The sequence below is a fragment of the Ochotona princeps genome, chromosome 8 (assembly GCF_030435755.1).
Source record: "Ochotona princeps isolate mOchPri1 chromosome 8, mOchPri1.hap1, whole genome shotgun sequence".
Lineage (NCBI taxonomy): Eukaryota > Metazoa > Chordata > Mammalia > Lagomorpha > Ochotonidae > Ochotona > Ochotona princeps.
This window is the reverse complement of record NC_080839.1, coordinates 68,645,534-68,717,021: the sequence shown is the minus strand read 5'-3', so window position 1 is coordinate 68,717,021 and position 71,488 is coordinate 68,645,534. Positions and strand designations below refer to the sequence as shown.

The window sequence follows — 71,488 nt, the reverse complement described above, 5'->3', positions numbered from 1 at the left end:
CATAGCTGGGGCTGTATCTAATCTCACAATGAAAGGAACATGAGCAGCGGGGATATTTCAGCAAAGAACTGCAGGCAACGCTGCAAATGTACTTTGAATGGTTGAGGAGGACATCATGGAGTTTTGACTGACCCGTGTCATGTAGGAGGTCACCATTGTATCAAGGAGGTGGAGAACATGTAGAGAACAGAAAGATCAATAGATTTGGTGGTTGGTGTTTAGGAGATGATGGGAAAATAAATTTAGAGTCACTGAGTTTGACATATCCCTGAAATAGTGGGACAATGGAGTTCACAGGCATGCAGGAGCTGCATGTCTGCATCTCTGGGGAACCCTGGGATATCAGCAGACAGGCCCCTGAATCATAGAGATGAGAACTCTGCAGAGCAAAGGGCAGACCAAGAGCATTGCTGTGAATGAGGAGTGAGCACACAGAGGTCCCCTAGTCCTACCCCAGGGAATGTGTTGATAAATCCTTAAAAGAAGAGACTGTTGAAGTGGCAAGAGCCAGTTTGCTAGGGAAGCCCCCCCAAAGGCCTCGGTTGGTGAGGTCATCTGAAGTTTGGGAGATGAGCTGTCAGTTTGGGAAGCCTTAACTTTCAGGTCAATTCAGAGGAAGATTTCCACAAAGCAGAGGGAGAAAGAGAAAGTTGAAGGAACGACTGACGGGTGAGAGCCACAGCTGAAAAAGGGAACATGGCTGCAGCCAGGAGGGCAAATCCTCAGGACCTTGAAGTCCGGTGACTTTGCAGGATGGAAATCCAGGGTCCTGGGACAACAGGGTTGTTCTCCAGTATCTGGGTGGTCCAGGAGGACCTTTGTCTCACACCAAAGGAATCTGGTTGAACTCTGAAAGTGATTTCAGGGCTGACCTGGTACCCAGGAGAGAAGAGAGACTCTCCTGTTTGCAACTGCCAGTCCACAGTGGTACACGAACAAACTGCCTGTCCCCGGGAGAGCTGTAATGTTCAGATGACAAAAGGAGGAGGGTCGCATGGTGGCAGTTTGCTCAGAAACATCCATTTCTTTCCTTGCTTGGCCCACTGCTGGCCCTGGAGATATAGAGGAATCTGGAAAGAAATTCTAGCTGGGAATGCTTGTCGGTGGTAATGGATCTATCTGGAGCGTAACAGTGAGTCATTAACTAAGACCTTTGACAAATTTCTGTGTGTTATTATCTTGTATTTGAGAGCCACCATCCTGATGTGACAACATAGAATGTCTGCTTTGCCTGGAAAACTAGCTCTTGGCTGTGAAAGTGACACATTGTCAATTGTCAGTGTTTTAGCCTTCACCCTGCATTTCCTTCTCTGCTATGAGGCAGTAACTAGCTGCCTTTCCCCGGCCTGCTCCATGCTGATCAGAGCATTGCTGTTCCTTTACTATAGCTCTGACGGTTCTGTAGGGCAGAGGCCTGTCAGTCAAACCCCTTTGCTTTCCTGATTAGGCAGTAGGCCCCACTTGAGAAATGTAGTCCCCAAACTCCCTGGAAGAAGGATAAAACCCAGTTCTGATTTACCAAGAATCTTGGAATTGCTGTTGCCCGGATGAATGTTTATTGTCATGGTGATGAACTTGAAGCCAGGAGCCTCAGGGTTTGGGCTGGACATGAGAGATGTGGATGGAAACTGCAGAGTCAGTCTTGGATTCAAATCCTTCGTCACCAGGTGTTAGCTGTGCGCTTTTGAGCCATTTGCTTATCCTGCTTGAACCTTGTTTTCCTCACTTTTAAAATGGATGTAATAACTAAAATGCACTGGCTTGCAGTAAGGGTTAAACAGGAGAATGCAAGCAAAATGCTTCTGTCTTCACCGATGCTGGTATGTACTCCAAAGCCTTAGCTTTCTTAGTGGCAGCGTTGCTGGGGCTGCATTTACTCTCTGGCTGATTTCTAGTCCAATGGAGGCAGTGTCTGGATGGGGAGAAAGATAGCAGCTTACTTTAAATAGCGTGGAAGAAGAATCTGTCCTGTCTTCTGTCTAGCCAAACACCTTGTTGGCTCAGCTACACAGTGAGGCCCATTTACCTGAGATAAAGTCATCCCAACTCTGTTTTTCAATTTTATTTCTTAAGAGGAGGAAGCGAAGTTGCAACTTGGTTTTAGCTCAAGATGCAGAGCTTCCTCTTTGCTGATAGGCTCATCTGCCCTGCCAGTGGCCCTGTGAAACACAGGAACTCAGAATCACTTGTGGTCACTGCAGGAACTGATACCCTTTGAAAGAGGGATGAGAATAATGCAGCTGTCACATGATGGCTGCTCTGCACAGATAGGAACAAGCCAATTAACTGATGGAATGTGGAGCATCTAGTGGAACTGCAGGGGCGCTGAAAAGCCAAGAAAAGCAGCAAAATGATGTGGACAGGGGTCCCCTGATGGTGGTAAATTTGCCCACAACTAAAGCTCTCCTGAATTCAGTTGGTTCTAAATCATTCTCTCAAATTCTTATTTTCTTCCTAGTGTCTAGAGGGCACATCCCTCTTGGAACAAACAGGTTTCATTTTTTTCTTTCTTTCTTTTTCTCTTTCTTTCTTTCTTTCTCTCTCTTTTTCTCTCTCTCTCTCTCTCTTTCTCTCTCTCTCTCTTACTCCCTCCCTCCCTTCCTTCCTTGATTTATTTATTTATTTTATATTGAAAAGGCAGATACACAGAGAGAAGGAGATACAGAGAGAAAGTTCTTCAGCTCACTAGCTCAGTCCCCAAGTAGCTGCAGCAGCTGGAGCTGAGCCGATCTGAAGCCAGGAGCCAGGAACTTCTTTTAGGTCTCCTACAAGAGTTCAGGGTCCCAAGGTTTGGGGCCATTCGCAACTGCTTTGTCAGGCCATAAGCAGGGAGCTGGATGGGAAGTGGAACTGCTGGGATTAGAACCAGCGCCCATATGGGATCCCAGCATGTTCAAGGTGAGGACTAGGCTATGGCCTCAGGCCCAACAGATATTTTTCTATACCAGAGCCAAATGATAAGCTCATTCGTTTCTGTCTGGAATCTTAAGTTTTACCTCTTGGTGGCTGTGTTTTATGCTACCTCCTGGTGTGCCTGGATCTCCTGCCACCACTGAACTCTCTACTCAAGTTCGTAATGGCAAGTCTTACCGAAATTTGAATCCTTAAGACAAGAGTAGAGTTTTAGTTGGTACCTGATGCACCAAGTGAAGGGTAATACATGCAAGCGTGTGCTCATCAGTTAGCAATGTCTGCTGTGGACAGAGGTACATAAAGCAGAGACCAATCAGGAATGGAGTGAAGGTGAGTGATTTGGAAATGTTTGTAGAGCAGGCACATGAGGATTGTGTGCACCAGGCAGCTGAGTTGTCTTGCTGAAAGACACACAGGCAGCTTGCTGTAGAGTATGTCTTGAGTAATAGCTCTGAATTCTTCCTCCTTTATATGACTTGTTCTTGCCCTTGGATGAAAGCATGGCAGGTTGTGAAAAGTCACAAACAAAAGAGAAGGAGGGAATGTGACAAAGGCCCAAGTTCTTTCTCCAGTCTCTGATCTGGTTAGAATCAGAATCCTCTGGACCCAGCCTAGGGAAGGTCTTTATTCCATAGAGTCAGACCGGGCCTGGTTTCTTATCATCCATATAGGAACTGATGTCAGTTTCAACCTGGGACTCCTGGTCACATGTATTTTCCATCTCTCCATCTAGAAGTCATTTGTTAATCAATGAATACACTTTTTTTTTATGGTATGCTGAATCACATCTGGAAGTGATCTATCCCCATAAATTGATGCTCAGAAAGATGATTAAAAAATTCTGATTGTGTCCAAATGGAAATGTTTAATAAGGAGTTGGGGTCTTGGGATGCCTGTGAGGCATGTTCCTTGAATTCTCATGCTTGGGGCCCAGATTCTACTTTGGGCAAAGGGACCAAGTAGAGGGTCAGCGAGGTGCTAGTTCATTCCCTGCTTTTCCTTTTGGTTTGGGTGGGGCAGGAGCTTCCAGCTCCCCTGCTTGCCCCGCTCCTATCTTTCCAGAACGTTAGTTTCTATTGCTCTTTTCTCAGGGTGGAACAAATGCAGGGAAGAGAACTGTGGTTTCCCACAGTGTAGGTTTCTTGCACAAATAGCATGATGATCCTGAGACATGGGAACTTTGGTTCCGCCTGACCTTCACAGAGGTTAAGTGGTGATCTGAAATCTTTCTACACCTAACAGCTCATGGTCGTGACTTGCACGAGGTCATATTACATGCTGGGACTGAGCTGCTGGACTTCAGTGCAGTGTTTGTGTGCACTGAGCCCCTTGGGTTCCTTTGTCTCCTAAGCAGGTCTTCGGATTGGCTCTTCCTGTTAGGACACCAACTGTAGAAATTTGGAGAAAGACAAGCCTACACCTGTTGTGCTGTGACATGTGGACAGTAGTGAAAGAAGGAATGATATCTCGGTCTAATTGCAAACATTGGAGAATGTACTGAAGTTAAGGAAGAATGTCATTCCTGTTTCTAACTGTGAGTGGGTGGTGTTCTTAGGCAGGGACTCTTTTACAGATGAAGGTGCTAAGGCTTAAAGGGTTAGCCAGTTCATGTGACAAAATGTGACAAACGCAGCTGAGGGGTGGTGCTGGGCTGTAGTCCCACACAGAATGACTGCAGAGCCTGCAGGTTTGGTAGCAGTGCCATTGTGTTCGGAAGCCTCTCAAAGCCCTTCCCCTGCTGTGTCTCAGAGGACGAACAGATGGAGGGAGTACTCAAGGACATTTCTGAAGTTTGTTGTTTAAATATTTTTCCCAGCAGCCTCCCCCATCACCCTGCTTTGCCCCACCAGTGGACAAGGGATAAATTTTATGCATTTCGGACCTTGGTTAGCCTGTCTTACTGCCCCTTCTCTTTTTGCACAGAAAGAAAAATGGAGTCCATGTGTGAGAGTTTGGGCCAAGGACTGCTTGCTGTCATGGGTTTTGCCTTTAGTCAGAGAAGTGCTGGATTTGACCTATATATCCCAGTTATAGGAGGCTTTTGGGACCCTAGGGAGGATTCTGCAGGAAAGCGTGAAGAACAAGTAGTCAGAGGGCCAGTCCTGATCTAGGAGGGGGCTGTGCAGGGAAGCCAGGACCCTTGGGCTTGGGGATTTTGTGGTTGTCTTCCAGATAGAGCCCTTGTACTTGGAGGTCTGTTGGAGAGAGAGGCCTGGATGTAGACAAGGTATTTAGGGCTGAATTGAGTCGCCACATTCACATGCTGAGTCGCCACAAATGTGGAAGTCAGGAGAGGAAGTCAAGCAATGAGGGCCATCTGCAAGGTGTTCCTCACATCCAGCAGGACAAGACGAGGGGCTTCCACACTGGAAAGGGGAGGAGGGTTCCAGTCTGAAGATGGGTCTTGCTCTAAGACTTGGTGTCCTGTGTGTGGCTGAAGGAGCTTTTCACAGAGCGTGGGTTCCTGCTGCATACACCACCACTGCCAAGGAAGGTGGCCTTCACCCATGCTGTGTGCCTCAGCAGCTATCAAGGAGCCAGCTGCACTGTTGCGGGGAGAGCCCCTGGCCCAGCATGTCTGGTGGACAGACCAGGGCTGGACCAGGCACATATGTGGGCTAGGGTGATGCTGCTCAGTTGTCTCAGGCAGGTGGCTGGGCCTCTGTTGGACAGAGGCCTGTACCAAGTCAGCCAGGCTACATCATTCAAGCCCCTTTCCCGAGGCATGCACATGTGGGTGGGAAAGCAAGAGGATCCACAGACAGCTTAAATGTTTTCATGAGAACTTTGTTATGTGCAGTGATTTGGGAAATCTGCATGCACCCAGAGTTGGGTAAAGGGTGCCTGGTGGGGCTTACCTACCTCTCACTGGCTGTGTCTAAGGATGTCTAAGGAAGCCAAGGAAAAGGAGGGTCCTGGCCTTGCTCCTCAGCCAGGGCTAGTGACTTCATCTGTCGACCTCCCACTGGACTCCATTTGTTTCAACATCTTCTAGGAAGGCAGCTCTCCAAACTTCACAGGCAGTTTCTACTCTAGGGCCCCTCTCTGATGAAACAAAGAAAATGAAGATCAGGAAGAGGAGCTGACTTTCCAGGATTCCTTAGGGTACTGGGTGTAGAACTGAGACCAGGCATAAAATTCCTTCATTATTCCTGATTCCTGTTGATTTTCTGGAGGCTGGATGTGTATTTTTCCTGAACCCCGCCCCCGACATGGTAAATTTGGTGATGTGATGACTTTTCCATGGCCCATGAAGTTACCGCCCAGGTTTGGGAAGCCTCAATGGGATGTAAAGGTGGAAAGTGGCTTCACCGAACATACTGAGAGCCATGGCTGTTGATATAAGCCTTCTGGAGAGAATAGTGTTACAGGAGACTGTGAGGCCATAGGCTCTCAGCTTCAGGGCTGTGTTTTATCCTGAAAAGTTCCCAGGAAACCTTCACATTCTCACCAGCCCTGTGATGCCTGTCTTCTTGGCTGGAGATCTGGGGTTTTCTTTGCGTGATGTGAACATCAACATGGTGACAGCCTTAAGAGGAAAGATGTACAAGACCAAAACAATAAACCATAGTTAAAACCAAAATAACCCAAGACAGTTGCCCCTGGCTCTCATCAGGGAATGCTAAGATGAGGTTTGTGATGATCACAGAGGGTGATGATGCCCTCAGGACCAGGAAGTGAGGAGCCCGGTCCTGGGCACTGAGATCAAAGCGTGATGTTCTTGATTGCCATTCTTCCAATGGCTTTACTTTGATGTCTTGCCGACTCCTGATGTTTCCTAGTGTGCTGGATTTTCCCACGTGTGTGTTAAAAACAGAAGGTGATCGAGAACACTGTGACTATTATCTGGGTGAATTCAGGTGCTTTATTTCTTCCATACTGTTCCTGTTCCTGGTTCAGGAAGTGAAGAAAGCAAGGGTGCAGCTCTCCCAGCTGGATGCACAGAGGGACTTCCTTCTACAGCCTGGCCTGAAGTTTTCTGGTGCCCAGCAGGGTCAGGAGGACCCCTGAAATGTTAGGTAGCGTGATGAGGCCACATTAGAAAGTACTGGTTCTATAGAGGACATGGAGGTCTGAAAATAGCTGTACCATACTAATGTTTCATTTCTGTGAGTCATATACAGCCACCCTGATATCCATGGCTGGAGCAAAGCTCTACAAAATGGTAACTTGGGCGGAGCATTCGGGGCGTATTTTGTGCTTTGATTTTCAAAGCTGGTTTAGAGCTGATAGTGGACCTTAACTCTGAGCCAGTCTCCTTGATTTAGGGGCAGACGGTGTTCCCATGTTACTTCCTCATTCCAGAGCTGCTTGTGGGTCCACCAACAGAAAGGAAGTAAATAGTGAGCATATCAGTGGATTCTATGGAGGCATATGTGATCCAGAACACTGTTTCCCCTCCTTGCTCCCTCATGTCCAAGTAATGGAGAGGCATAGATATGGCAGTGGGAAGGCAGATAGATGGCGCTCCTGGCACTCGAGAAAGGATCAGACACAGAGACCTGCCTTTGTTGAGCTGATTCTCCTAGGGGCCACCAAAATTAATGCACCTACAGAGTCCTCTCTTGTCTGCCTGGCAGTGTGCCAGGTGCACAGATGGTGTAATACAATCCCCACACGCAGGCAAGGGCACAAGGCTGTTCTCATGCTGCAGGTGGTAGATGGTCCTAAGAGAGCAGGTTGGTCCAAAGGTGGCCACCCTAGTGAATGTTACCCAGAACACAGAAATTTGGCTTGACAGGTCTCTGTGGAGCTCTGTTGACCTTGGAAAACAGGCCCTGTTTGTTCCTTTCATACGTGTCACTGCTGGAATTCCCAAAGGCCTTTTTATATGGAGCTAGAGATAGCCCTTATATGGCTGCATGTTGTCTCAGGAACACTACCATCACTGTGTGTCGCATGGCACCAGGTTGGAAGCCATAGGCCAAAACAGAAATGCCCGGATCCTTGCACCAGGGCCATTGCCAAACTGGGTTTACCCAGCACTGCAGGAACCAAGCTTCTTCATCTGCTTTCTGACAAGAGGCAGAACATGTGTGCTTCCCAGAAGCTCAGTAGGCAGTTGTAACTCCTCACCTGGGATTGAATGTTTTCTCCACTACCTGATAATCATCTCTGCTAAGCAGAATACCAGCATGTGCCAGCCCTGAGCAGGGCACTCCAGGCTGGGATGGTGTGAAATTGCCCTTGTATCTTTCTCTCAAGGACCAGACATCTGACCATTGACACTGAACTCCTCTCTGCTTCCAGGTTTCAGATAGCACAGCACTTAATTTCATAGGAGCATCGACGAGAGAGCCAGGAGCAAAAAAAAAAAAAAAAAGGATTTCAGGAGTAGAGGCTGACATTGAGTCTGGAATAAAATGTTTCTGGCATTGAGGGACCATGAGATGAAGATGAGCTGGGAATAGGTATATGTGTAGGTGATCTACTTATTTGTATGTGCATTGCATATACACATGCAGATGTGTACAACCGTGTATACATGTGTGTGCATATGTGCACACAAATGTGCATGAGTCTGTATCTGAAATAAGGTATTTCCAGATTCCTATGCTTCAGGTCTTTCTACACAGGGCAGGTGTAATGTCATGCCTGTGCATATGATTAGATTTCCATTGCCCAGGGTGATACTGAAGATGCTTGAAGCTAGCCTGTCACAGGCAGTGGCCAATCAGAATAGACTTTTTCTATAATTTAGCACTGGTTGGAGTCATGGGAGGCCCAGAAAGTTTTCTAGGAGAAGCCAAAAATAACTGGGATGTGAGGGCATATGAGATGCAGGACAGTAGCTGTGTACCGAATCAAGTGTTTTAATACTTTATGTGGTCTTCGTTGTAGTAATTGGAAGAACATCAGTTCTGTTGTCACCAAAGATAAACTTAGTTGAGTAATTAGGTAAATATGTTCTAGTTAAGATGAGTTTGGTTTTCAACAAAAAAGAGTAACAGGATTAGATTTACTTGTGAGAGTGCTCTGCTGGCTCTAGACACTTACTGAATCCCCCTGTAAAAGTGGCTTGGCCATACCTACCCTACGCAAGGCAGGTGTCACATGAAGCAAGAGGGCTGGCATTGTAGTACAACTAGTTAAGCTGTTACTTGAGAAGCCCATACTGGAGGGTTAAGTACCAGATCCTCTGCTCTAGAACCAGCTTCCTGCTAATACACCTGGGAGGCAGCAGGTGTTGACCCAAGTCCTTGGGTTCCTGTCACCCATGTGGTAGACTTGATGAAGTTTCTGGCTCCTGATTTTGGCCTGGAATAGCCCTGGCTATTGCAGGAATTTGGGAGAAAATCAATACATGAATGATTTCTCTCTCGCTCTCCCTGTCACCCTGCCCTTCTAATAAAAAAAATCTTTTTAAAAAGATGAAGTGAGATAACAGCCATGCATTGTGCCTTGGTATGGAAGTTGTTATGATGACATTTTTGTTATGCAAATGGTATGGTTTTGAACCTTACAAAGAACTGGGGCTTAAACCTATAATTGACTAGTTTTATGTCATAACTGTAAGGCTGCTTAACCTTGCTGAGCCACAATTTCTCCTCTGTAGACTAAAGACCCTGCTGTATTCTGTGAGTTTTTTTGTAACATCATTAACATGGCCTTGCTCTAAGGGAGTGATCTATAGATAAGTCTTGTTATTAATATTCTTGATAAGGATGGTGATGTTGGGATAACCATGGGACACCCTCCTTCCACCCCCGACCCAGTAACCTTCCAGGATGATTTGTATCCTTTGGAGACCACTTGGTTCAACGGATGCAGTGCACAGATGGCTCTGGAGAGTGGTGCTTGGGGACTGACCTCAGACCCCCTGGGGCTGTGACTAGAGGGGCCCAGTGAGGCATGGGAAGCCTCCAGCTAGGCATGGTCTTCTTGGCTTCTGGAGGCCTGGGCACCACAGATGACATCAGGCCTTGGTGAGATCTCAGTGTCTGCTCCAGCTCTCCTTGCCTCTGATGAGTTTGAGCATTATTGCTTACCACTGATACCCTGCTCTTATCACATGTGTGCTGCGGCTGATGCCCTCCAGTGAGCTTGGGCGCTGGAGACTTTGGGGAGAAAAAAGTGTTATTGAGTGCAAGTAGTGGCTTAGGCGACCATGTAGATTGATTTTCTATGCTGGACCCAGCACCTGAGGAGTTCCCCTTCCACATCATGAAGCCAGTGTGGAAGCTGCCTTTAAATTAGTGACTGAGGCAGAAACAGAATATCCAAGTTCCAGACAGGACAGACCCCCATTGCTACCTCTGGGAATGGGCAGCAGGTACAGGTTGGTAACCTGTGAGGTGCTTGATTAATACACAGCAGCAGAAGGATTCTGAGGCTGGACAATCGGAGAATTAAAAAAAAAATAAGCAGCACTCCCCTTGAGCATATATGCATAGAAAATTTTTAATGGGGATCTGTTGAAGCAGGTGCAGCTTGTTCGTACTGTATACGTGCAGAAATGGCACTGTAGAACATCCCAGCCAGGAACCTGCACAGGCTTCCCCGCCCCCCCCCTCCCCCCACACCCAGTAGAGCTGGTGTGAGAACTTAAGCTGCAGGGGCCTGGTATCTACTCTGCTGAGTTGTTGCTTGGAGGATGGGGTGAGGAACCAAGCCTCTTCTTTCTCTTTGGTGAGATTTGGGCTGAGTGCTGGCAAACTGTGGGCCCAGACATTTTCTCAGGCAGAGTGATTCAGGACTTTAGAAGGGACCAGTGGGCTCTGCAGCTCAGCTCATGCCGCATTCCTTGGGGCCACATGCAGTTACCAGAGAGCCACCAGGGACTGCCAGAGGTTGGGGTGAGGAACCAAGCCTCTTCTTTCTCTTTGGTGAGATTTGGGCTGAGTGCTGGCAAACTGTGGGCCCAGACATTTTCTCAGGCAGAGTGATTCAGGACTTTAGAAGGGACCAGTGGGCTCTGCAGCTCAGCTCATGCCGCATTCCTTGGGGCCACATGCAGTTACCAGAGAGCCACCAGGGACTGCCAGAGGTGTCGTTAATCATGTGTAGCAAGGGAAGGACCTTGAGGAGATTGGCCCCACCTTCCTTCTTTTCTCTTCCACTTTGTGATTTCTCATCAAGACAAAAGGGGATCCTGGAATGGAGCACAGCCTTCCCTGGAAGGGTGGGCACCTGGCACCTTTAAAGGTTTGTGATTGGGGCCAACCCAGTCCCAGAGTTCATGGACAGGGCTCTGGGCCCCAGTTGTGGCCATGGTATGGGTGAGACCTTTGAATCCCCACAAGCTAGGCTAGTGTAGGACCTTGTGGTAATGGAGAAGGCTGAAAACCCAGGGAAGATGATGGCAGTGTGTTGGATGGGGTGGGGGAAGTTTCTTAGAGGAGGGTGATCTTAGGAGCTTCAGCAGGTGAGGAGGTAGCATGTCACTGGGGACAGGGTAGAAGCTGCTGGCAAAGCTCCCAGGGTCACTTGTGTGAGCCCATTCCTCATGTGTCAAGAGGGCTGGTGGCCACCTGCTGGTGCCACCTTCAGAGCCCTTACATGGAGGTTTGCTTCACCCACTTCCTCTGTGTGCCCCAGGGGAATGTCCCATGGCACATGATAAGACATTTGAAATGGATATATTAAGGAATGGAAAGAATTGAGGATGAATCACCAGACATCTCCTCATACTGACTGCAGAGGCCTGCCTGGAGCCAGAGGCTGGCCAGACTTGCAGAGGTCAAGGGTGGCCTTTTCCCAGGCAGTGTACTTGTCTTGATTGCTGTTCTTGGACACGAGGTGTTGCAGTGTACTCCCACTGCTATGAACTTAATGCAGCCTATGGGTCTGATCTAGTGACCTGGGAGAGCCCCCAAAACCTTTTCTTGTGCTAGGTAGGACTTGAGGAATTACAAGATGAGCCAGGGAGAGGGTTCAGCCCTGACTGGCACCCCTCACTCTTTAGTCTATGGGGAGAAGCGCCCTGGGCCACTTTGATATAAACTGAGCAAAACCATGGGATTTCCCAGGAGGCAGGCCATGAACAAATGAAAGCCTCCACCTCTTGTCCAGAGGAGGAGCACAGGAATTTCAAGGTCACCTCTTTCCCTTTCTTCTCCAGAGCCTCTGAGTCTTTGGATGAAGTTTAAAGTTGGTTTTCCTGTGTCAGGGAGACTGGACAAGCCATGGATGGCTCCTATGCTCTTGGGCAGTGTACTTCTACCTCTTGCCATGAGGAGTCCTGAAAGAAGCCCACTGGCCCAGCCCCAGCCAGGATGGTAGCAGCAGGGAGGGGCTGGTGGCAGAATGCTCAGGGGTGCCCAGGGCTGGGAACCTAACCTCTCCTGGGGCTATCTTACAGTCTCACCTCCTACTTTGGGTTTTGTACAGAACCGCTTGCATTGTACTGCAAATATGCTGTTTTTTTCATCTTTTTGACCTAAGATCATGTTGATGCCAATTTCCCTGAAAATAATTCATTACCTGTAGGCCACTGGTGAGAAATCCCAGCAGGAGCCTCCGTCAGCCCTCCCTCTGTAATTCCACGACCTCCCCTTGCTCACACTCCCTTTGGGGACCCTTGGCCTCTGTGTTTATACACTAATGTTTTTTCTCACACATTCATTGTGTGGCTTTCCTTAATTTGGTGTCCCGCCGGGCACCAGCAGGAGGCCACTCAAACATTATGTCAGTGATCTCAAAATTGAACCCCAGGGCTTTCTTCTGCCAGCGGCTGGAGCAGATGTGTGGCACACTTTATTAACTCAAGTACCCACGAGTTGAAAATTTCATTAGTTTGAGGGGAGGGCTAAGACCCATCAAGAGACCTGGTCTGGACAGGTTCTTTGTGTCAATCTGACCCCTAGCAAAACGGATTATTGTTCTAAGTGAGACAAGTGACCTAATGTTCTGCCTGTTATGCACACATGGTCTGTAACCTTTTAAAATACGAGTGTGGGAAAACAGCGCATTCTGCCATATCCCTGGCCACAGATTCCTGACAGGTGGCAGCCGGCTTCTTAGCAACGCCTCAAGAAGTCTGGAATTAGCCAGGGGCCACAGTGATTGCCTTAGGCCAGGTAGAGGTGGGGTCAGGAGTCTGCTGACTGGGAAGAAATGAGCCCATGAAGGCAGTCTCAGCTCCCAGTCCCACATAGTGACATGCCGGGGAACAGTGTCCATGTAGTGATCAAATACGAGAGCAGCCGGCCTGTTGTGGTGCCTAGCATGGGTCTAGGGCTTCCCAGAGGGGTCTAGAGACTCAACAGAGAGAATGCATCGCAGCTCTGTAGTGGGTGCTGGGGATACCTTGCTTTTTCCTCCCTGGGTCTCCTCCAGCCCCCTCATCTGAAGTGGCCATATATTCATCTGTGAGACCCATGTGACCCGTGATCTTGTAATATGCCAGTGTAGGAGAGCAGAACTTTCTGCCCCCCATCTGGACCACCAATTCCTGACAGGTGACAGTGGGCTTTGCATGAAAAGGAATAGCTTGTTCAGTTGTGTTCCACGTCTCTTGAGGCTGTTCTAGCTAGACCCTCAGGTTTTCCTGTGTAGGAAGCAGGTACTCGGCAGTGGCTTAGTGCATGCAAAAGCTGGGGGTGAAAAGGTGGAAGAGCAATGGGGCAGGCAGGGAGATCCCATCTTCGTGGGAGCAGTGATTGGAGGGACTTGTTCCTGGGGCAGGTGAGCTGGAGCAAGGCTTGAATAGGACAGAGGGGCTCTGGAAAGGAGAGGGGGAAAGGTGTGGGCTTTGAGCGGAGTTTCTGGGATTGGTAAGATATGGCTATGGCTGTCACAGCATGACTTAGTTGCAGGCTAGTTCCCAGGCTGAGAGAAACCCTTCCTCCATCTCCAACGGGGCCTGTTGTGGGATCCAGCCTGAGACCCACCCTGCCGTCACAGGGTGGGTGAGGTAGCTTGAAGAGCCAGCAATGTGGCCTTAAGGCCTGGGCCTGGCTCTCCCGTGTCCAGGATAGTAGAAGGTCAGCCTGCTTGGCCCCTACCTCTGACAGACACAAAGCAGAACTGTTGTAAAAACTTCACAAAATGAAATATTTTAACAAGGAATTCCAAGAACGGAATGCCCTGCTCGTAAGCAAACCATCAGAGAAATAAAGCTGATGGGAAGCGGGTGTTCTGTTGGTCCAGAGCAAGTTTCTGCAAGAAGCGAGACAGTGCAAGGACCTGGCCTGTGTTGCACTTGAGGGGAACAAGCTGGTGCCTGGTGTTAGAGCCTAGTAGAGCAAGGGCTCTGCCCAAGGGCTGTGACAACACAATGAGTGACAGCATGGACTTCTTACAATCTGTGCATTCAAACCCCTTCTCTGCACTTCTAAGCAAAGTGCAAGGTCAGGGTATAAGATGTCTTCCGAGTGTGCCAGGCACCCCTGTACAAGAGATGGGAAGGGAAGTGACATGTAGGTACATTAAGGCAGAATTTCGACCACGCCCCATGTCTACAGAGGCCTGTTTCCATGCTTTATGCCACCAGATCTGCCATTTCCCCCACAGCTGAGGTAAGTAGGTAAGGGGCTAAAAGGAAATCCAACGACATCCACGGTTTGACTAAACTGTAAATGACCCTGAACTGGGCTCCCTCCAGGGTAGGCCTGTGATATTAAACCTCCCTGGGAGAACCTGCAAGTCTGTCCTTGCAACAACATGCAGTGGGCAGGGGGCTTTATGCCAAGGAAAGGACCTGGGTAGTTTGAACAGGAAACTAGACTGGTACTGCAGAGGTACCAGGTCATGAGTGTTCTGCCTGTACAGATCTGAGGTCATACTGGGAGTCAGTCATGGGTAGATGGTAAAGGCTGATGAAGTTGAACACATGGATGTTAGAAGGTCTTGGAGAGCTTCCTGGATGGAGTGGGACTTGAGAAGACCTTCAGTATTTCCATAGGGGAGGTTTGTGTGGCAGGGGGAAGGGAGTGAGCAAAGCCTGGGAGTGGATAGCGAGGAGGTGTGTTTCTGAGGGGTACAGAGAGCCTCCACTGGAGGTGAGTGTGGATTCGGGAAAATGGTCTGGCCAGTTACAGGGCTGAATGCTTTTCCTTGAAGCAAATACTTGTATAAGCGGTTGGCTGTGAAGTGGGAGATCCCTACCCCTTCCACAGACACAACCTAAATATGAGAGCTCTAGCAGCAGCAAAGTCAAATTGTCTTTTGACTCAGGAAAGTTCAAACCTTCCACTGTTGGGTGTGGTACACAGGGCCTGGGCACAGGGGACAAGTTGAAGAGGGGTTGCCACTGACTTCAGGACAGCCATGTGTTTGGGATGGCCAGGGAGCCACAGGAGTATAGGTGGAGTGGAGCTCAGCAGGTCCCCTCAGATGCTGACGAAGATGAAGGCCTTAGAGGCTGAAGAGCACGGACAGCCAAGCAGGCACACTTGTAATGTGATTTTCAGGCTTATATTTCCTCTTCTTTCTTTGAAAGATTTTATTTAAAAGGCAAAATCACACAAAGGCACACACACACACACACACACACGTATGCACCCATACCCATAAGACACACTAGTTTATTCCCAAAATGTGTTTAACAGCCAACACTGAGCCAAGCTAAAACTGGAAACCCCGAACTCCATCCAGGTCCTCAAAATCAACTTGGTCCACCACCTAATTCTTCCATGGTGCGCATTAGTAGGAAGCTGGATTGGAAATGGAGAAGGTGGAACTCAAAACCAGCCCTTGAATTCAGTGCAGCCCAATATTGGCCCCTAGGCTTATCTTTCTGTGTGTACTGGATTTGCTTAAAGTTGAGCATGCTGTCCTAAGTCAATCCACAGGCTATCAAGTGGCGTGAGGACCATAAAGATAGACTCACAGTTAGGGTGATAACTCCCCTACCCTCAAACTTAACAAGTCTCATCAGTAGCAGAGACAGAAGCCGGGCCTCCTGGCTTGTGTAGAGAAACTCTTCCCAGCAGACCCTACCTGGAAGCAGCTGATAGCCCCCACTTGGGTGCCCAGATTTCCTGGGGAGTTTCCCAGGACTCTGTGACCTAAAGGAGCCTGGCCTGGAGAGGCCTGGCTGGAGAAGGAGAGAGGAGTTGGGAGTTGGTGAGTTTTGTATTTGAGTTACTCCCAGCCTCTGCTGTTATGAGGAGTTGGTGGGGGGGGGGGTGTCTGTATGTATATTATATCATAATGCCATGGCCTTCTACATACACAGGGGTGAGGGAAGAGCCTACATCCTGGGTGCACAGAGTGAGTTTGCATCTCTGTTATGGGTAGACAGCCCTGGGTGTCTAGGAAAACCTGGGGGTGGGGAGACAAGGTGCTGGGGATGGGGGAATGGGGAGGGACTGAACGTGCTGAATGTTAACTTCATGAAACCTCAGCCCTATGCACCTCTCATCCTTTCCCTGATTTGAGAGGAAAACCTAAGCAGTATCACTGTTAATGTAAACGATCAGCCAGCTGGCAAACATCACATAGCAGTGTTGAGTTATCCCAGAGGAGTCTATAGAAGGGAACTTCTGGAGGGGCTACTCAGCCTGTAGGGGAAACAGAAGAAAACTGACATGGCCTGAACAGGACCCTCTGGAGCATTCTGGTTCATTTTAGAGATTGACCTGAGGGACTAGGTGCCAGGAAGAGGCACCTGGGTGTTTCAGCAGTGACCAGAGGAGTTTTTGTTTTGCTGGTCGTGAAGAATCTTCCTAGAGAGAATAGGAAGAACTGGTCATTAGAGTTAGGGAGGTGCAGAGTATGTCACAGGACCAACTCGAGTGCATTATTGTTCAGTGTGCAGTTTGTAGAAGAAGTGAAGATCAGAGAGGAAAAGTGGCTGACTTGAGGCTTCATACTTAGTGAGGGGCCAACTTTCCAAGTGTAGTCCTTCTGCCCCTTGGTCCTGTGACACTGGGAACCCTACAAGTCCCCCTCATTTGGAATCATCACAGGTTGAGCACAACCTCCAGCCTTCCATAGCAGGGCCTGGGTCATTTCTCTGTCTCAGATACTTAGGAGAAGCCTAGCAAGAGAAAGGGGCTTCATGGTCACCTGCTGTAGGTCTGAAATAATTTTCCCTTGTAACAGGGATGCTTGTTCGTCCCAAACTCCCAGGTACCATAAAGAGGACAAAGCAAACACAAAGTAACTGAAGGGTTGAATATGTGCCAGGCACTTAAAGGATTTTCCCTTTTTTGTTCTAACTAATTAAATATAGTTAGATTGATTAATAGCATAATAAACACCCACAAACTCCCTCCCTCGCACGTGGTGTGAGTCCTCATCATCCTGTCCCATTGCCCTTCACCAACTGTACCTTGTCCCGAGTTGGTCGTGTTCTAACCTCAAATTGTAAACCTAGGCAGCAGTGTGATCGGCTCTAGTTGATTTTAACTTCATAAAGAGAGCATCGCCCCACATTTAATCTTCTGGGGCTTGTGTTTTTTTCTCTTACTTTATTTTTATTTTTGACGATTTTTACATAGTTGATTAGGGCTAAAAGGGTCAAGGGATACAGTAAAGTGGGTGAGACCAGTGTTTTCACATTCTATTTTTTCCTTCCTGTATCTGGGGGAAGGGGAGAAATAAAGGGAGAAGCTACACCCAGCCTCCCAGCCTCCCAGCCATCCCAGGGTCCCTGATATGGGGCATGCTCCGAGGGTCCTGCTCAAGTGGTTTTGATAGTTTAACAATTCTGAAATGCTGCCTATCTCACCACTCCAAGCACTATGAAGTCTCTCCAGAGTCCACTGGCTGACATAGTCCACTTTAGAGTCTCATTTGCCCAGATTTTCACTGCCAACACTTAGCTAGGGTAGTTGATCAATTTGTTTCATCCTCCGTCCTCTGTTATGGTACCAGATGTCCTCTGCAGGTACTAACATACTGCCATATTCTCCATGTGCAACTGGATATGCTGTCCATTGCTCCATCTAAGGCACTGAGGAGGCCCAGCTCTGTCACATGGATTCCATAGTCAGACCATGGAACCTACAATTCTCTCCATGGTTGGAGTTCTGATTCCAGTGGTTTAGTTCTAGTCCTGGTTCTTGTGCTCACCAGTGGGAGTGGTAACCCAAGGTGTCAGGCTTGTGTTTTAAAATTTTTATCTGTCTTCATTTTATTTGTAGGGCTGGAAAGAGAGAGGAAAGGAAGTGGGGGGGCAGAAGGAGAAGACAGGAGAGAAGAGGGGAGGGGAAAGGAGAGGAGGGAGAAATGAACAGAAAGAGGGAGAGAGGAAGGAGGGAGGAAAACAGAGATGATCCATCCTCTAGTTCACTCCCTGAATGCTTCCAACAAACAAGGAGCCCAGGACCCTGGTAGGTGGGATCCAAGTAGTTAACTATTGCCTGTTGCCTGCCGGAGTGTGTATTAGCAGGAACCTGGATTGGAAGTAGAGTAGTTGGAACTAGAGTCATGCACGCCGATACTGATTAGGGCGTCTCAAGTAATTACTTAATTTGTGTGTGCCCCTGATTCTTTTTTAAACTTTGTTATGTTGGTAGGCCTCCTTATATTGTTATATATAATCATCTTCTTATTTATTTGTTTAAATTTGAAACAAAAATAAGGAGTTCCTGTCTGCTGATCATGCCCCAAATTCCAGCAACAGCCCCAGGATAGGAGTTGAAGTTGGGAGCCAGGAGCTCAACAAAGTTCTCCAACATGGGTGGCCATCACCACTGGTCTTACGACCAGCATCAGTAGGAAGCTGGAGACAGGGGTTGGAGCTAGACATCTCATCCCGGCACTCTGGCATGATATGTAGATATTCTAACTGATGTCCTAGCCACTCGACCAAATGGTGCTATTGTTGTGTGTAACTGTAAGTTCATATTACTCACTTTGACTTATGTGAATATATCATAACCAATTTACTTGTGCTTGGTGTGCCAGGTTTGGTTGTGTTATCTCATTTGTTGTCCCATCTGCTGGTTCTGCTGATTCACACTCCAAATGCCAAAAACAGTTGGGACTGAGCCAGATTCAAAGTCAGGGGCTAGGATTTAATGACAGGGACCTCAGTACTTGAGTGATCATCTGCTGTCTCCAAAGGTGTGCATTAGTGAGAAGTTGAATTTGATGAAGGGATGAGTCTTCAACCCAGGTACTCCTGTGTAGGGTGCATGTGTCCCAAACCCTGGCCACACTTGCCTCCATAATCTTCATTTTAAAGATGAAACCTATACTGACATTACACAACTTACAAATGATATAGCTTGAATTTGACCCTGGAGTTGGGACCTTCTTTTGAGAGGATGAGACTACTGGATGTACTGGTCTTCCCTAACTTAGCTCAGTAGAGCTACCTGGTGGTATTCTGTCCTCCCTCAACTGTTTATTTTCTGTTATTTTCCAATGTAATTACAGGATTGTTCTGATGACTCCAGCTTCAGTCAAGCTAGCCCTGTCCCAGGACAAGGACCTTAGCTTTCCTGGAAGTGTGCTGGGGTCCACTTTTCTCAAAGGACCTTTGTGTCACTCTGGGTGGGTCCCCCAGTTAGTGGGAGATAAAGAGACTTTGGGAGGAATAGTGGAATTAACTAGCTATTGATTGGACTGCTTCTTCCTGCAGCCATGGTCTAGTGTAGAGCATAGATTCAGGATTCCCCTGCTGAGTGTGGCTTGGGGTCCCTAGTGGACAGCTGATAGCCAGAGCCACAGCTTACAAATAAGGGTGGGGACATAATGTGCAGCTCATGAATCATTCCATAGCCATGGAATTCCATCACACTCCTCAGCTAGACTTGTGGGTATCCATCTAAGGTAGAAACAGACACAAAGTTCAGAACTGACAATGTCAGACAGTCCAGCATCCCATTGTCTACACATGTCAAACAGTTTCATTGGGTATCCATCTTTCGTCTGGATGCAGGGATGCATGTTCCATTGTACCCCCATGTCTACATATGATAGACCCCAGTATTCCATCACTATACATTAGTATAAGTGAGAAGCCATGAAACAAGGTCAACAACCGGTATGAGTTAGAACAGCCACATCAACAACAACATTGTCTGTACCAACAATGTCGGGGTACACTTAAATAAGAGACTGATTGAATTGTGATTCTTTATGAAGGACTATACTATTGTAACAAAATGGGGTGGGAGTTTGGGGGGCGGATCCCAGCCTATAAAAATGTACCACATAATTCAAAATTCAAAATAAAAATATTAAAAAAATAAAGTTGAGAACTGGGTGCCAAGTACAATGGCCATCCTTAGGCTGGGCAGTACTCAGACCTGTCTAAAGCTGGAGCTAGTCTATACAGGAGAAGGCAGGGCCCTCTCCTCCAGGAAACATGTGTACCTATTCCACCAACTTTTATGGGACCCTGGAATGTTAATATTGGTGACCACCCAACCATCCTACCAACAAACGGTGCATCCCAAAGGGAGTTGTAGCTAACCTCTTAATGTGAAACAGCATACAAAAAGATGAGCTAAGAGGTAGGGTATGTTTCCACACATTTATCTCTGGTTATTAGACACTTTTAGGGGGAACATCTGTTTGTCCATTCTGGCTCCCATATTACAAACCCTATTTGAGGGCCAGCTTTGTCACTTCTCTGACTAAATGGGGACTAAGACATAAATTAAAGTCAGAAGGGAGATTTGGAATAGGAAATCAGAGGGCACTTTGCTGATTTCACCAAAGGGAGGAGTTGGCCTCCTCAGCTGTCCATCAATCAAGTGAAAAGAGGGAAAAAAAATATGGAAACATTTCCAGAATCACCTGGTGATACCCAAGCCAGATGGATCTGTTCAATGCAGTATCATCCTGGGGACAGTGCCACTAGTCTTAATTAAAGCAGATCTGGGAGGCAAATCAGAATGTGCAGCCTGATTGCACTTCCAAAGTTGCCGGGACCTAGGCTGGGCTTCACAATTTGATCTCTTCTTTTGTTTTAAACTGTTGATATTTGGTGTATGGAAAGACTAACTGTGTTTATTACAGGCTTTTCCACATCATCTCACAGTATGTTCTTAGGAGATGTACTGTTGTCAGGACAATAGGCTAATTAATTAGACAAGGAAAAATCTCTGTTTTCTTGTTAAGTTTCTAGAGACACATCACTTTTAGAGCATATTAAAATTCTCCTTTGTTCCTCTTCCTTTTGCCATCATTTCTCTAGCCCACACTTTCAGTCTGTCTGCAAGACATTTCCATTTGGATCCAGTGCCGCAGGTCGAAAACCGGGTGATCCCAAAGTCCTAATCTAGTGGAAACTGTGAGTCCATGCCTTGCACCACCAGTGCCCTCCTGAACACATCCCTGCTGTTCTCATTGATCCCTAATAGTTCTTTCATTTACATGGTTTCAAAATGCCAGAATTCTGGAGTTTGCTTTACCCATTGCACTGCTTTGAATGCATATGTTAGAAACTCAATCCCCAGTGCAGTGGAATCGAGAGGTTGTGCTTTTAAGAGGTGATTACTGAGGAACAGGTGTTGCGATGCAGCAGGTTAAGTCATAACTCAGGATGTTGCGGGTTTCAGTCCTGGCTCCTCTGCTTCTGGTCAACTTCATGCTAATGTACATGGGAGATGAGGCAGGAAATGATGGCTCAAGTGTTTGAGCTGCTGTAACCCACATGGGAGACTAGATGGAGTTCTACCTTCTGGCTTCATCCTGGCTTTGGAGGGCATTTTTGGAGTGAATCAGTGGATGGGATATCTCCCTGCCTTTCAAGTAAATGAAAATAAACAAGTAAACGTTTAAAAAAGATTTATTTATTTTTATTTTCTAGGTAGATTTACAGAAAGGAGAGAGACACACAGAGAAAGATCTTCCATCTACTGGTTCACTCCCCAAATGGCAATAAAAGCCAGAGATGAGCCAATCCAAAGGTAGTAGCCAGGATCCAGGAACTCTTCTGGGTCTCCTATGTGGGTGCATGGTCCCAAGGACTTGGGCTACCCTCCACTGCCTTCCCAGGCGATGAGCAGGGAGCTGGATCAGAAGTGAAGCAGCTGGGATATGAACCAATACCCGTATGGGATGCCTGCATTAGCAGGCGGAGGATTAGCCTATTGAGCCATTGCGCTGGCTCCATAAGAAGTTTAGGAGAGGCGATTAGGCAACTAAGCCCTTATGATTGGATTAAGGCTATTGTCTCCAGGAATGGGCTAGTCGTTGAATGGGGGAGTTTGGCTTGAATGCCTGTTTCTGTTTTATACACTCTTGTTTTTCTGCCATGAATGCAAGGGCTCTTGCAGGATGTCAGTGTTATGCTGTTAGACTTTTCCACCTTCAGAACTGTGAAAATAAACTTTTCTTTTAAAATTTTGCCATTGGTATTATTCTTTTATAGAAGCAGAAGGCAGAGTAAGATGCTCATTGTCTTCCTTTGTTCTTGGCTTTCCTACAACACCTCCAATTCCTGGCTCCAGTGACTCACCAAAACAATGCTATTTTTGGACGTTTTTAGTAACTTACTTTAATCAATTCTGCCTTCATAATTCTACTTCATGTTCTACCCTTCTTTTACCCCAATTCTACCCTAATTCTACGTCATGTTCTATCCTTCTTCATCCTTCCCAGCCTCTATGGCTTGGACTCAGGCATATCCCATGCCCATTAGAATTCATTATGCATCCCATTAGGTTCATCCTGTTAGAATTCATCATGCATATGTCACCATATCACCATCTGAAATTACAACTCGTAACATCCTCTGGGTCAAAAACTTTGATCAGATGCCCTTCTTAAGCAAAGAGAACATTACATTTCATTCTGATGTTCAAATTATCTGCAATACTGGCAGCCCTGTTTTTTCATGTCTGTATACCTTTTACTTTTCCATATTTCTTCACTTACATTTCTTCTCTTTGTAGATTGTGCTTTCTCCCCTATTTGCTTATTAAAAATTTACATATCTTCAAGATCCATTTTAACCCTTTTCCATAAAAACTTATAGATTGATTACCTTTCCTTTTTAAAATCTTCGTAGTACTTGGCTTATGACCATCATGAAGCAACACATCCCACCCTTGATAGAGAGATGGACAAATTAGACAACCAGGAACTGCTTCCTTTTGTGGTCCTCTCTCCCTCTCCTCTGCAGAGCCTTTACACAGAATAGTATAGAGGCACTGGATGACTGCATACTGAACTGAGTTGGTCTCTCTGCCTTCATTATCTCTCCTTGCATAAATTCATTTAAATAATTACCTATTAATAAAAGCATTTTGTTTCTACATGGCACCAAAATTACCAAACTCACATGCAAGCATTATTTCTGATTTCCATGAGTAGTCCTGCAAAGCAGATAAGAGATGCTCTCCCTATTACGTAAGTTAGGGAAATGAGTGTTATGGGAGGGAAATGAATTGCACAAACTCTAAGCAACAAAAAGAACATTACCATTAGTTGAACTAAGGTAAGTATCCACAGTAGAAGACCAAAGAAATGAGCAAGCAAAGTCCAAGCCCTCCCAAGGACCCATTAGACTTTATTCAACCATAAGACCTTCAAGTCCAGACAGGTGTACCTTCTATAAGAATGAGGAGCATGAGCTGGGAAAATGGACTGGAACTATTATATTATTACATGTTCAGTTTGAGTTTATGATGATATTTTTCCTACTTTCAATCCTAGATGCAGATACTATCACATCATGAACCTAGGAATCTCTCTTCCCCTCAAAATTAAGCCATAATTCCAGACCTCCTTTAACTAAACACTCACTGGATTCATATTACTCTTAGATTGTTAGAGAAACTGCAGGATTCATAACTAGAGCCATTCACATTGTGCCCTGGGGCCTGGGCCCATTCCTCCCCTGCCTTATCTCTTATCGTCAGAATTGCTTCATCATTTTCCTGCTCATCCATCCATCCACCATTATACAACAGAATTTCCTTGAGTCGCAAACCTACATACTAACATATATCACACATCCCTTTGCTCTTTCTGACTCCTCAGTTCCAGGCATGTATTCTGCCAAGGTATCAACAGGCTGTTTGCTGCCTTTTCCAGGTATTATGTGTTTTAACAGTGACAGTCAACATGAAAATGTGAGCATTTTAAGAAGCAACAGTGGTAGTTGAAGGTATCTTTGGATACAAAATGGCTCTTTCTAAAGGATGCTTCTGTAGCAGTTGAGAGAAGGCAGTAACTTCCAATTTCTTATTCCCCAGAGGTCACACGTGTCCTTTGTTCTCCAACGTTATTAAGAGGAATGTGCTGTTAGATAACTGTACCCTTAACAATACTGGCTAAAATTGTTTTGCACAGGCTCTTCTTTGTTTTCCCTTGCAACAGAAGCTCAACTTGTAGGCTCTGACTGGATGTTGCCAGTATTTAAAATCAGCAGTGAGTGCATGCAACAGCAGAAAACCTGGGGTCTTGATGACACTTGAGATTGTTAGATATTACATTTATGAAAATGTGCATTTATGAAAATGTGCAAGTGCATGCATGATTACAGAAATGTTAAGAATTCATGTCCCCATCTCTCATCTCTCTTTGAATGGGTCCCAGCTGAGTTGCAGATAAACTTCTGCGTTCTATTTTTGTGTGATGTTATTGGTCCTAGGGTCCCCTAGTCATCATTTTCCCACTATCTTCAGGCTGAGTGTTTTGGGTTTTTCTTAAAACCTAACAGAGAGCCTTGCCTAGCACAGGCTTGTTTTTCTCTAGTTAAGATTTGGTGCAGTACCTGGACAAACAATATGTACCTTGGATCAAATTCCATGACAGCCCTTGTGAATGCTTTCTCCTCCTGTGGAAAATTCAGTCCCTGAGCTCAATGATCTCTTTTTATTATTTACGTAGAAAAATACTTCTTGCCACAAATTCTCCCGTTTTTCCTTTTAGCCTATCAATAATTTAAATCACAGCATATGTTCTTCTAGAGCTTTTGAAATGCTAAAACATTTGATTCTATACCTTAATTTCACAGCTTTTCAATAAAATGAGCCACACCGAGTGGTATGATACATAACAAAGAATCCATTTATTTGTTCCCTCTTACCCCCAAATTTGGCAAAATAATATACACCTTTATTTTTGTTAACTTGTAAAAAAAAAACCAAACAGGTCATTTCCCCAGAGTTCAAAGGTCTTTAGATGGCCCAGTGAGTGTTCTATCTGTATGCGCTTTTGCTTGTAGTCAGCTGCCTACCATAGGGCTGGCTCATTGTATGGTTTTATCAATGCATACAGTTTGAATTTTTCCCTACTAAGTGAAAGTTTAATTGGAACAGAAGAATACATGAGGACGCCTTTAAACACTGAAGTTGATAGTGAGTTCTTCTGGAGCAAGCTTTATGTGGGGGCTCATTTCACTGCCTATAGCTAATCGCAGATTCATCAGTAACTCAACAATATAACTCAGAAACATGTGGCAGCTTTGAATGGACTGGTTAATCAATCTTTTGGACTCGGCAATGAAGTTTTCAGGATAATTGGAGAGCAGGTCTGAAAAATGTTGTAGTTTATATCTGAACTGCTGGTGGTAATCAGAAATGATTTCCTTCATCACAGTGGCCCAGTTTTTAATTATTTCCTGAGTGACAGAAGAAAGCTCTGCAATCTTCTCTTTCCTTTTTCCATCTGCATCAGTAAGGATGCTGAGATATTCCTGGATATCTCTGTGCATAAATTGCTCAACTTGATTTGAGAGCTGGGAAGCAAAGCCAGCAGCACTGACAGTAAATTTGGAATGCAAGTCCTTAAGGACAGCTACTAGACTGTGGATCACATTGATAATCTTTTCTTCAAGTTCATAATATTTCTCTGTCCAGCCAGCTAGACTTGGATCAAAATATTCCTCATGAAGAGCCTTTATGTACTGTTGGAACTTCTGTAACTCTTGATAAGCTTCCTTAAGTTTGTTTTGAACAAACTCATTGAATTTATCGAGGTTAAGGTATAGATTCTCCTTCAAATATCCACCATATGGAATTAAATTTTGGACGACCACATTGATGTCATGAATGGCATCAGTAAATTCTATATCCTTTAAGCATTTGATTTCTTTTTCTATATTTTGGAAGCCACCTTCTAAAATGTCCTGAACATAATTTAGTATCTCTGTAAATGTGGCAGACTGGAGTTTATTAAATGCCTTTTGGATTTCTTGTGATAAATATTCGAAAAGTTTTCTACATGCCAGGATTAGATCTGTTAGTTTATAACCCTTTGAATCAAAGGAATGTCTAATAATTAGGTCCTTGGTTAATTTAGATTTCTCCACTAGATCTTGGGTATAGGACAATAGCATTTCTAACCCAGTATGGATTCCAGACTGCATCTGGGACAGTACTTTTCCCATTTTCCTCAAGACCATAGTGCAGAGTTCATCTCCGGTATACATCCCTTCTTTCCCTGGCAGTTGGAATGTGATGAACTTCAAGAAATCAAAGAATGAGTCAATCACACGCTTGGCTGCCTTGTGGTATTCCTGAAAAACCCATACTAAGCTGTCAACCACCTTCTGCTTGAGTCTCTGGGAAGTCATTTGGTCTTCCTGAGCCAGGAGCTCCTGGTACAGAGTCTGAGCCTTGTCCTGCCACTCCTGGTAAGTTCTCGTGGTACTGCTGGCGGCCCTCTGCAACCTCACGTGCATCTCATCAGTCTGTCTCATAGCCTCTTGATAAGCCTGCTCAGCACTGTTGTGCAGACTTCTCCGAAGCCTTAAAGAAGCATCTCTCAGGCTGAGTCCTGTGTGCTCCTGATGGTACTTGCTGACATAGTCATGAAAGGCCATCACGGCTTTGGGCACGTTGTCTTGTAGGTAGCCTATCAATCTGGAGGCGGCCTCTTTTTCCCAGTGAGCTTCGATCTGTATTTCTCTATCAACTTCTTTGTACCTAAGCTCAGTTTTTAATATATTGAGTTTTTTAGCTGGAGAAGACTAACGCCAGAAAAAAAAAGATTAAAAGAACATGTTTTCAATTATCCTGATTAGAAAATATACTACTATTAAAACTTCATTAGCAGTTAAAATAAAGATCAGAGAATTTTTCATATTCTGAAGGGTATTTATCTTTCACGTGTAAGTTCATGTATTTGCTTTATGGTTAAGTAAGTCCACTAGTGTCATTTTCCCTTTACCACTTACTACAAAAAGGGTAAGATACATTTGGCGTTTATTCAGTGACACTTACCACTAAGCCTTCCTAGACCCAAAAGTCTGAAGTGGAGGAAAAGGAAAAGGAGGGATAAGAAAAAGAAAAAACTTGAAGAAGTAGTAATAAAAAAGGGAGAAATCTAGAGCCCTTTAATCAGGGAACACCAACATCAAGTGTTCATTGTTCAAACCTATAAGAAACTTTAGTGATAGAACCAGGCTCTCCATCTCCTCTCCTGCTGATGCTGTCTTCAGTTTGGCCCTGCCAGAACCTATAAACTATTGGAGAGGAATTTCATGTCTTACCTATAGTGAAGAAGAATTTTGGCTGCATCAAATAATGTAGAAGCCACTATTTGAATAATTTACTCTGCATATGGCAGGGTTTGCTCCTGATTTCAGGGATGAGACATTGTACTAACCATTCTGAATTTACCCAGAACTAATACAATAGTGCTTATACAAGGTCGTGTGTGTGTGTGTGTAACAACTCTGTTCAAGAAAGGGCTCATTGTGATACTTTCTAGAAAGCAGTTCCTTGGAGAAGACTTCTTGCCTACAGTATCTCTTATCTGATCTACAAGTGTTATGAGCAAATACTTTGCCTTGAAAGAAATGTATCCACCCCACTTCTCTACTTGCACTTAGCAGTGTGTAACCTGTTAGATGGGATTTACCTGAGGGTAGAAGTAGAAGTTCCACTTCAAACTATCTTCACCACTTTCCAAATCCATGCCTATGGTGCCAACGGCTGGAGAGGCTTCCCAGAAGGAGAGAGTTTTGTCATCTCTGTGGTAGTACATGTGGAAATCAGTGAGTGCTGGGCTAGTGACATCTAGGCGACTCTCTCCTTCCCAGTCCCTGGAAACAGAGGAGGAGGCAGAAGGTGAGCCATCCTGAAAAGAGTGTGGAGACGGTAAAATCATGACTTTTCAAAAGGGGTAAAGAGTCAAAATAAGTCCCATACCAAAGTCCTTTGTACTTGATTCCTTCTTTGTACTCTGCACTGAAGTCACGATGTGCGAATGTTCCTTTGGTCTCACAGATGAACACGCCATCTTCCATTTTGTGTGTTCCCACAACTGTATGGGAGAAATTTTGTATTTTGTTAGATTAACAACCACAAGATGTGGAGACTTTCATTGTTAAAACCAGGAGAATTCCATCATAAGAAAATGCCTTACTTATATTTGAAAGCATGTAACATGCAGTTTATATTGTTTTCAATGAACAGGAGAGGTTACTGTCATAATATCTTTGCAGAAAAATCTGTTTTCTTTGGGTCTGTTATTCTTGATTTCAGCAGATTTTCTTTGGTTTGCTTTTTATATGTGGGTAAATGTGGGAAAACTTCAGAAAATTCATGGAAATGTGTATCTTAGAAACAGCTGTTCTCGGATTTCAATTTTTGGGGGTACCGAAGTTAACTTATTTTTTAATTCTACTTTCCATGAATGTTTTGAAGTACTTTTGTACATATTTTTGTCTCCTTTATATATCACTGTAGGGAGTAATTGTGCCTCTGGTCATAACTCATTACTCATATGTAATTATTTACTCACAATTATTGGAAACATGTGGTGTCTAAGAGGGGAGGTATGGCATCTCCTTACCATTGAGGTCATATTCCAGGAACTGGATGGTTGAACTGCAAGTGGAGTCCAAGAATGTTTCAACATGGTCTTCCTTGTTTTTCAAACCAGCACTCCAAGTGGCATTATACAGGGGAGAGGCCAACCCAAATTGTGTAGTCAGTGTGCCAAAGAAAGGAATGAAAATTCCAGCAGGTACAGACAATTTGGTGGAAGGAATCTGAATTGTCTGCTCAGGCCCGGTGATGGAAGGTAGCTCAAACTCTGCAATCTTGTTGACTACCTCATTTAAATTCAAAACAGTGCTGCCAACTGGAATACTTTTTGGAAAAGTGAGCTGGGACACAGTTACCTGAAATTCAGGAACCGTTATCTCAAAAAAGGGAACTGAGGCATCTTGTGGTCCAGAATATTTTGTTAACACATCAACTTCAGAGAATTTTATGTTGGGTAATATTGGTAGGTTGAGGGCAAATGGTGAAGTACTAATCTTCTTATAGATCTTTATTTCATTGAAGTCAAGTTTGTAGGATGGAACCAGAAGATCTGTAAATGGGACTTGGAACATAGGTGTGACAAAAACTGAGTTTGGATCATTTAGTTTCAGCCAAGGGATGATGAATTTATCTGCCAATTCTTGCACAGGAAGAGAGAAAGCATAGCCATTGGGGTTCTTGGTGTACACAAGGGCAGTTGAGGCACGAAGATATTGTCTTCTGTTGGTACTAGTGGTTACATCCAGCTTCATGAGGTCCCATACACTCTTGTCATAAACTGGCAGGATGATAGTTTTGAGGAATGCTAAGTGTCCTTCTAAGGACCCAGCAATGTCAAGACGTGCCTCTTCTGGGTTGTTGGAAAACTGTACTTTGTTTTGAAGAGAGCCCAAATTAAACTGGACCTCACTTTTCCAATTGAGCTGTTGGTTCTTAAAATTAGCATTCAGGCCCACATCCTGGCCAAAGTAGGGGATATCAAGGAGATGGTTGGGCTGATTTCCTCGGACCTGAACAAGGGCTGACATTGTCCATGGTGAGAGTTCTAAGGTAGCTTTGCTCATTTGTTCTCCATGTGTATAAAAGAAATACTGTAGCTGTAAACTGTTTTTGGCATTGTGTTCCCACATGGCATAGATTCGTTGGAAAGTGGCTTCTCCAGCAAAATTCTCTTTTACTTCAAGGTTCCAGATATCATCCAATCTGGAAGCCCCATGAAGCTTCACTGAAGACCGAGTGCCCTTGGGATTCAAATAAGTGTTGGCCTCACTGGCAACAGTTCCTGAATATTCCCGTGAAAAGAATGAGCCCTTGATATCTCCGCCGGTAGATGACTCAATGGAAAAGTAAGAGGTGAGGCTTTCTAGGTTGAGTTTGTGCTTCACTGCCCCTTTAACAGTAGAATGGAGTTTTGTGGAATTGAAATCATACTTTAATTCAATGGATGAAGAGACAATAGGTTTTGATTTGGTATTTCCAGTAAGTTCTTGCTTGAAATTCATCCTCAAAGTGGGAATGTGGACATCTGCAGATGTTGCTAGTGAGACGTCCATGCTTTTCTTGGTTAAGCTGATAGTACTGTCATGAGTGCCTCCCAGAAATTTGTTATTCAGAGACAGAGCTGTGGCTAACTTCAACCCTCTTTTTCTTGTCAAACTTGACGTGCCCTCTAATTTGTACTGTAGTGCCTCAATGACGGAGGAAGACGAGGAAAGGAAATGAGCAACAATATCTGATTGGTTATAAAGTCCAGCATTGGTATTCAATGTAATGACTGTTGATTTAAAAGAAAAATCATAGGTAATATTGCCCATGGCTGGAATAAAAATGTTGTTAATGGTCTTCAATTCCTCAAAATCTGGAAAAGAAATCTTGAGTAGATTCTTGGGGATATGAAGGACTGGCAGCTCTATGGATGGCAGGGTCAATGTATATGAAGGCACATTGAAACCCAAGTCCAGGATGGTGATCTTGGAGGTGCTGATGGTCTGTGGGATCAGATGGCTGAATGCTGACATCTGTACTATGAGTGGTGACACTTCTATGTTGACAATTGGAATGGTGTATCCAGGGGTTTGGAAGGTCCTGGGGACTCTGTTGAGAGAGTTTTCCACTTTATACTTATCAAACTTAAGTTTTGCTTCATTATAGGATCTGGTGAGAAAATCTAATGCATCGTTTCTGCTGTTCTCTATATGCCTGCCAAAGGAATTGATGTTCTGACTGATAAACTTGTAAAGTGTACCTAACGGAATTGCAATGGAGTGCTTCTCCTTGTTTTTCTTGTATTTAGCCTTAACACTTAAGTCAAATGATTGCTTTGTTGTTTTCAGGAATTCCTTCAAGCCTGTTTGTTCCCATAAGGAGTAATCTCTCAGCGGGGGAGTGGTAAGTGTTGTATAAGGTATATTCATTTCAGGAATTGTTAAAGGAATATTTAGGAAATCCAGATTGGCATCTCCATTTATTCCTATGTGGGCCTCAAGGCTGTTCTCATTGTTTCCAGCAGAGAAATTATGATTGTATTTATATTGGTTGAACCTGGCACTTGCCTGCCAGCTTGCTTGCTGGGCACGAGGACTCAGAAGCAGTGCATAGTTATTCAGGAAGTCTATTTTACCTGTTAATTTTAATGGAAAACCGACTTTCAAATTCCCTTCATTGTTCATGGATGCAGTAATCTCAAACGGCTGTGCTAAAACAGAGAGAGAATTTTTCAAAGTTCCACTGACTTTTCCATTTAAATGAGCAACATGGTTGCCATTCATCTCTGCCTTCCCTTCTTCAAGCAGTGCTGTGCCTTTTGCGGTTAAAATGCTGTGGCCCAAATATTGAGATTCAATTTGTGACTGAATTTCAAATTTAGAGAAATTGAAAAGGCCAGAATTATAAGCCACATTTTGGTTTACTTTTAGGTATTTGCTGTTAATCTTATTGGACAATCCAAAGGAAGTGATGGGTGTTGTCATGGTGAAGCTGATTTGTGATTCATGTGTTCCCTCATCTGAGAATTTGGGGCAGGCCCATTTCCATGTGCCTGTTCCAGAAGAAGTCCAGGTCATATATCCAGCTTCCAATAGTGTCTTGATCTCATTCTGCAGGTCAGCCTGACTGGAGAAGTCCAGATTAGGGATGCTCAGTGTATGGGAGTAGTTTGTGCTGCTCTCCAGAGCCAGCTGAGTATTCATCTTGACCATCACAGCATTGTGAAGCTCCAGTGTATTTCTTGCAGTGTGCAGACTTGCCACTGTGTCCGACTTTCCCTCAATAGCATTTCCAAAAATTAGCAGTTCACTCTCATGTTGTGTTCTCAGGTACTTGCTGGAGAACTTCATGGATTCCTTTAGAACCCAAGGATTAATCTTAGAGTCAGAGAGTTGTGCATTTGCTTGAAAATCGAAATTGAGAACTTCTAATCTGGATTCTCCTTTAGCAGCAACTGAAGCTGTGAACACTGCTTTTTCTGCTGAAGCAGTTCCATTTTTTATGTCAGCATTTGCATCTAATGTGAGAAGTGGAGACTGGATTTTCAAGCCACCATATAGCTTGCCAAAAGTAGGTACTTTGATGGTGTTTGAGAAGTGGGGAAGCTTGAATTCTGGTATGTGAAGGTCAGGAACTTGAAGATCTTTAAAGCTGAGATTTGGCAGTGTGAATTCTGGAACTGTGATTTCTGGTAAATGGAAATCTGGCAGAGTGATTCTAGCAAGAATTGAGTCCAGTTTCAGATCCTTCAGATATACTTCTGGAATTGGCCACTGCAGCTCACTGGTCAGCATTTGATCTATGGTTCTGATGATCTTCACTTTTATCTCTGCTAAGTCAATTGTAAATGAAGGGATGTGGAAGGTGTTGAGGATTGTGAATTCTGGTGTAGAAAACCTGGAAGGGATTTTTATATCTTTCAGCTCTTTGAAATTTATTTGAACAGATGGAATCCTCAAATCTGTGAACGGAACTATGAATTCAGGAGTGTGGAAGGTAGCTTCCTGCAGGGCACGGAGACTGATCTCAAAGGCAGGCATCGTCCCCAGGGTGGTCTGGATTTTAGGAACAGTGAACCCCTGTTCCACCAAGGCTTTCAGGTTTTCAGCCCAGTCTTGGATGGAATACTGCTCTGCCAAGTCAGTAAGGTTCTTAGCAGCAAGCCTCCACCAGTCAGAAATGTAGGTGACAAGAGTACTGTAAGCTTGGCCCGTTAGAGACAAGTACCTCATTAGTTCCTGCTGAATGTCCATTTGATAAACTCGGTCTCGTATGTCTTCCAGGGTCTCTACGAATTTAGCTTTCACATGAATCAAAGATATGGAGTTTAAAGCATCCTGTAACCAGTCAGTGACTAAGGTTACTTTAGTGTCCTTTAGCTTTTCCAGACAGTCCAAGACCATTGCCTTGACATCGTCCACAAACAGTTTCAGTGCTTCTGCTTTCTGTGCTATTTCCAGAGCCTGAATTGCATAGTTTATTTTCTGAGTCACCTCTCGAATTTTGTTGTTGGTTTCATCTACAAACTGGTGGTAATCAAATGATTTTAATTTCTTCACCAGCAAGTCAAGGAATCTGTTTACTTCTTCAATTAATTTTTCAAAAGTCAATGCTTTAAGCTGTATGACAGCATCATCCACAAACCCAACCAACTTCTCAAAATAATCTTGTATCTCTACTCCTTGTAGGACATTGCTTAGTTTCTGAATAGTTTCGTTCAACTTGTATTGGTGGGCCAGCTCCACCAATCTATCCACTATTTCTTTGATTTGTTGGTTTACTTCATATTTCTTAATCAACTCAAGAACTGTCGCTCTCAAAGCCTTGACATTCTCAGTTATTTCAAAATTTTCAATAAGATTTATAACAAAATATTTGACATATTCAATAATGTCACTTATTTTGTGAAATGGAATTGTAGTTCTCAATTGAGCTAAAAGCACTGTGACATCAAGAGCTTCAATCTGTTGTTTCAGTTTCCCAGCCAGGTGTGGGATGTCTATATTCTGAATCTGTGTTTTAAGCTGTTGCAATGTTTCTAGTATCCAGATTCTGATTTGATACTTGGTATCCACATTTTGAATCCAAGATGCAGCACTACTTTCAGTTTTTTTAAAGTCAATATTTTCAATGAGCAAGTACAGATTGTGGATTGATTTAACTAAATGTACACGTAAATGATAATGTTCATCAAGAATTTTTAATTTTTCAATGATTTGATCTATAATCTTAGCTATAGCTATTTTAAAATCACGTAGATCATAATTATCTTTAATATACTGATCAAATTGTATCACATATGTCTGCAGTTGAGACAGTTTTTCATTTAAGTTGATTTTAGCATTATCCAATGCACTTTGTAGATCATGATCTGTAAGTTTATAATTTTTTGTGAAGGCAGTTAGCTTTTCCTTGGCACTTAAAACTTGTTTCTCCCAGTTGAGTGCATTCAGATAATCATTAGCTTGCTGTGGGAGTTTGCCCAGGGTTGCTCTATAGCTCCTCACAAACTGATCAACATTGATGCGTTTCAGTTCTCCCTGTATGGTTTCCAGTGCTGTAACCAACAGCATGCGATTCCTCTCAAAGTATTCCAGCAGGCTATTCAAGAAAGGGAGGTTGATAGTATGGACATCTTGGTTCTTATCATACTTTATAAAATATACAATTGTGAATTCTTGGGGCTTGTCAATAGCATCTCTCAGCTCTAAGGCATCGATGATGTTGATGGGCTCCCTGAGTAGAAGTGGCACTTCAATTGGGTAGTCTAGCATCATCAGGTCAACCAGAGCTCCTCCTTTAAGCTCCACACCGATTTTGTCTTTGTTGTTGTAAGCCTCAAAGTCCTGGCTGTACTCATTGTTGTTTATTTGGGTCTTAAGTTTCCAGGTGCCTTTCTGCTCAGTTGGAGAAAGCAGGGCATTGATTTTGTGGTCAAAGGTGGTACTGACAATTCCCCTGGTCAAGAGATGGTGCCTTAAAGATCCTTGGTAGTCATGAGAGAAAGTAAAAGCCAGAGGTTCTGCTTTCAACACGAACTTGCTGTATAGCTTTCCAGTATGCTCTCCCCATAAAACCAGTTTCCCATTGCCATTTGTAAGTGAATCAATGGTTAAGCTAAATGGGCCCATTACAGAGTGGAAAATGTTGTTGAAATGAAGGGAGTCTGAATTATAATTTGTACTGATGTCAGCAGATGAAACCAGCCAACCAATATCTGTGTTGATCCGATGGTTAAATCTCACACCCTGAACTTTTGCCACAGTTTCTGCTTTATAACTCGCAGACAAGTCAGCATAAGAAATGATGTAGCCGTGTTTGATTTCATCATTGTGGTAGAATCCCTTTAGGTCGCCAGCCATGTTCAGCTTCAGGGGTTCCAGCCGTAATTTCCCACTGCTGGTCAGACCAAAAGCACTGTATTTCAGGTCACTGTTTAAGGTAGTTACAAGAGAATAGGGCTGCAGCTGGAAATTGAAATTTTGTTTATAGAACTTGTCAGAACTATAAATGTTGTCAGATTTTGAAGATAAATCCAGTGATAAGCCTGCAATGTTCAGATTATTTGTGTAGTCAAATTTCATTCCAGCGTAGGAGCCCATCATATCATTGGAAAGCTTAAGTCCCTCTTGACTGATTTTGAAATTGAAAACATTCTTGCTGTCGGCACCCAGAATCATGGCCTGATACGCACTTCCCAGGGATACCTCTGTCAGGGCAGCTTTGCCGTCTAGGCTGAACTTTGCATTGTGTTCCTTGAAGCGGCCATTTGTTATTAACTTCACAGATGCCCCCGAGAGGGCGAGTTCTGCATTCAGCTCATTCTCCAGCATCAGGGGACTGTACCTCAGACTGGTCGTTGCACTGGTAGATATTCCATTTTGGCCAATCCTTAATGTTGCCTTGTGAGCAGCAGTATTAATTTTGTCAGTGCCCAATATATCTGCATTTAATTCAAGAACCTGGGAGTTCAGCAATCCAGAAAGCAGGGCGAAGAACCGCAGGGACTTGTAATCGGCCTGATACTCAGCACGTAGCAATGCATTTTCCTTAGATAAAGTCAGATCCAATTTGTTGGAAGTGGCAAAGTCCTCATACTTGCCGTTGGCATCAGATTTCAGAGTTAACTCGTAGTTCTCATATTTCAGAGAAGCACTGTTTTTGAAGATGCCCCCTTGAAGATCAGAAGTGGAGGTGAGGGAGAGGGTTCCATCTTCATACCTTCCTATTATCTGGTTGGTGCCCTCAAAGTAGGAGGAGTTGAACTTCAAATTGGACTCTCCACTCAGCCAGCCAGTGGTCAAATCCCTCCGACAAGACAAGCCATACATGCCTTTGGCATAAAACGAAGAGGCTCTGAATTGGCCGTCCATTTTGACTTCTCGGATGTACAAATGCTGTTTCTTCTTTGAGTCCAAGTAGACTGAGGCAGACATTTGTGGTCCCCAGGCACTGGATGCATCAAATGTTAGGAAACCTTTCGAGGCTGGGTTGCTTCCCACTTTTTCTACATGACTGAATTTGAAGTTGGAATGCAGAAATTTGTGGCGTAGAGCTCCATCACATGATAATGTGAATGTATTCCTATGGTCGTATGTTGTTTCTCCAGAACCTAACATAAAAATCAAAGACACACTGGTTAACTTAGGTAAGAAACCCTAAGAACTAGCATCATCTTGAAGAATATTTCATTAACAAAGACACATATATCTGGGTCAGTTGTGCAAGAATCTTCTTTGCCTATAATGGTAAATGTAAAATGAGTTAAAGACATTCCTCCAGGTAGCCTTCCCAGACCACAGGAGACCTTTCTGGGCTCCCTGATCACGTTTTCCCATGTTCCTTACACTTGACCATACCATCTTTCATACTGAACCATGACTGATTGTTTGTCTGCTTTCTTTTATTTTTGAAAAAACCCCCACCAGTTATTTACCAAATGAATAGATAGACACAATTGTACATATTTTGGGGATACTGTGTGCATTATAAAGTGTCTAATAGGGTAAAAAGATCTTTCTCCCTACACATTTACATTTCTTTGTGGCAAAAATATTCACAATCCGATCTTTGTTTCTTTCTAGTAGCATTTTAAATGTTCATGCTTAAGAGAATTCTCTTAGTTGAATGGATGAGAAGATTTCCAAGGAACAGAGGGACTACCAGTAGGAAAGCCAAGTCCTTTCCCCCCTAGAAGAGCTCTTCCATTAGAGCCTATAGCAAACGAGTCCTGTATATCCTTTGCATGGCTCACCTTGCACACTGTAGGAAAATAGATCAACAACAGAGTCAGCCTTCACACGGTACCGAGCCTGAAGGCTAAAGTGGTCTGCACTGGTGTTTCCACCGGTGTAGCTGGCAGACCAGTTGTACACATTGCTGTAGATATTTGTGGAGAGGTCTAGAACACCGAGGAGAGGCACTCGAAGTTGATATAATTTGGGAATGGTAAAAGTGGGGACTTGAAACTCTTTAGGTGGCAGATAGAATCCCACAGGATGGAAGTTGAGGGCTGGTGTCCTTATGGTCTCCAACAACTTTAGATCTTTGGAGGATTTGCCACCAAGAGGCAAAGGAATGTCAATTGTCATGACGTTCTTGTTCAAAGTGTATTTGACCCGGCCATCACTGAAATGAGAAACAAAACACAGTGTCTCCAGTCAGACATCAGGAATTCAAAACTCTGTACTCTTCCATTTGGTTTTCTGAGCAGTGCTGTAACTGCCCAGTTGTAGAACACAGTCTGCACGCTTCCTCCTGCTACTTCTTTAGCCTGGGTCCCCTTGCTTTTACATCTACCTATCAAACACTCAAACCCTTTCAAAAGTCCTAGCTGACTTCTCCTGTTCTCAGAGTGATAGAGTCCCTTCCAGCTATTTCAAAGAGTATGTCACCACTTTGCTTATGTAATTAGTTATTTGTTCATTTGTTGCTGTCTTCTGGAAGGAAGGACCTCATCTTATTCAGTTTCTGTCTTCATATGGCAATTAATTTCATATTTTACACAGAAGGGAAGCTGGATACATGACTGCTAAACTGAACTAAAACTGCTCAAAACATGGAAAGGACACAGATGTGAGAGTCAGGAAACTTGAGTTATGGTTTTAGCTTCCACTAATTGGTGGTGTTATCTTAGTGAACTGCTCTCCTCTCACTGATTGTATCTGACACAGTAGGTTAAATGGCATCCCCTTGCTGACTTCAGAGATGACCTTGGATATCAAGTGGGAAAAATAGCTTCAAACATATTGCAACCTTTTCAGTATCACACACACATAATAGACTATTACAATAACTTGTAAAGCTGGTAAGCAGGGTGTAACAGTTAGAATCAAATGAGTTATTTATTGTGTGCTCCAAAAGTGATTGAAGGTAGCCTGTACAGCATCCTGATAGTAGGAGGAAGATGGAAAACCAGTACCAGGGTAAGGAAAGTCCTGCATCCTCTGAAGCTACCATACCAGTGCCTGGGCAGAAATCAGGCATTTCATCATCATCTGGCCTTTGAAATGTTGCTGCCCAGTCACTGACTATGGAGAGACAATGGGCACAGGGACACAGGCCATAAGTTGCCTTTACCCTGAGGATAACACTGAGAATAGTATCTAGGAAAGGTAGCGATCTTTCGATCTCATGCTTTTAAAGAAATTTTTTTCATAAAGTAAAGCAATCAAAGCAGCATCTGTAGTTTTGTAAATACGGAAATGGACCCAACAGTTTGAAATATGATTTCCCTGTAAGGAGTAAGCTGTATTCCTCTGCTGATAATGCTCTGTCAAATGCTGCCTTTATTCAGTGCTCAAGGGCTGTAGTGGCTTTCCGTGACTCAACAGCAAGCCACTAGCCAGTGATTTTCTGGCTACTCTCAAATTCTTTCCACACAAGTATGGGTGTATCTAGAACTAGAAAATGTGGGGGGGCATTTATTTACATAAAAAACTTAATAGCTCATGAAGGATCTCTGATTTCTTCTTTTACCTTTTTAAGAAGAGGTTTTCTGGGATGTGGAAGTCTGGCAACCCCATTTTCTGGAGGTTCAATTCCTGGAGGCCACTGAGGTGATACTGCAAAGTCTGGGCATAAGGAAGACTCTGGGATGCCTCTTGAAGCCAGGTGTTTGTTGCCTGCAAAATGATTTAACAAAAGATTTCCGGAGTAACTGGCATGGTTGAGCCTCAAAGCTCAATTGACATTAGGTGCCGATGCAGCTTTGGCAAGCCAGTCATTCAGTAGGATAATGCACTGAAAGTTAAGAATATGTCACAGAAATTACTCTCTTGCTTATCAGTCACTCATGTGTTCCTTTATATTACAAAGGAGTTATATAGCATAGCCAAACTCCAATCAGTGCCCTGAAGCTTCGTTTGATATGTTTAGGCACAACCAGCTCTTCACAGCTTTGTGCAATTGGGTAACTACATATGCATGAAACTTTGTCCTCAACCCCAGGAACTCCCTGGGAGCAGAGAGCAGGACTTGCACATCTTTGGATACCTCCCACACCTGACTCAGAGTTGAGGGGGTCATGAACACTCAGAATCATGCATTATTTTGCTGGCTTATTTATACTTACAAGTATTAATTTGGAACCCACATGCCGGAAGGTCATGTCTGTTTGAGGAACTCTGTAATCCAAAAGACTATTGGCATACACATGCAAGCTGCTAGGATAATCAGACAGATCTACAGGGAAATTGGAAGCCAATTTTTTGGTGTCCACATTGGTGCCAGCATTCCATTCAAATTCAATCTTTTCATTATCTGAAAACAAACATATGAAATGGTTGTCACTGGTACCAGCTCAGTTCATGAGCTATGGCTGTCACCATCTGCACTCCAGCTCACAGTGCCCTTGAGACTACTCCCATGGAGGAAGAGAGACATACCGTAGCGCCATGCCACCCTCTTGGAAAGTGTTGAGCCATAAGCAGTAGCAGATGAGTCCATCTGGAGGAGCAGTTTTGCAAGAGACCAGTGGGTGAGGATCTCACTTCTGGCTTCTGCTTGTAGGCGCGGTATGGAAATGACACCTTTGATTTTGCCTTCTCCCCTCATATCACAACTATTGAAAAGAAAAATGACATCAATGATTTTTTTCTGCATCCCAAGGAGATATACAGGATTTCAACAGTTAGAAATTGCATTTCTGGTGACAAAAATTAGATATGCAAATGGAAGCAAGTAATAAGCATACATAAATCAAACTTACTAACTTCCAAAGCCAACTTTCAGCACACATTTATGACTCTTCAGTGAGAAATATGGCAAAAAGATGCTTTTTGAAAGTTTGAATCCTACTCTGCCATTTACTTGCTCTGTGGTCTCAGAAAAATGATTGAGCATTCTCAGCTGTCATTTCCTTATATCTAAAATAGGGATATTCATACATACCTTGCAGCTTATTGGTAAGCCTGAGATAATTTCTTTGAAGCACCCAGCACAAGAGCTCGATACATGAATGATAAGTGCCTAATATATGGCAGGAAGATTCAACTGAACATATGCAGAGAATCGAGATTTTTGAAAGCTGTTCTTGGATTGTAGATAAAGAGCATACCTGGCTTGGTCACCTTAAAATTGGAAGAAGAAAGAAGGGACAGCGCATCAGATGCAACAGCTCAGGGCAGATCACCTGATGCCTTCCTTACCTCACGTGGCCCATGAGGGTGACCTCAGTGATTTTCTTGTTCTGAATGTCCAAGGTGAGTTTGTAGGATTTTTTGTCCTTCTCAGACTCATCGTTAAGTCTGAGGATTGTCCCAAGGTCAACGTTAAAATCTGGAATTTGGATGGCACTGGACAAAGTCCTACTTTGCCGGTTGTATTTGAACATCATGATAGCCTCAGTCTGCTTCACACCTGTAACCGTGTACAAGAGAATAAAGAAATGTGTGAAGAAGCTATGGTTAGGAGGGACAGAGAAGAGGCCCAACAACCCAAAGTCTTCAATATGCTGAAACAAGGGCACAGTGCAGGAATTTACCTTACATTTTTAGCTCAGTGGCAGATAGATTTATATTTTTTAGCTCAGATCTCATTCAGTCTGCAGATATTTATTGATTACTGATGAAGTCCTGGGAACTGCTCCTTTTTCTGCTCCTTTTTCCCCACCAGCAGAAAAAGGAGCAGTTCCCAGGACTTCATCAGTAAGCAAGTCAACTAACTATGTTTGATGGTAATAGATGTTATGATAAAGGGTAGAGAGGTGGAAGAAAGAGATGCTTCACATGTGGTGGTTAGAGAAGTTCTTTCTACTAAAGGGATTTGTGGGCAGAGGCCAGAATAAAGAAAGGCTGGTGACTGGAGTTGTAGTGTAGTGGGAAAACCTACTGCCTGAGGTGCTAGAATCCTATATGGGCACTGGTTCATGTCCTGGCTGCTTCACTTCTGATCCAGCTCCCTACTGATGGTTTGATGTAAAGCAGAGGAAGATGGCCTAAGAGTCTGGGACCCTACCACCTACATGTGAGACCTGGATAAAGGTCCTGGCTTCTGAGTTTGGCCTGGCACAGCACTGACTGTTGTAGCCAGCTAGGGAGTTAACCCGCTGATTAAACACCTCTTTCTGTCTCCTTCTGTGTAACTCTTTCAAAAAAAAAAAATCCTTTTTTTCTTTAAAGAAAGGCTGAGCTATGCTGAGTTCTGGCAAAGAATATTCCAGATAGAGGGTAAGGAATGCAGAGGCCCTGAGTGGGGAGACTATTCAGTGTGGTTGGAGTACTTCTGGATCAGGCAGACATGCCATCTCCATGTCACTCCTTGCCCTGCCCTGGGCTTCCTCTTCCCCAACTGCCCCTTTTTTTGTAAGAAGATTCATCGGCTTCTTTCCATTTCATGTTTGCCCATTTATCATATCTTTTCCTATATTCCTTTTACAAAACAGTGTTTTCCCAGTGTGTACTCTTACCCTTCAATGCTTTTTTTGTAGTGTTCATCCCTGGCTTCGTTTTGTGATATAGTATCCCCACATAAAAAAAAAATTCCAAAGCCAACTCCTAAATGTGTTGCATCCCCTAAAACATGTTTATTCAGTAACATTTTCTATCTTAGTAAATTCAAATCCCATTTTTCTCATTTGCTTAGACTAAAATCTTACTTGTGATGTTGGTTCATTTGTTTCTGACATTCAGCATCTACTCCATTAGCAAATCTTGTTAGATCCATCTTAAACGTTGGCCAGCATCTGATCATTTCTCTGATCTCCTTTGCCGCTACTGCAACACGGAGCACCACCACCTCCTCCCTGAATTATTGCAATAACTTACAGACTAGTTTTTCTGCCCTTGTCCTCCAAGATTTTTTCACAATATGAAAAGTCATATAAAATCATGAGAAAACGTTGATGCCTTCTTATTTTATTCATATACAAATACAAAATTCTTATTACGGCCTGCAAAACTATGTTTCTCCCACCTTCCCTTATCTCTCTGACCCCATCTTCTGCTGCTTTTCTCCCCTCTCTCTGCCTTAGCCATACTGGCTTCCTGTCTTTTCCTCAAGCTTAGCAGCCATTTGGCAGCCACAGGGACTTCGCACCTGCTGGTTCCTCTGCCTAAAACACTCTTGTCACACGATTCTCTCCCTTCTGCTCCGTTTACCACCAAGGCTGTTCTTATGCACAACATCACTGCCATCCCCCATCCTTCCTCCTGTCAGTCCCTTCTGTGTCTGGCTTTTCTCCTCAGAACTCTCTGCCACCTTGAGTCTTTCCTTCTTTGTTTATTGTAACCTCAATGAGGACAGAGACTTTGTTGCTCCACTGTTCTAACATGAGTTCTTAAATAGGTCTGGCCTTTATTGGACATCCAGTTAATATTAAACATGTTAAATTCAGTATGTATTCCTTGTGAATACTGAACCTGAGACTGAAGACTGAGACAGAGCAGCCCTTCTAAGATACTTACCTTCTGCCTGAGTTACAAATGTCAGTGTATCCACCAAAGCGGCGTCATCTCCCTTAAGTTCATACGTTGCACTGGCAGAATACTGCTCTACTTCTCCAGTAGGTGTCAATTCCAACTCAAATCTAAAAATGTCACCGGGCACACAGTGTACAATGTTAGAGGTTTCAAAGATGTTGATGATGGCTACAAAACAATTCAGTCTCAGGTGCAACAAAATACGGCCATTCTGTTAACACTGACTCTCGCCCTTACTTGGTGATCATCTATTGTGAGTTCCACAGTCACCCCATCTTCCCCCTGCTTTCACATACCCAAGAACTCAAGGTAAGGGCAGACCCTAAGATTCCCGGGGGTTTTGAGCTCCCTAGAGCAGGGGCTGGTTGGGTGTGTCCACAAAGCTGAGAGAAAGCAGTGGTAGCGGAGGGCTGAACATAGGGAGCCCTGAAGCACCGTGAAGGCTTCAAGTACTCCAGTCATTTTCACAAAGATCGCATAATTGTGAGTGGAGGATCAGAAACACAGACAACAAATTAGGAGCAAATCAGGACCTATGCCATGATCTCATCTAGTGTGTGAAGGAGTGGGAGTGGACTCCCAAAGTGTTGGTAAGGGGACCCAGTTTTAATGCACAAATGGTGCACACCCACCAAGCTGGTGACATGGCTCTACAACACAGGGCATCTTCCCTTGGCCCTCCTAGAACTTCCTCTTGTGGAAGGTGAGCAGATGCTGGCCATGCACTGACACGCCTCACCTGGTGTCTCCTGTCAGTGGGTAATAGGAGGCAGAGTCTGTGGAGCTGGCGTTAGAGTAAGCACCCGTGATGCAGTAGTTCAGACCAGTGAAGAAAGGCCTGCAGGTTGACCAGGACTGCCTGTTCTCACTCAGAGGTGGGATCACTTCTGTTTTGGTGGTGGAAATCAAGTGCAATGAGTTGCTGGAGAAGAAAGAGGAAACTTGATTTATCTTTAAGTCATAAAATAGAATGAACATTGCTAATTCTTGCCATGTGATGACCTCTTATCCTTTTCATTATGTCCTATCTGTCTTATACCTAGCTCAAATGGCTGGTCTATTGGGAAAGAAATAATAGGAAGAGTACTGATAACTAACAAGCTCTTCTGTTTCAAATGCTGCACTGAGTTCATTATGTTGTTACCTGTAATCCTCCAAGCAGGAGGCAGTGGCTTCTCAGCTTAGAGGAAATCCAGGCTTGGAATGCTACGGAATTGATTACTGACACTGAACTTGGGTGTAGTTGTCACTTCAGACAGAGCTGAGGGGAGGAACCAGCTCTCTTTCCTCTGAAATCTCTTCTTCTCTATGGCATTTCTGGCTGTATTAAATACTGTTAAGACTCTCTCCTGTCACCTCTTTCTTTCCCTTCCAGCTCTCTGTTGTCTCCTTACAACTGAGAGAATTGGTTGCCTTTGCAATCCCCATTTCCTTTCAATATGTTTCTCACTTAGCTGTGAATTGACTCCATCATGACTTTGAAAATGCTTTGATCAACATTTCCAGCTCCTTTCTTGTTCCTAAACCACAGGGATATCTTTAGACTGTATCCGCCAGAAGCATTCAATAGATGAATGCTGAGGATTTTAGTGTCCCTAATCTCTGAAGAAATTGTGACACCTTTTTCCCATATATATAGTTGAATAATGAGTACACAAGCAAGTTCAACAATGACTAGATTGCTTCCAATGATGCTTTCCTCTGCATTAGTTCCTTATCTTGGGGGTGCTCTAAGATCAAAGCTTAGCTGGTGGGCTGGACTGAAAATGCTAGTGTTAGCCTTCCTACAGAGTGAGCCCCCTCTGGCTACTGCTTGGCTCCTAGGAATCAGGACCTTGGTTCTTCCACCTCTTGGGTCACTCATTCTTTTTGCTGATATGTTCCCTCTCTCTCAACAAGATTATGTGTTCTACATTTCTACCGTACTAACTCATATCATGAGATGGCAACCTGTAAGCAGTGATGATTCTGAAATCTGTATTTGGAGTCCCTTTCCGGTGAGATAATTCTAATTCCTCCCACCTCCACCCCCAACAGCACAGCAAATGCAACCCATCCAAAACCGCATCTGTCACCTTCCTCTGAAGCAGCACACCCTTTTAGCAGTGTCTGTTTCAAGGAAGGATATCCCATTACCTTTGCATTTTTGTTGTTCCTTATTCCTATGCTCAATCAGTCACCAAGGGCTCACAGTACCAGTTCCTAGAAATTCCTAGAAATTCCTAGAGCTTGCTGATCCACCATGCTGTCCTCTGCCCCTCAATCCCCATTTCATGACTGTAATAGACCCCAATCGCTCTCCTTGTTGCCAGTTGCACCTCATTCCCACTCTGGCATTAGAGTACTTCTTTAGAAAGACAATCCTATCTTTCTTATGTTCCTCTCCAACCCTTTTTACCTTCAGAAGAATCCAGACTCCTTATGATTACTTCCAAGGCTGGCCATGGTCTATGCCCTGCCTTGTCTCCACAACATCATCTCTTATACTCTCAGTGCACTTTCCCAGACCAAGCCTCTTTTAGTTCCTGAACCATACTTCCTCTCTCTTTCTGTGGGACCCTCATTCTGTTATTTGTTAGGAGAATCCTGGCCCAGCCCTTAGTAAATAAGATCATATTTTCTTGTTTTTTGACTGGCTCAGTTTATGTGATACATAATTTTATGGTGCTCTCCAACTCTCACTAATTTAGTTTCTACTTCATGTATTTTTTCCCCTTAAAAACACCACCTCCAGGAGGTCAATGATTTCACTCAATGTGCTTGTTACACATTAATCAAATACTATCTTTGAATAAACAAATACGTGTTTTCAAAATGTAGAAAAATAAGGCAAATCAGTGGTTAGAGTTGTGATTGAGAGTGGAAATATCAATATGAGGCTGCATCCCAAGATCATGGAATTAGAAATTTCATATTTTAACTGCAGAGCCACCCACCACGTAACAGTACATCTCTTAATACTTTTCCTGAGGTCAAATGTTAATTTACCAAGGACAGTTACCCTAGATGCAGTTTTTCCTCATTCTCAAAGCAAACAAATGACAGAAAATAACAACCTAATAACAGCTGGTTAGCCAGTAGATGTTAAGTCTCAATGCAGGAAGACACAAGGCAATCTAGCAAAATGTGAGGAGAGAGAAGGGTAATTATTTGCTGAGTCAAAGATAGATTTAAAAGTAAGTAATTCAGAATCTTTGCTCCCTCCTCCTTTCTCCTTTCACTGGATCCTGAATTATCTCAAAATAGCTGTCAAGCTTGGCCAAATCCTACAGATATATTTGTGCATCATCCATTCTGTCTTCCAAATTGACTAGGCAGACCTAGGAAGAAGCATTACCTGGCACTGAACAGCTTCACTGGCCCCTTTGGGGAGGGAATGATGAACTTCAGCTGCCCAGACTTTAGGGCAACACGAGTTTCCAGGCCTGACTCATGGAAGAAGTTGGTGTTCATCTGGATGCCGCTCCTGGCAAAGTCTGGAATGATGATGCCCATGCTGGTCACAAACTCCACAGACACAGAGGGCTTTACCACCAGCTCGGCCTGCATCTGTAAGCCAGGAAGCAGCCTGTTCACTTTTGTTACATACCTCCACCTCCTGACAGAGCACTCACCCATTCCCACCTCTGGGTAAGCTCTCACTTGAGGAGACATTGCTGTAGCTCATTTGGAGGAAGAAAGCCAAATTCCCAATTCTCCAGAGCCAGACCTCATTAGCCAGGTCTAGGAGTTGACTGAGTTAACTTAAGCATAACCCATTAAAAGATGACAAGAACATTCATCCACAGGTAGAGAACATCTGGCTTCTCGTCTTACCCCAACTGGAGCCAGTGAAGTGGTACATTCTGGGGAGTCCTAAAATTTTTTTTATAAAAATCAATGACATTACTACTGTGACAATGTATTTAGTCTTAACCAAGAGACACATACGTAGAATGTGCAGAAGGAATCCATCCTGGAGGAGAAGTCCCACCTACGGAAACCCAAGGAGACTCACATGGCTTACGTCCAATTTCATTCCAGCCTTGGTTCCAGGAGTGATGACTCCAGAGGAGGATACTTGCAGTTGTAACCCGATTCCAGTGGGGAGCTCAAAGACATTGTCCATGAAGATGTAGTGAAGGAACCAGTCATCTTTTGATCCTTTCATTACAGCCTCTGCAATCTGTGGGCCCCGCAGGGGAAGGAAACCAAGAGTAAATCTCATCGAAGTGGGGTTTGCTAACTGTCATCTTCCATACATTGAGTAATGATTGACTTTTATCTGGAAAGGAAGGGGCTAGCATAGTTTGATTAGCTGCTCAGTTTCATAAATACTAGTGATGACTGGTTTCAACAAGTCAAAGTACAAATCATTACATGACTAACATGCCATTTTCAACTAGTGATTCAGAATGTGCCTAAGAATATCATAGAACTTTATGAATGTTAAGCATCACGGATGACATGGCTTAATTCTGGTGTTTTTGACTCTTCATGTAAATGAGAGTTTACGTGAAGCATGTTACATTTTGGTGCAGTCAATTTTTTTAAACCAAGGGGCTAATGAGATGATATGTACTTTCAAAAATAACATTTTTATCAAATATCTGAAGTCTACTTTCTTATAATTAACATGTTTATTTATCAAATTAGAGAAATTTTTGTATATATTCTCCATTAATAAATTATCAATAAAAGTATAGCCAATGTTATATATTTACATAAATTTACATACATACATAAAATTTATATATTCTGTCATAACTGGTATATCATTTATATATTAAAAGGAACCTTCAGCAAAAGGAAAGGAAGGACACATGTGACATTGCTTTCTAGGTGATCTAACTGATGCTCTTACAAGAGAGTGCTAACTTATGAATACCTTAATTTTTTTTTAAAGATTTTATTATTATTGGAAAGCCGGATATACAGAGAAGAGGAGAGACAGAGAGGAAGATCTTCCATCCGATGATTCACTCCCCAAGTGAGCCGCAACGGGCCGGTGTGCGCCAATCCGATGCCGGGACCAAGAACCTCTTCTGGGTCTCCCACGCGGGTGCAGGGTCCCAAAGCTTTGGGACGTCCTCTCCTGCTTTCCCAGGCCACAGGCAGGGAGCTGGATGGGAAGTGGAGCTGCCGGGATTAGAACCGGCGCCCATATGGGATCCCGGGGCTTTCAAGGCGAGGACTTTTAGCCGCTAGGCCACGCCGCCGGGCCCGAATACCTTAATTTTTTAAAGCTGCCAAAACCCAAGGGCCAGTAATCATCATCCTTGAAAGTTGAGTCAAGCCTGCCTCTTTGAAGCAGGAACTGTGATTTTCTCTGGTTTGTGGGGTGTGGGAGACAGGAAGAACTCCACCCATTCTCGTGAGCTCTCATGGGAGCAGTCCACTTACCATTTTGGGGATCCCCTGCAGAGTGCGAGCACCATTCAGCAGCAGATTTCGTAGGAGCTGGAGGTCTTGGAATTTGACAAAGCCAAGCTCCTCTCCCAGGATACGCAGGTAAGCTCTGGCTTCGGGGACCTCTTTGGAGTTTAAGTCTCTGAGCAACTTGTGAAAACTTTGCATCATTCCATTTACCATGTCCTGGGTTTTAAGAACAAAATGTCCAGTGAGCTGTCAGCACTGTCCTACACTTTCATACTTCTGAGGCGGGGCCTGTGCTTGGACACACTCCAGATAGGGACTCAGGAAAGACACAGAAATCAGGACCCCATCATCCCTTGGAAGACATTCCTCCAAACAGACTTGAAAAAGACCTGGGATCTTATCAGGGACAGTAATGGTTTCGAAGTTGTCCTTAACTTGAAAAAATGTAGCCTAAGTTAGGAGAATCTCTGTTCTCCAGGATTCCAAAATCCCTGGGGTTTCTCAGTGTTGAAACGGCCCTGAACCTATCGCTTCCCTGTTCAGCCCTTCTCCTTCTACTAGAGAAAAGTGCTATGTGTTTTTGTGGCTGCTATATAAATGTGGCCCAAAGCTTAAAAACATCTGACCCTAGACAGAGACTTCCTTTGGGTGAGAACTCCCAGAGCAGTGCCCAGGTACAGAGAAAGCAGAGATGGATCAACAGACTCAAAATGGCTTCCAAGTCCACCAGCCTGCAGCAGAGGTCAGTAAATTAGAAGATGGAAGGGAGATCATCAGTGACAATTGGAGGAAGTGATCATCTTGCTTCTCAGATTCACGCAGGCACTAAAGTCACCCAGGATCTTGTTGAAATGCAGGCTGGGGATTCAGTGGACCCTGGGAGAAGCCTGAGAATCTGCATTTCTGACGAAGTCTCCTACAGTGCTACCCATCAGTCTGCATTTTGATGGACAACAAGTTAAAGATCAAGAAACTCCCAATTGCATAACCCAGGTTCTAGTCCCTAAACAAGGGGGTGTCGTTGCCAACTCCAAAGCGGAACTTTGGAACCATTAGCTGGCACACTGATACAAGAACCAAAGAAAGCGGTTGATAATAATGAAAATCTTAACTGAAAATTCAGATCTTCTTGTCCATCTCAGGTGCTGCACTTTGAAGTTTAAATGCTTATTTCCTTTATCCTTTAAAAACATTGTTTCCTTTAGTTGTTCTTAGCCCTTATGGATTAGAAGTAGTTACTTGGGGATGCAGACACAGATACATCTGATATCTAGCAACCTGTCTAGGTATGCAAGGCTTGAAGACAATCAAGTTAGAATTGAAACCCAGGCTCCAGAATTCACATGCTGCATCATTGTGCTAGAGAGCCTGTCATGAGTCCAGGACCCTGGGACACTTTCAGGAAATAATGGTCTTTACCCCCACATGACTGGTCTGTAATGTTTATTACTTCAATCACATAGAACCTGTGTGACTTCCAGGCTTAGAACAGAACGTTTTGGCATTGAGATCTATTTTCCTTGTACATGGGAAGGGGTGGGATACTTAATAAAACATACCTGCTCACGTTTATCTTCCTTGGTGTAGCCAAAGTAGTCCCTCAAGACTTTGGAAATAAAATCAGGAACTCGACCATCAACCCAATACAAAGCCTTATTGACACTGTCTGGGAAAAATCCTTGCTTTCCAAAAAGAGCTTCTAGTGTGGGCTCAAATCCTTTTCCTTCTAAGCCAATCTGATTTAAAAAAAAAGACAGGCAAGAAAATGCCATTAGGATTATTTGTTGTTATGTATTGACCTCCTAATCCCCTCTTTATATCCACTTAATTAAACTAATATTGATCAATACTCAGGGTGGGAGTTGAACTTAACATTTCACACAAGTTGTTTTATTTAAATCTTAGCATCTTAAAGGCAGAACTCATTTGCTTTTCTAGAAGAAGTGGTAACAATTTAGACAGGATAAATAATTGAACTAGGGATTCAGCATTGAGAGATTTGGTGTTTGAGCCAGATATGATTACTCAGGTTACGGATATCCATGGATTTGGGGTTGCATAGTTTTTCTGAGTCATCTGCATTTCTGTTGTCGCTAAGAATTCATGCGATGACCCCTAGTGAGTGGAGAGGAAGGTGAGCGAGGAAGGAAGGCAAAAGGTATCTAAGAAATGATGCCAACTGCCTGGTGGTTCCTGTACCTACCCTGGTGGCTCGTGGCTCCCTTGACTTTCTCCTTACAGAGCCACTCAGAATGGACGAGAGAACCCGTGACTCCTCTTCAGCTTCATACATACCTCAAAGAGGTCAGCTGGAGCAAATCCAAAGACACTGAGGGTTGTTTTGAGCATGCTTTCTTTAGGAATGTAATTATCAGAATCGAATATCAGATTTCCTTCAATTTTGGCTGAGACTGGGGCAAGTGATGGAAGAGAAACAGATTTGGAAAGTTGATAGTTCCGGGAAAATTTTCTGAAGTCCATGACACTTGGAAGCTGAGATCCTTCGAGAGCTGCTTTCACTAAATCTTTCAGACTGGATGGAAAGAAGAAACATATTTTGAGCTCCCACACCATGTGTCTTATCCACTGTCTCCTGTACTCTAAGTAAATATGGATTTCCAGGTACAGTTTACATATGTGGGTTTCATTTGCCCCAAACTTTAACCTAGGGTCTGCTGCACACTTGCCGTAGAAGTTTGTTGCACAAGAAAGTGCACTGCATGAAGGGGAGGCAATGGCTCTACCTGAATTGAGGCACTGGGGACAGGGCGCAGTGATAACGACTCTTACTTACTCTTGGATGTGTGGTTCTTCTGAGTTTAAGATGTTGGCAAGGTGGGAAGCAACGAAGTTTTTCACTTGCTCATTCTTTTCCCCAGGGAGAAGTTGGGCAATTTGGTTAATAGCTGATTGGGAAGCCTCCCTAATCAACATGAGGTAGGCAGCCAGCCGCTTGTCCGTTGGGGAAGTATCATCGAGCAAAGTCTGAAGAAGGATGCCCTGGACCTGCAGTCCAAAGAGGAGACCATTAATCTTGTCCTTTGGTTGGAACACAGAATATGTATGGCCAACGCTGGAATGGCCTGCTAGCTCTCTCTAAGGTGCAGGTGTGGCTTGTCTCTACTGAGTCTTCAGGTGTTGGTCCTGCCTGTTCCTGCCAGTTTTCTCCGCAGCAACCAGCTCAAAGTAGTCTCCCAGAAGATTCCCATAAAAAAGTGAATTAAACTGCATCAAAACACAGACTCATTATGACTTGTTTGGAGATCCACCACTAAGTGAAGATGATAAAGCTGTTTTAACATCGTTATTTTAATGTGAGGATCAAAGTGGGAAGGGATTGTGAGAAGCAGCTGCTAATAAAGAAGGTAGTCTAAAAAGCTGCGGAATCCTGGCCATGTGAGCTTCACTGCCCTTGTGTGGGACAATCAAATGTGTTGTCTCAAGGTGAGAGTGCTGGTAGTGATGAAAGGAGGATGGGAAACATGAGGGTTTGTGTTCTGCATGCTGCAGTAGCAGCAAGTTCAAATGTCCACATGTCTTGGCCATCAAGTCAATAGGCTTGTTGAATTTGCAACTAGAAAAGTTGAAATCGTGTTCTTATCACACTGTCCAAATTCTTGTTCATTTATATAAACATTCCCGTTTGGACCTCCTCTGTGGATTTTACCTCGTCTGTCATCTCCATCTTCCTCAGGGCCTGGATGGCAGCTTTCTGAATCAGCAGCGATTGCCTTGTACTCTGGATGCATTTTAGGACTGCAGATTTGACTGTTGGTGTTACCTGCTCCATGGTTTTACCCATATTTCCAATAGCCTGCATTGGAGGAAAAGAATTGGTCCAGGGTAAAGGATAAGTAAGGGATGTGCAGGAAAAGCATTTCAGAAATAATGTAGACGATTCAAAAGTCTGAAAGTACCCTCAGAATCAAGTAGGTGTGGTCTTCATCTCTGTCACACTCAGTACCAATCTGTTCCACCAGGAAATCAGCGATGTCATGCAGGTCCTGGGTCACTCTATGGGTTACGTAATAGCTACAGGATAAGAGAGGAGAATCAGAACTCACTGTTAGGTTTGTCCTCAATCCACACTTGTTCTTGCTGATTACTTATTTCAAATCACTTCAAAAAACGATCAGTTGAAAAAGGAAAAGGGTGAGCAGTGAGGCTTGACAGTGGAGGGAAGAGCGCTGCAATCATACAGAGTTATAGGGTTGTCTCTGCTTCTAGGAAGAGCAGTGCAGTATGAAGACTCACCTGTTGACCACTCGGCTCAGTGCATAAAAGGTAGCCCGGCTCTGCTGTTCCTTGGTCGTATTGAAGATCTCCTGTAGCCTGTGCTCTGAGGGATCTGGGATCAAGGCCAGTAGGTAGGTAGCGATGTCTATCAGCAGTGGGTTGCCTCCCTCACTTTTTAGCCACTGGAGAATGTGAGTGTAACACTGGGGCTGTCCGCACTGAACCAAGGCTTGCAACGTGATAGGGCTGAGAAGAGAAACAGAGAGATGCATAGAATCCATGGTGTGTTCTCCACTGGGACTGCCCATTTCCCTCATTCTCCTTCCAAATGAAGCCACCTTTTAAGCTCCAACTCAGAGCCTGAGGACCTTGAGTCTTTCCTGGGAGTCGTGCCCACTGTTGAAGTACCACTGAGAAAGGTCTGACATAGGACCCCTGAACCTGAAGCTAGAGAAGTCAGTTATGCTTTGGTTCAGGCACAGAAGGTGCCTGGAAAACATTGGCCTTCCCAGTACTTTGAGCCAATGCCTTCACATGTAGAGAAATCACATTTGATTTCGTGAGTTCTCTCTTCAGGGTCCTATAAGCTGCCAGAGGCTGCAGATTACTTATTCTCTCTGACTTTTCAGCATACACACAACAGAGCCAGAACTTTGAAGATGCCCGTCAAATGTGGGGACAATTTACCTTGTAATGTAACATCTACATGCTTGCATAGAATGCAGTGTATGTATTGCCTATGGAATTCAAAGCACTGTATCTAGCAAACATTAACTGATTGACCAATTGATTAGCTCTGTTGATATTTAAATGGTTGAAGGTTTGGCCAACTGCCACAGGCTGTACGATAGACGGAGCTGCAAAGCCTTAAAGACATACCTGGACACCTGGATCAGCTGTGGCAAGAGGGAAGCTACCGCCTCGCTGCTGAGGCCTCTCAGCTCGGTAACAAGCTTATTGAAGAGGTTTGCTCTCTGGGCATTCTGCTCAGAAATGGACAGCTTTCTTAGTTCCTGGAGAGTCTTGAGCACAGCCTCAGCCTGCTTTGGCGGTGATGTGGCTTTGGTATTTTCCAAGGCCAGACCCACCCTCTGTGTGCCTGGAAGAAGGAGAGTGTCAAAGGAATTCTCACTTCTGCAGTGAAACTGGAAATTGGGTAGGTATCAGCAACGGAGAGAAGAGAAGAGAATTATCCTGCATTCAACGCCTATTAGATTCCTGGCTTTGTGCCAGGTGACTGACCTAACTGTTTTCACTGACTCATCTTAACACACCCACCCACCGCCGAGCAATTTGGTCACTGAGACAGAGATGAGCAGCTTGCATTTCCCAAGGAGCCTCTGGGTCAAAGAGGCACAGGTGGGACTGAATCCAGGTCTGTTGGAATCTAGTTTTGGATTACCCTTTGCTGGAAATATCTGGACGGGAGATACTGAGGTGCCATAGTCACAGCTGAGGCCAGCAGCTCGTGGGGAAGGGAGACCTTTCCAGGCAGAGGGGTAAATGTGAGCTTGGAAGTGGTGTGTAACAGCCCCCAGTTTGCGCTGCCTCTATTGTCCTAGGACCTTTAGGGTCTCACTAAGCTTCTCTGTGTAATATTGCCTTCTGTAGGATGGGTACAAAAGTACGTGTCTCACACTGCAGCTTTGCTGTGGACAAGGAAATCAGTGAGGTATTATAAAAAGAAAGGGTTTTGAGGGCCCGGTGTGGTAACCTAGTGGCTAGGATCCTCGCCTTGCAGGTGCTAGGATCCCATGTGGGCACTGGTTCATATCCCAGCTGCTCCACTTCCCTTCCAATGCCCTGTTTGTGGCAGTGGAAGGCAGTGGAAGGCAGTGGATAATGTCCCAGTGCTTTGGGACCCAGCAGCCATGACTCGGAGGACCCTCCTGGCTCCTGGCTTTGGATCAGCTCCCGGCTTTGGCCATTGCGACCACTTAGGGAGTGAACCAGAGGATGGAAGATCTTTCTCTCCTTCTCTCTGTAAATCTAACTTTCCAATAAAAAGTTAAATCTTTGTTAAAAGAGTTTTGATAGGCTTCAGTACAATATACTGTTGGGTTAGGGTTAGACTGGAAATCTCTAAAGATCAAATCTGGGATCACTATCTGGCTGGACCCTGAAGACCTCTCTCACCTGCCCTCTCTCTATAGGGTGTATGAGAAACTCAGTTCACTCAAAGTGCTGTTTGACAGTTGCAAGAATCTAGGTGGCTTTGGAAATGTCTTCCTTTCCTTTATCCCACTGCCCCTTGACCTTCTGGAAGGAATGTGCTTTCTCACCAGGGGTGAGTCCATGGCCAGAATGCCAGAGTCCACTGTGCTCATTAGTCAGCAGACATTTTCTAGGACCCATAAAAGAGTGAAGCCATCACTGACACGTTTGGAGCAGACGTCCCAGCATCCAGGTGGACCAAGAGTCTTACCTTCAATAAAGATGCGGCTGTTGATCTTAGGTATGTCTTCAAGTTTCAAAGACTGTGTAATATGCACCATCATCCCATACTTATTCCTAGTTAAAAAAGGTGCACCTTGTATCATGGATGGCCTGATTTCTGGAACATTCTATTCTTTCCATATAAAATGTTTTCCTCATCTCTACTTCTACCCAAATTCTGTCTACCTTTTGAAGCATGTTTAAATTCAGTCATCCTTGATCCCCTGATGGATAACACTCACTTCCTCCTGATCATGCTGGTTGTCCTTCCATCAGGACAAGTGTACGTTATACCCTTCTCCCAGTCTGGATCTACAGCCCTTAAAATCTGAATCCAAGATAGTCTTTCCTTGTTTTTAAATTGGCTTGCATGTTTAAGGGTTTTCCTGCCTTATTGCCCGTTAGCTTGAAAATGGGTGAGAGGATGGTCTCTGCTTTGTATCTGTCCATAACTCCCTTTTAGCCATAGCCCAGTCTACAATGGGACATGAGAGAAGACTGTATGGACCCATCGCATAACAAGTCAGGGGTCCAACCACCCAACCGATGACTTACTTGTAGGAGAAAGGCAGAAACAGGTGCTGCTCCTTACAGGTGGCTTCTGACACATGCTTGCCCCTGGCATCCAGGGTGTACTGGCAGGACTGGCTGCTGCTGATCAGAGTTGACAGGGGGCGGGCCTGTGAATGAATTTAGAGACCAGAGTGTGGTGCAGGTCTTCTGGCTTGACACTATGTCTTCTGTCTTGGGCATTTGCCCTCAAGGTAGAAAGAAAGTTCACCACCAGATAAATTCAGTAAAAAGAGCCGGGCACTAGGCATTTACGTAAGACCTTGCATCCTGCACACACCCATCCTGTCATACATAGGACCTTGCACAATGCGACTGTTAGGTTTTCTTTGCCTACAAGTCTTCCACATGCACATCCTTTATATAGGTATTTTTAAGTTCATGCTTCACTTTCAGCTTTTCCCCATGAGTTATGTAAAAAATACCCTCCTCTTCTTGGTTAGGCCTAGCATTGCTAGTCTGCATAATTAGTTTACCAATGTATTGGGTACCAGAAGGACTGTCTGTTATTGGCATGTATATATCTATTATGATTCCTGCATTAACCTGGAAGCTTCCCAAGAGGCAGGTCCATGTTTCATCTCTCACTATCCTTTCCGTGGTGTGTCTTAGAGTGGGAGAGAGTGTGTAACAGGTGCTCAGAAAGGACAACTAAGCCAAAGCTGACCATGACTCCTGCTCTCAGGATTCCTATGTTTGATCCCAAGGACAATGACCAGGAATGCTGGTAAGCCCAGCCGTGATTGTGCAAATCTTTCATGTTTACTGAGACAAACTGTAACTCATGGCCGGAAGGTAGTACAAAAGGTTAGGCAGGCTCATGTGATGTGGTGCAATGGTGACCTCAGTTAATAGCAGAGAAGGTCAGTATTGGGGGGTGGGCCAGCAAGGGGGCCAAGGGGCCAAGGGGCCAGGCTTTGGTCAAGGCTGTATTTGGGATTGAAGGGCCAGAAAGCTGGAACACTGATGGTCATGGTGCTTCGTGGAATGAGAGAGAGGGAAAGGAAACACAGGTCATGGGGCTTTCTGGGTGGGCTGAGGACAACCAGTCATTGCACAGGAAGGAATGGCACATGGCTTTGTCCTCTTAGGGGTAAAGCATTCTTACTCTAAAATGACAGCAGGTGGTTTGATACCAAGACACATGGGCAGGAGGAAAGACAGGGCTCTGGGAAGGCAATCATGTGTCTGACTATAATTCTGGATGAGTTAATCATAGGTCTCACAGCCAGAGACACCTGCCCATGTTTTGTCCTCAGTAGCCTGCCCAAAGGTCTACATAAATAATAGGCATGGAGGACTCTACTAGCTGGAACATTCCAGGATCATTCTGTTGGTGTGCAACTCACCATGCCTTTGATGAGGGCCAGGGGGCTGACGCCGGAGCTCACGGGCTGGAAGCCCTCACACTGCTGAAGGTTCCTCTCTGTGGACATCTCAGTCACCACATTTCCTTTCTTTGTTTTCACGGTAACGTGAGTGGAGCAGTTTCCATACACGGTATCCTGTCGGGGTGGAAGATACAGTTGGGTGCATCTAGTGTGGACAAATAGTCTTAGGTCTTGTGGGGGTGGGTGCCCAGGGAAGGATCCTGGTGGGGCAGGGGGAAGGTGGAAAGAATAAGAATCGGGAAGGACTTTCCCCCACTCTGCAGGTGGCATTGCTGGTGCTTGGCCAGGCAGAGCTGGGAGAGAGAAAACCAGTTTAAGGATTGCCCTGAGGGGAGGTCTGTGTGGAATGCATCTCTGTGTTCTCCCAGTAGTCAATAGTGTAGAACCTGGAACAGAGGCCTCAGACAGCCTCACAGGGCTACAGGAAATGGGTGTCTCTTGATAGCCTAAAACTTGGAGCAGAGGCTAACAACATCTTCCATTGTTTTGGGTATTTAAAAATCCATACAAGCTTAGGCAGATGTTGTGGTGCAATAGGTTAAGCCACCGCTAGAGAACGCATACAAGAGTGCCTGTTGAAGCCCTGGCTCCTCTGCGTTTGTGACTCAGCTCCCTGGTAATGCACCTGAGCATCAGCAAATAATGGCCAAAGAACTCCAGTCACTGCCAGTCAAGTAGGAGGTCAGGATGGAGTTCTAGACTGCTGGTTCTAGGCTGGCCTCACCCTGACTATTGTAGGCATTCAGGGAAGGAACCCACAGGTGGACGTTTCTGTTTATGTCTCTCCCTCTGTCTGACTTTCAAATAAATACAACCCATACGGGCTTTGCTCTGTTATACTGAGGGTCCAAGAGAGGTAAGGCAGGGTGGTCAGGAGTCCTCAGTAACTGCTTTAAAGTTAGACTCAGCCTGAGGGGTCTGCTTGGAACTGTCAATCAGCAAGACCTGGGAGAGGAGGAAGGACCCTTGGGCACTGCTGTTCCCTACCACTAGAGGCAGGTGGGGCAGTAGTGGGGCCAGCCATCCTTTCGCAGCCAGGGCTGGGCTAAAGCACACAAAGGTGAGGTTCAAGGGTGCTGTCACTGGTTTTCTAAATTCTCACCTGAAACAACTCTTGCGTGTCCATGTTTGTCTCCAGGGGGGCCAGGAGGGCAGAGATGATACCCCTCTTGATGTTCAGGATGTGCTTTGGCTCATCAGCCTCTGGGTAAAGGGACACTCGCTTCCCCTCCGCAGCAGTCAGCCTGAGCTCGTGCCTGTCCCAGGGAGAGAGGGCCTGGTCACAGCAAGGGCCTGCCTTTGCCCCGTGGGAGCACAGCAGGCAGCTGAGAAGGCTCATTCCGCGCCTCTCTTCTCACGTTGATGTTTTCCCAATGAGCATGTCTGGTGTAGCTGTTAGCATGCTTTCATTTCTTCCCCTACACCTCTGCCACACACACCTGTCTCTTCCACATTCCCCATTTGGACAGCCTCATCAGTGTGTTTCTACCTTCGCTGCATTCATACAACCTCATGCAAATGTGGGCAGGTGCAGCTGCCGACACGGGAAGCTTTAATCCTTGTTGTATTTCATGTTCTTTCCCCTCTATTTCCCTTTTTCTTTCACTTTATTATACTCTACAAAGATTCAGTCATTTGGTATAGCCCTAACACATTATTTCTGTGACAGCCAAATGACACTCCATTCTTTAGCTAGATATAATTTCTTAAACATGGCCCCATTTGGTGCATACACTTTCTTTCTTTCTGTTGGTTTTGCTGCACAAACAATACTAAACTAAGCATCCTTATTTATTGATCTTCACATACAATTGCTTTGGTTTTTGTAGGCTGAGGTCTAAGAGCTAAGGGGATACATATTTTTAACTAGAACAGACAGTGCCTGAAGGCTCTCACTTCCAGTGGCAGGTGCAGGGAGATACTCCTCCTCACTGGCCTGCCAGTGACGGGCGCCATTGCCGTTCCAGACTCGTGCAACCTGATGGGTATAAGATGCTCAAGTTCCCCTTGTTACCTTAGCTCACATTTCCTACTAGTGAATTTCAGCTGCTCTTCATACGTTGGATATCCACTCTGTATTGTCTCAGGCCATTTGGAAGCTCATGTAGACTCTACTCTTAAGAGTCTCTCTTGGGGACAATTTGGCTGTACCTGCTCTAGTTAAATCAGAAGGAGGAGAAGGAACCCAGGTTCATGTGCTTCAGCCTCCCACAGCTCTGCAGGTTCAGGAAGTCCCAGGTAGGATGAGGTGGGCCTGGATACATCCTGCTGGTCCAGAGCTGGTTGTTCTCTTTGTTCAGAGAAGAGTAAGGATGGAGAGGAGGTGCAGCCTCCTCTGGCCCCCAGACTCCCTCATAAGCACCTCAGTCTCATGTAAAATAATGTGGGAGGTCACAGCATCCATGCCCATTTCTGAGTGTGAGGCTTTAGCAAATGAAAAATGCAAGGATGGAGTTATAGTGTCTTGATGTCACCAAACCACGCCTGGGACTGAGTGCATTTAACAACGGCTGTGACACAGTGTGCTTATCAGTCAGGAGAGATGCCTGCTAGACACGGCACTGGCCTCAGCCTACAGAGGCTGGATGCCAGCTCTGGGTAGAGCAGCAGCTAAGGCTTGGCTTCCCTTTGCCCCATAATGAGCAGACAGCTAAGCCACATAGTGGCCCCAGGCCAAAGTGCTGCTGGCACACACACACTGGAGACCCCTGGGCAGCAGTCTTGGTTAACTCAGTCCAGAAACAAGAACTCTGCTGTTGAAACAAACCATCTCAGCTTCACTGTCTCAAGGGTTTTAAAACATGAGATCCTTTAGAGTCACAATTGAATGACGATTAGGGGCGCCTGACCAGGGAAGGGCCCCAAACTGCCCTGTTTGTCATAGTTGTGACAGCCCTGGTTCCCTGGTTACTGGTGGATTCTGAATATAAATGCTTATGTTCACATGCATGCCGGAGATGCACACACTTCCCAGTGGACAGGCTCACACACAAAGGCAGGCACACATGTAATAACGTAGGAACACACATGCCTGAGCTGAACACACACCTGAGGAACATGGCCCTGCCCAAGCACACACTTGTACACACACACATGCATGTATGCTTGAGAGGAGCACACCCACCTCAGACATGTACACACGTGTGTACACACCTGCGTATGCACACACATGCATATCTACCTGAGATGAGCACACACATGGTACATGCATGTCTGAGATGAACACACGGAGAAACCTCAGTGGACACATACACACAGGTACACACATGCCTGGAGACACACAAATGCATGATGAGGAGAACACAGTCAAATCCAACAGAGATGCTCACATAGATACATGAACACACACCTTCATGCCTGAGAGGAGCACACGCAAGCTCCAAAGTGCCCCCCCGTACCTGCACATCCTCTACAGGCTCATGCCCAGCACAGGTGGGATGCCCAGCTGGCTCGGACACATAGGGCCATGCCTCACCTCGCCATGGCTGCAGCAAACTCCTCAGAGCTCTTCATCTTCCTCAGCAGGGCCTTGCCCTCAGGACTGAAGGCGTACACCTCTCTCAGCATGCACTGGCTCGTCCTCAGGATGAAGCTGCAGAGGTGGGGCACCTCCAGCTCGACCTGAGAATGCAGGCAGCATGCTGAGCTCCTCCCTCAAGAACGCCAGGTGCCCCACCCGGCCCAGGGCTTCCTTGGGTCAGGACACCCAGCGAAGTGCCGAGCCCTGACATTGCATGCCCGCCACCAGCCGTCTCGGGTCATCCTCGTAGCAACTAGGACCTGGTCTTGGTCTCGCCCAGGGTTAGGTGTTACTTAAGCTAGCCTCTATGCATGGTTAGAATTCTGACCTTCTGTTGGCTCTCCGTTTTCTCATTTTATAAGAGGCTCATTCTGTTAGAAGCAGCGCAGCGAAGCAGTTTAGAAGAAAAGTAACGGGAAGCATGAGCATCACCGTTGGTCTTAGTGACATCTGCTTCTTGACGTCACCAAAGCAACCCTATCCCTGCCTAGTAGTGCCTGCTCATTTATTTTCTATTTTGCCATTTTCCCTTACTCTGGGAATCTCTCATGCAGCTGGCGTGTCAGACATGCAAAAAGGAGCAGCTGCCATGACAGCTGTGTGCTGCAGCTGCGCTGTCCGGCACGGGCGCCTTCACTGCGGCTCTGGGTCCCACAAATGAGAAACTGAGTCTTCACTCTAAGTCAGTTGAAACTGCTGCATGTGACCAGTGCCTGCTGTGTTTGACAGCCCAGCGCAGGGTGCCAGGGCCCTATAGAGAGGAGGGTACCCGCTCAGAGCTGCTTCTCCCCACCTGACGGCAGCCCTGGCTCTGCGCCCTGCCTACCTATGTGGACAGCGGAATGCACTGTCTGTAACAAGTGAGGCTCTCTTTTAGAACAGATTGCTGCACGTTTCGATTTCTTGTTTCCATTTGTTCTTAGTAACAGATTCAGTTTGATTGTAACAACCATGTGCTTTCCTGAGATGCCCACTTCCTGTAGCTCACCCACCACAACCTTCTCTCCTGTGCTATCCCAAGTGCCTCACTGCTGATAATCCAGATCATGACGTTGAACTTCGCAGCGGTGCCTTACAGACCTCAGGAGGATCCCAACGCAGAGATGCCAACAAGCTGAGAGAATGCCAGGGGCTCCAGGCTCCCCCAGTTCACTTCCCCCAGGCCCCATACCTTGCAGTTGATCCTGGTGGTGCTTCTTGAATCTGCAGTCCCAGGGACCCCACTGGAACTCTCCACCTCATAGTTGTAGAGGTACTTCCGGAAGTGCTTGAATCGAGTGGCATCTTCTGCAATGAGGGGAAACACGTGAGCCACAGAGCAGAAGTCACACGGGCAAGTCTCACAGAGTCCCTACACAGAGGGGCAGCGTGAAAGGACCTTAAGTGATTCGAACTGGGCAATGCTCAAACTCGGGTTTAAGTTAGCTGGCATTGCTTGAACATTTCGTCTGAGGCACAGGGAGGGTGGTGTTAAATATCAGCTATTTGGGAGCAGAGAGTCTATAGAACAAGAGCCTTTGGAAAAATAACATTTGATGGCTTCACGCAAGGAGATGTAGTGCTTTTACAGCTCGAAAACCCCATTTTATGATTCCTTTTATAGTCCACAAAATACCTGAGGCATAGTTTATTAAGCCCTACTGGCACCTGGATAACTACAAGGACGTTCTCTCCCGTCCCGCCCTCCGCCCCCACAGTAAGGATTTTTTGTAGGATTCCACCTACTTGAGAGGACTTCTCTGAATCAATTTGAAGGAATATCTGGGTCCAGAGCCTAATTGCAGTGATACCAGATGCCCACCAGGTGGCGGTGCTGCTCCACCAGAGCTCTCCGGCGCTCTCCAGCCCACACCGGGTGGTTGGATGCTAGTGCCCAGGCCAGCTCGTTTGACCCCTAGGGGTCAGGTAAATAGAGGAGGCCGGGGTCTGGATTTCTGCACAAAGGTTAAAGTCAGCATTTCGTCACCCCCACACTCTAAATCAATGATTAGTCCCTGATAAGCAGGACAGTGATGTCCCAGAAGTGTCCAGGGACCAACAGGGTGACAGCGCCTTCCCCACCCACGCCGGGCTCGGCTTTGAGCACGGCAAGGAAGACAGGCTCGGTGGCTTGGGGGCGGCAGACGCGCGCCCACGGCCTTCCCAGGGTCCGGGCCCCTAATTGTCTCAGGGCAGAACCGTGGCCGGCGTCCTCTACGCCCGGGAGGGTCCTTACTTGAACAGCTCGGGCTGACGCTTTCCAGCACTTCTTGCTCTGTAAGAAAAGGAGAAAGAACGCTGGGCTGGCAGCACGCTTCCCAGGGGCCTGCTTCCCAGGGGGTCCGTTCCCCGCCTTGCAGGGCCACTGCCCAGGTCCTGTCTGCAGAGAGCAGCAGGCTCCAGGACACCCACTGTGGCCGGGCTCCGCTGCCCCATCCCAGCCCCGGTGCACCTGCTGCCGCCCCTGTCCCATCCGGATGCCCAGAGCCACTGCCGCGGGCTGACAGCACACCCGTCCCAGAGCCCCTCTCGCACTTACGGGCCCGGCCGATGGCAGCGGTCAGCAGCAGCAGCAGCAGCGGCAGCATGGGCCTGGGTGCACCCATGGCCGATGGTGGGCGCAGCTCCGTGCCTGCGCTGGGCCTCCTGACCGCTGCCAGGCTGGCTCCTGCTGATGGGGAAGCACTCACGCAAGCTCGGGTGGGAATGCGCGGCCGGCGCCCGCGCTGCCTTTATAGGAGGCCCTGCCTCCGGATCCTTGCAAAAGGTGCAAAGGGCGCACGGCCGGGCCTGTTTACTTTTCCACCAAGGCTAACTGGAGGCTGGACGCTGAGGAGGGGCCAGTCAGGGGGCTCCCTGCAGCCCCTGCCGCAGCCCTTCGGGGCCTTCTGGACCTTCCATTTCCTCTGGGATCTCACACCGAACTTAGGGACCAGCCCACCCCTCTTTTAGCTCTAATGAGGGCCCCATGTGGAGAGCCCTTCCCAAGGGCTGGGCCAGAACACTTTTGGCTGTGTCCGCCATGCTGCTTGGCGTGGGTTCCAGGTCCTGAGCGGTGCTTGTGGTTGGGGAAATTTGCACACTGAGGATGTTGGACAGGGGTGACCTGGAGGGCGTCTGGCGAGAGATCAGCAGGACCCTAGGATGGGCCACGCTGACTACACCTGTTCATTACTTGGGCCCAGGCGCCTGGGACCTAGGAAGGCCCACAGCGAGCCCACTCCTTGGGTACTGTCTTCTTGGGAAACCGAAGAGACTTTGCCGTAGGGCAAAGGACCTGCACGCTCCCATTACCGGAAAGCCAGAGGCAACGGGAGGCAGGCATGAGGGCTAGACACAACCCGCTTTCCTGGGCCTCCTTGCCCAAGGAAACACTGGGGAGGCCTCGCTTCCCTGCTGGATGGCAGAGGTAAGACAGGCATCAGGGGGACATTTCAGCCACCAGGGATAAAGGGTCCCCTATGGGGAAAGTCTGAGGACACCTGCTGGGACCACAATTCTCCTGGCTTTGACTTAGGGAGCAGGGATGTGTACACAGGAAACAGGCTTGCAAAGGGGGCAGAAGAGCACTGACCTTGCAGACTGAATACTGGGGGAGCCAAAGCGCCTGTTGTAGAAGCCGGTACTTGGGGCTACAACTCATCCATTTTGTTTGATTTGCAACATGCTGGTGGCGTGCAATGTTGTCTAAATTTTCTGGTGGGCTGACCGACAGTTCCAGAAGGGTCAGATTGGAAGCTGTTACTGTGTACAGGTAACCTCTGCTCCCCTGGTGGAGACTCACACACCGGGGTTTGTTCTCTTGCCCAGCCCCCTGTCTCCATGCACCAGCCCTGGGCAGCTAAACTCACCCCAGGCAGCAGTCACTGTGTGTGCACAGCGTGTCCATGCTGAAAGGTGGGCACCGCGGAGCTCTCAGCTCAAGGCTGTGCGTGCCTGTGCCAGTGAATAATGAGGAGTCAGAAGATACTGGAGACCCTGGGGCATTTTACCTGAATTATTTCTGTGGCCTGATTGTCACAGCACTGGCTGCTGTTAGTGTTTGAGGAAGTGGTCCCATTGCCATGCACAGTCCCCGTAGGCACAGTGGCAAAGGATATTTAAAAGCAAAGTCACCCAAGAGGATGGCAGGCAGGAGTTCAGGCTTTCTCTCCTGGATGCCCGAAGCAGCATTGTCCCCCAGTTGGGAGCCAGAGGCAATGCCACTTCTGCTAGTTGGGAATTAAAATGAATCCAGTAACTTGGACACAGGAGGAAAATGTGGATGTTTGGCTGCCCCTCATCTGACTGCCAGCATGTATGTATGTATGTATGTATGTATGTATTTATTTATTTATTTATTTATTTATTTATTGTGTTTTTAAAGATTTACTTATTTTTATTGGAAAGGCAGACTTATAGAGAGAAGGAGACAGAAAGATCTGTTTTGCTGGCTCACTCCCCAAGTGACTGCAACAGTTGAGGTTGAGCTGATTTGAAGCCAGGAGCTCTTCCAGGTCTCCCATGTGGGTGCAGGGTTCCAAGGCTTTGGGCCATCCTCTACTGCTTTTTCAGGCCAGAGGCAGGGAGCTGGATGGAAGTGGAGTAGTCGGGACATGAACCAGAGCCCATATGGGATCTCAGCGCCCACAAGTGAGGACTAGGTATCACACTGGGTTTGACTGCCAGCATTTCTAAAAAGCAGACCTGGCAGCACTGGGCTCAGTGTCGCTTTCTTTCCCTGTTGGCCTTGGAGAGTCTCCCAGGGGTGGGGCTACAGGGCCTACCCTCCCAGAGGGCCCAGGCTACCCGCTCCATAGAGCAGCAGCTGTCATATTATAGAGCTGACTTGTGGACACACATACAAATCCTGTGAGGATTAAGGTGTGCATTTTTCTAAAATTAGAAAATGTGCTTGGATGCTCTGTCCAAAGCTCTTGGAAGTACCTTGTCACTTGTGAGCATGGGTCACCCTGCAGCTCTATTCCTTAAGTTAACTTTTCGAAGTGCATCCCTCCTCCCACCCTCCAAATTCTAAGTATCATGGGACATTGACCAATTTTCCAAGAGATCACATCAAAGCAGGAATCGAGAGTCTTCTAGCACAAACTGCTGTTTGAAAGGAGGAAATCATGGCTCAGGGAACTCAGCTGATGGGCAGGAAACCCGCATGGGTGCTTGAATCAGGAGAAGCTGGGGCGATCCTGGCTGGGTCTCTTGTCTGGTTGGTAATCCCAGGTAAGGACCTTCATCCTCACAGGACGAATACCATCTGCTTGCTAAGACTTCTGTTGGGAAAGTGCACCGTCGAGGGTGACTGTTACTAGTCGTTAGCTGTGTGTTCAAGTGGAAAGTTCATGGAAAATGCACATTGGGAGAAAATCACGTGTTTCAGAATTTATTTGTACCCAAGTCGATCTATCTTTGAATTGCACTTCCTGCAAATTTTTGAAGTCTTTTGTATGCATAGGGACCTATTTGAGTGAATTGATCACAGCCTGTGAATAAACAGACTGACAGAACACACATAGGAAACGCAATCCAAGGCAAGGAAGCAGGAGGGAAACAGGGCTTTGGGCAGCTGTGACTGAGTGCTCACTTGATTGTGAAGATCTGTCAGCTTTCAGGGTGTGTGAAACGGAGACCCTGCTAGTGGAGCTCTCCCCAGGCAGGCAGACAAATGACCTGTAAGTCCTGCTGTCATGCAGATTAAACTCAGTCACTAGGACTTATCAGCTCATGAAAGCAAAGTCCTCCTGCCTCACTCTAAGTAGTCAGAAGGCTCTGGGTGACCATTAGGAATCCACCTGACCAACGGAATTGCAAGGAATTGGAAAAGGCTGAATGGCCCAGTGGCATCCATTTTGCCTACCTTCAGGGTCCTAGCCAAAGTCAGGGAGGAGTAGAAGCTGTAAGTAGTAAGGCTCCCAGCATCCCAGTATTCAGAGTGGAGTGCAGCTGACACAGAGGTCAAAATTGCCAAATATGAATGAATGAATCTATGCCATTAAGTCCTACTCCACTGTTTCCAGGGTATCTGTGATGCTTAATACACGTTGTTAATGGCAGACAGAAAGGAAATACAACAGGGTATAAATGATTCCCAGCCACGATGTTCAAGAAAACTCATCTGGGAAATAGAGACCAGTGCTGACAATGATTGACTTAGCCCATCTCTTTCCTGCCTCTGACAGTATTCTAATTGCAAAAGATTCCCAGACGCTGAAAAGTAAGCTTCAAGAATTGTAGCTAGCCCAGGTCCAGTGTGGTCTGTGGGTATTGATAAGGAGCACGCGCATGCACACACACACACATTCACACATGTGAAATACAACAAAATGTACATGTAAGTGAATGGTGCAGGTGGGACATGGCCAGATGGACCAGTGTCAAGTGCGGGCATTACAGGTGGATAACTGATTTCATGAGAGGAAGGAAAAAGGAAACTTTCCTCCCTCGCCATTCTTCTAAGCCAGAGATTAAGATCAGAGTGTTGAGCAGCCGTTCTTAGTGGGGTGAGAAGTCAGGAGTCAGCAGGGTTCAATGTGCAGTGAGATCCCATGTGTAAGAATGATTGCTCCCTTGACCTGTATGTACATCCTGGTATTCTACCCTCCCGTCATGTTCTGGCCCTGCCTGCTGCGAAGAGCCCATGTTTGGGGACAGTCAGGTAGACCTCATGGTCTCTGCTCCTAGCGTGAGTCACTTTTTATGTAGAATGAACCGTAATGAGGTCTTCAAGTACCCTTTCTGTTGTTCCCCTGGCCCTAAGGGGTTTTTTTACATATATATATCTGGTAGCATTCTTTTTTCATATATTATGCATTTTCTTGTCCCCCAGAGAAGCTTGGAAGGCAAGAATCGTGTGTAGTTCGTACTTTGAACCCCTTCTTTCTCTCTCCCTAACACCTCTGGGAGGAGCAGAGCATTGGGAAGGAGTAAATACCATGATTACAATGTAATGTGGTCCTTGTAAGGTAGTTTTCTTTTAGATATATGTGATTTATTTGATTCTTTCTTGAATTCTTATTTTTTGATTTATTTAATGTATTTAATAGGCAAAGGGGTAGGGAAAGAGAGATTTTGCATCTACTGGTTTACTCCCCAAATGCCCCCCAATCAGCCAGGGTCAGGCCAAGTTGAAGCGAGGAGCCAGGAATTCAATCTTTGTATCCCATGCAGGTGCCAGGAGTTCACCTACTAGGGCCATTGCCTCTGTCTCCCACGGTGTCAGTTAGTAGGAAGATGGAATGGGGAGTAGAGCTAGAACTTGAACCCGGGACTCTGATATGTGGGCATGCCAAATGGTGTCCTAACTGCTTCACCAAAGGCATAGCCCTCGTTGTATTCTTGAATGAACTTAGAACTTAGAACACATGGCAGACTTGACACTGAAGGAGAGGGATGTGGGGGTCTATGACTGAGGATCGTGGGCAGTCTATGACATTCTGCAGGTCAGTGTTTATCCGTGTGATGAGAGAACATGAGCCCCAACATCCTTCCCGCCCTGACCACTATGACTCTGTGGCAACTTTGGGACTCAAGCAAACATGTCAGTGATACTTGGCTCCAACCTCGTGGTGGCTGGGAGCTGTGCTGGGGATCTAGACTCATGGGGCAGGATGGAGTCTTGGGGAGTCTGTCTCACTTTTAGCTTCACTCATACTGCTAGGAGGTCCAACCTGTCCCCTTCCTGCAAAGATTTTGAAAGCAGGAGAGGCCATGCCCTCCAGGGACACTGAGGCCAAGGAATCACAACTCCCAGTGAGTCCTAGCTTTAGCCTGCATCATGACCTTGACTTCAGATAAGCTGCCTTAGCTATCGCTTGGAGTGTCCTTAGGAAGCCTTTTTGTGGCTTTCCCCAGCTGTACTTTTCTTTTTTTGAACAGTTTTCTTTCTGTTCTCTTGAGAGTAAGGGTTCAACAGCTTTGTCTTAAAAAGGTTGTGCATGGATCTGAGGACAGATAGCCAATGGCTCCTAGCTCACCTCCAAGTTGCTTCCAGTCTTTAGGGTGCCTTGAGTACAGCCTTGGGAGAACTAACAGAAAAGAACATAAAATACACACCACAGGTGTGTATTGCAAATGGCTGTAAAGTACCCCAGGTGGGCAATGCACAGTTAGACTGTCGTGATCCACTGTGACTCTCGGGGCTTCCGGAGGGTCAGACTGGAGTCTCCATGGTGGGCATGGGTGGCACCACCCTAAGAACAGTGACAGGGAGCTGAGAACAGGTTTGATGTGTCTGACAATTTGGGATGCAGTTGTGTTTAGCCAACTGGAATCCATAGACAGGGCTGGAAGAAATGAGATAAGAAGACTAGAAGGGATTACAGTTTGTTGGGCCAAGACCAGGGCCATGGGGAGCTTCCAAGCTAATAGAATCTGTGTCTTCACTAGAGGTTACTATACAATGTGACTGCACTCAATTTGGCGCATAGTTCATGTGACATTAAAACTAGATTTTATACAAAGCCATGGGATGGGACTGAATTTTCTATGATCAGAGCTGTGAGTGGAGATGTAAAAACAGCAGTTCCATCTCAGATATTGAGGATCTCAGAGATGAACATTTTCACTTTATAGATAAAGTCAGGTCTAGACAATTGCATGATAAGGACAAATGTAGGTAAACAATTGAAGTCTCATAGATTTTATTTTAGGAGGGATGGAGGAAAAGGAGAGAGATAGAGAGAGAAAGAGAGAGAGATCTCCCATTTCCTGGTTCATTCTCCAGATGGCCACAGCAGTTGGGTCTGAGCTGAAAAGCCAGGAGCTGGGAACTCATGCTGATCTTCTAAATGGGTCTCTGGAGACAGAGTGCTCAGCCTATTATCCACTGTGCCACAGACGCTTTTGCAGGAAGCAGGATCAGAATTATGGAACAGCTTGGCCTTGAACCAGAAATGCTGGTTACCTACTATACCACAACACCCACCACGTCTTCTAGTTTGAAATCCAGAATGTTCATTTTACTCTAATGTCACTAAGCTTATATTGACTTTATACAGTTTTGTGGACATTGCATTAAAAGATGAATCTTTGTTATCAGCACTTTTCCTTATGATTATTGAATAATTATACTAATTCATAAATGAAAATAAAAACTTTGAGTCTTATGAGTTCCTATTTAGAATAAATATTACTGTCTAGTTAGTTACATGCTCCCGGAATCATAGAAGTTGAGGGCTTCCCAGGCCTGATAGGTCACTAAATCCAACTCTTCTCTCAATTCAAGTGCCCTATCAATGTGAAAATATTTAGGCTATTTAATTGGTGGAATTCGATCAGAATAGCTGATGCTTTAGTTAGCACAGAATTCCTGGGAGAGAACTTTCCCAGCCCACCTATCTGCAGTTGGCAAGAGGAATGTGCCCCCAAGTGGCCCTGCCTTGTTCTTTCCTCCATCTGCTTCACAGGCTGCCCTTTATGGGGAAAGCTGGGAGTGAGGCCTACATTAAGGTGGAAGCTTCCCTGTCACTATCTTTACTGTAATCTGATGTCGGACCATGGGACACTGTTTTTGTCTGTGATTTCTTTTCTGTCCCTTGTCTATTAACATAAGCAAGGGTCAGTTTCATCAGAACTTGGTCTTCTTCAGGCAGGAGGTACAGTAGGGGACACTCATCTAATATGGGGGGAGAATCCCCGATCTTTTAAGGGTGGCCGATTTTAGCTGTTAAGTTCACCCTAAGAAGGGATTTGTTTTTTAAAGTTTTATTTGGGTAAAATTCACAGACTATAAAATACACCCACTTACAGTGTGCAATCAGTGGTATTTAAAATATTCACAGAATTGTGCAGCCATCCTAAGAACTGATTTCAGAATGTTCTCATCACTCTAAAATTGCCACATTTGTCACAATCCCTTGCGCCTGGCATCCTTCCAGCCCCAGGCAACAGTTCCCTACTTTCTGTCTGTCTGCCTAGATTTGTCTATTTAGGACACTTCACATGAATTGGATTGCACAGTGCGTGTCTGTGACTGGCTTTTCCCCCAACCTAGGATAAAATTTTCAAAGCTCATCATCTGTGTTGTAGCGTATCTTTTCTTTTTGTTATGAAATAATGTTTCATGGTGTGGATAGAGCACAGTTTATTTACCCATTTACACAGTAATGGATGTTTGTGGTAGTGCTTCTTCAAGGCTCTGATGGATCAGCCTTCTATGAACATTGTGTTCATATCTTCACACGGACGTGCATATTTATCTCTTCGTTGTAAGACCTAAAGTAAAATTGTTAGGTTATGTGATCATTCTTTCAGACACTGCTAGATTGATTTGCAAAGTGGCTATATGATTTTCATTCCCACTAGAAGTACAGGGGTTCTTAGTTCTCTACAACCTTGTCAGAACCAGTATTGTTCCTTAACATTTTTTATTCATTTATCCATTTATCTATTCATTCATTCAAAAGCGGGGAGAGAGATTGGAGAGACTGATTGATTCTGTCTGTTGGCTTACTCACCAAAGTAGCCAAGTCGCTGTGGATGGGCCATGTTGAAGCTAGCAGTCAGGCACTCCATCTGGGCCCCAACATGGGTGGTAGGGGGCCCAGTTACTAGAGTCGTAATGTACTGCCTTCCCCTGCCTTCCCAGGTGCATCAGCCACGCACGGATCAGAAGCAGAACAGCTGGGACTCCAGTGCAGGTGTGGGATGCTGGCATCTTAAGCCACAACACCAGTCCCTATTACTTACCTGTCTTCTTGATTATCGTTATCCTGATGGATGAGAAGTGGTGTCTTACTGAATTTCGGATTTGCATTTCCATGACAGCTAATGATATTGAGCACCTTTTTATGTTCTTCCTGGCAATCTGTATACATCCTTTGGAGAATTGTCTATTCAAATCCTTTGTGCTAAGCTTTTACTTTATTGTTTTAAAGAGCTATTTATTTGAAAGGCAGAGTGACAGTGACAGAGATGGACAGATAGATGAGGGATGGTCAGAGAGGTGGATATAGAAAGCCTCCATTGACTGATCCACTCCCCACATGTCCCCACTAGGCAGGGCTGGGCTAGAGTCAGGTGAGGAGCCAGGAGCTCTGAGTGTCCCCCATGGTGGCCAGGACCCAAGAACATGAGTCATCATCTGTCACCTCCTAGATGTACCACCAGGAGGCTTGATGGGAAGCCCAGGTGGGACTGTCTCAAGTATCCAGGATGGAATGGGGGAGGCCAAAGTGTTGGCTTACCCTGCTGTGTCACAATGCCCATTCCTTGCTTGAATTTTTAAATTGTGCTATTTGTGCTTTTTATTACCATGTTTTAAGAGTTCTTTATGTATATATATCACAGCTCTCTTATCAGATATAGAATTTGCATTTTTCTTTCTTTTGCTCTGTGGGCTGTCTTTTCACTTGGTTTTGAAGCAGGCACATTTGTAATGCTGATGGAGTCATTTAACTTTTTCATCCTTTGCTTGTGCCTTTGGTGTGTTTTAACAGAAGCCTTTGCCTTCAGGATCAGAAGATTTCTTGCTCTATTTTCTAAGCAGTTTATCAGTTTAGTCATACATTGAAGTCTGTGATCCATTTTGTGTTAACTTTGTTTTCGTGTGTAGGGAGGCTTCCCTTTGAGCTCTGCTTATAGAAGTTTCTGGGTTCTGAGAGCCTGTGAGTGGCCGTG

At 45.4% G+C, this 71,488-nt stretch overlaps 1 protein-coding gene across 1 annotated transcript; it reads right to left on the bottom strand.

The window, feature by feature from the left end:
• Positions 1-24,877: 24,877 nt before the first annotated feature.
• APOB (apolipoprotein B) lies at positions 24,878-62,484 on the bottom strand. The gene is made up of 28 exons (XM_058667369.1): positions 62,115-62,484; positions 61,071-61,186; positions 59,855-60,000; positions 57,482-57,635; positions 56,338-56,493; positions 54,974-55,098; positions 54,408-54,493; positions 52,862-53,081; positions 52,001-52,228; positions 51,664-51,778; positions 51,414-51,560; positions 50,541-50,752; positions 50,042-50,279; positions 49,306-49,482; positions 47,771-47,962; positions 46,386-46,553; positions 45,726-45,937; positions 43,128-43,310; positions 42,374-42,495; positions 40,118-40,328; positions 39,356-39,531; positions 39,043-39,230; positions 38,448-38,593; positions 36,724-37,097; positions 28,510-36,081; positions 27,864-27,978; positions 27,574-27,757; positions 24,878-26,680 (listed from the first exon to the last, which is right to left on the bottom strand). Exons 1-28 carry the CDS (start codon positions 62,482-62,484, stop codon positions 25,049-25,051), a joined length of 13,965 nt encoding a protein of 4,654 aa, XP_058523352.1. The 3' UTR covers positions 24,878-25,048.
• Between the last annotated feature and the right edge of the window lie 9,004 nt (positions 62,485-71,488).

What these genes read in the sequence shown, in the direction of transcription:
- APOB (XM_058667369.1), bottom strand. Translation starts at nt 62,484, where the DNA reads ATGGGTGCACCCAGGCCCATGCTGCCGCTGCTGCTGCTGCTGCTGACC. An exon ending in CAGCCGCATCTTTATTGAAG is followed by an intron (nt 53,082 to 54,407) that starts GTAAGACTCTTG and finishes TCCTTCTTCCAG; the next exon opens with GCACACAGAGGGTGGGTCTG. An exon ending in GTGAAGCTGTTCAGTGCCAG is followed by an intron (nt 43,311 to 45,725) that starts GTAATGCTTCTT and finishes TTTCTTCTCCAG; the next exon opens with CAACTCATTGCACTTGATTT.